Genomic DNA, 72,089 nt, shown 5'->3' with positions numbered 1-72,089 from the left:
GAAACTATTTCATGCAGTGAGTGATTAAGGTCTGGAATGCACTGCCTGAGAACGTGGTGGAGGAAGGTTCAATTGAAGCATTCAAAAGGGAATTGGACCGTTATATGTAAAGGAAGAATGTGCAGGGTTATGGGGAGAAGGCAGGGGAATGGAACTGAGGGAATTGCTCTTTCAGAAAGCCGGTGGCGCGAACATGATGGGCCGAATGGCCTCCTTCTGCACTGTAACGATTCTGTGATTCTGTCATTCTGAGAGAGTTACAGGGCTGGAGGAGGTTACAGAGGTAGGAAGGGGTGAGGTCAATAGAGGAATGCGAACATATGGTTGAGAATTTTAAAATGGAGGCATTCGGGGACCAGCAAAGTAGATCTGTAACACAACTTCAAACTAAACTGCAGTATGTGGACAGGGGATTATAAAGTAGCAAAGGTCAAATTGAGGATTTGCATCATGAACTGCTTGATACAAAGTGTGAGCACCACATGGAGAGTAATTTTTGGAGTACGCATGTGCGATGGGAACATTTCCTGCCTGCACTGTGCAGCGGAATATCATGGGTACACTTTCAGCAGGTGAGATTCTCCACAGTCAGACGATGAATGCCATGGAGTTAAATTCCAGGTAGGAAGGATCAGAATCATTTAAGAAACAAAATGCAATGTTGTTCTTTCTGGATGGATGACCTAAGATGGGTCAGATAGCTTTCATCATGTGTATCCTCATCGTGATCTTGTGAACAACTGCTTTCCATTATGGCCATGTCCTTCATGCTACTTTATGTCCAGGTCCCCTAAGATCTTGAGTCATAAAGTGTATCAACATGTCACTAACAGAGTGAAAGTGGATTGGGGGCTGTAAGGATCGTGTTTATTTTTGCCTTTAAGTGCAAAGGAGAATTGTGATCAAATATGAGTTATCTAATGGTGCGTTTAACCTTCAGCTTGGAGTTTGACAGTGTGCCAATATTCTGTTTGCCCATTTGCAGTGTTGGGTAACAAGTAAATTTGCTGTGTGTTGTGTACCATGCAAGAAAAATAAATCACCTTGTTACTGTTCAGGCTTCTTAAGTTCAGTTTCCCTTAAGTGGTCATACCAGATTAGTAAATGGACCCTTACAGTTCAGGGGCATATGTCTTAAACTATGTAGGCCACGGGTAATTATTTCACTGTTTTGTAGTGATATCACTCACTGCAATTCAAGTAGCATTCTTTTTATTCCTTCTGCCTATTGCAAGGTGGAAAAGCACCCTACGTGAGACCAAATTCATGCAGGCTAAGATCACTAATGGAATTTATTTAGAATTAAATGCTTACAAAAGTAAGGAAATGAGACAAATAATACAGCATAATAAATAGAGTCATACAGTCATAATGGCACATCGAATCTATGCCAGCTCTCTGCAGAGCAATCCAATCTGTCCCATTCCTGGGCTCCATCCTATTAGCCCTGTAAGTTTATATCCCTCAAGTGCCCATCCAATTTCCTTTGGAAATCATTCACTGTCTCCGCTGCCACCAGCCTCATAGGTAGCGAGTTCCAGGTCATTGCCACGCTGCGGAAAAAAGTTCTTCCTCGCATCTCCCCACCACCCCCCGATCACAAAACAATCTACAAAGTGTCCACATGATATTAATTTATGCTTTTCAAGCTTCAGAATAGAACTAGCGCGCTTTGGTCAGACATCTTTTTAAATTTAAACTGGACAGCAGAAGCCCAACTTTCCGAGTGTGCTTCACTGGTTACACAACCCCTTTGCTCTGTTAGAAATGTCTTAGGAACAAAGAAGTATGACTGATCTGTACCTCAATTCTATTTACTTGCCTTAGTTCCATATGCCTTGATATCCTTACCTAATAAAAACCTATCGATCTCAGCCTTGAAAGTTCCAATTGTCATAGCATCCAGAAACTTTTGGGGAGAGAGTTTGAGATTTCTTTGACAATCTTGGAAGAATTAACCTGAGCATATATTAACCACTCTCGCTGGGGTGCCTCCCGACCAAACCTCGGTGTGCGCAGAAATTCCTATTGACTCCTGTGGTATCCACCTGTAAGGGAATAAGAGATATGTTTAGTAAACATGCTTAACACAGTCATCAATATGCCCATTATTTTTACTCGGCACATTTACCATCTGTGTGAAACCAACACACCTGTACTATACAAAGGCATATTACAAACCCCAAACCAGTGGAATGCTCTGATCATCCACTGGTTACATCTTTGTCACTCGTGAAATTACTGGCATCACCAAGACAAATAGAATGCACAGGCAAGGTATCAGTTTGCAGTCAACAGTGTGTGTGTGCCATAGCCGCCCACCACGTTGTTGTCAGAGGCACAAAGTTACAGGAAACCCTTATTTGAGATGGTGCAGAGCACGTGGAGCAACTTCTAGCTGGTGAGGTTGACCCATCCGCACAAAATGAGCACACAAAGGCTGGGAAATCAAGCAAGGATTCTTTTTGCCAGATGTCCATTACGTGTGATTGCATCTGCATCCAGTTACATAGAATGATATAGAATTTCTCAAAGAGTAACAGGCCATTCACCCAACAGGTCTGTGCTGGTGCTTATGCTTCATACGAGCCTCCTCCCACCCTTCTTCATCGGAGCCTATCAGCATATTCTTCCATTCCTTTCTCCCTCATGTACTTATCTAGCTTCCCTTTAAGTGTATCTGTGCTATTCACCTCAACCACTCCTTGTGGTCGCAAGTTCCACATTCTAACCACCCTCTGATTTTCTCCTGAGTTCCTTATTGGATTTATTAGTGACCATCTTATATTTATGGCCCCCAGTTTTAGATTCCTCAACATTTGCTCCAGTTGGAAGGATTGGTTTTGGAAGAAGGCCTTTCAAGATGTGAAAGAAGGAATACTTATAGGTATAAGGTGCTGGCACCAAGATATGTTCATGCATTGTGGCATACATGATAATTAATCTAGGGTAGTGTAAGGGAGAGGGCGCACTCTGTGCCATGCACAATTTGTACACCTTATTCATATAAGTTCAGGCTGGGTTGTTCTACCTCGGATGACCTGGTGAGGTCCAGAAACTTTGTCCTCAGTTGATGCCAGCTCCTGAGTATGGCAGTCTACATTCACAGGGATATATTAACGAAGGTAAAATCTTACCAACATGTCTTGCATGGACTGACCTCCAAGGCTAAGTTCTGGTAAGTGCTCCTGTAATGCTAAGCTCTGCAACAGAAGTGCTAAATTGTAACAGTTATCTCAACCGTATCCATCAATTGTAAACATGTATTTGCTGAAAAATCTCCTGCTCTTTCTAAGCAAGGCAGAAAGAATTTATATAGCACCGTTTGCAACCTCAGATCAATCCAAAACACCGTAAATCTAATGAAGTACTTTTGAAGTGTGATCACAGTTGTAATGTAAGAAACACAGCAGACAATTTGCACACAGCAAGCTCCCAAAAGCAACAATGTGATAACGACCAGATACTTTGTGTTTTTAATGATGTGATTGAGGGATATTGGTCAGGCCACAGGGGAGACCTCTCCTGTTCTTCTTTGAAGATGCCATGGGATCTTGAACATCCACTTGAGAGGGCAGGTGGGGCCTTGGTTAAACATCTCATTCAAAAGGTGTGACCTCCGACAGTGCAGCATTCCCCCCATACTGCACTGCTGTGTCAATCTAGATTACGTTCTCAAGTCTCTGGAGTGGGACTTAAACCCACAATCATCTGAGAGTGTTACCCACTGAGCCATGGATCACAGGTATTAGCATTAATTTCTTCAGGACAGCACCTCCTTTTCCTGTGACCTCTACCCCTCAGAGAGAGAACAGCTGTCGTGTTTTGGGAACACCATCACAGTAAGCTCCCCTCCAAGTTATACACCACTCTGATTTGTACATTTATCATTGTTCCTTCATCGTCATTGAGCCAGTATCCTGGAATTCCCTACCTAGCACCATCACAACAAAGACTACAGTGGCTCAAGGTGAAAGCGTAGCACCACTGTCTCAGGGCAACTAAAGATGGACAATAAGCACTAGGCCTTGCTAGCATTGCCTACATCCCAAGAACAAATAAAAAAATATTTACCCTCTGTCTTTAGTGTCTTAATGTCCACTTGGTTCAGTTAGGAGCACTTCCATGTCTGAGGTAGATTGTGAGTTCAATCCCCACTGCAGGACTTGAATACATAATCTAAGCTGAGGGAGCGATACATTGTTGAAGATACTGTCACTAGGATAAGATGTTAAACTAAGGCCTTGCATCCTTGTTCTGATCGATGTAAAAGATCCCGTAGCAACACTTGCTGTAGAGCAGGAAAGTGTCCTGACTAATGCTACGAGCTCACAGGACAACAGTCTTGCCTGTACTGTGTCTTTATTGAACTGCCCTGTGATGGCTGCCTGCAGTGAGTGCCTCATGGTAAAGGTACATTAGTACGCGATTGCATTTCTATCCCAAACAACTAATATCCTCTGCCTAGCAACACCATCCAAAAAACAGAGTAAACCTGTCATTCATTTATTCATTTGATGTTTGTGGGACCTTGCTATGCACAAGTTGTCTCTACAATTGCTGACATGACAACAGTGACTGCAGAAGTAATTCATCAGTCATAACCTCTGGGATGTAACATGTTACGAACAAGGTTTTTCTCCTTTATTGACCTGCTATGAGTAGGTGCATCACTTTGAGAGGAGTACAAGAATAAGGAAGTCTTGCTGCAACTGTACAAGGTTTTGGTGAGACCATACCTGGAGTGCTGTGTGCAGTTTTGGTCTCCATCTGTAAGGAAAGAGATACTTGCATTGGAGGCAGTACAGTAAAGGTTCACTAGATTAGTTCCAGGGATGAGAGGTTTATCCTATGATGAGAGACCGTGTAAATGGGACCTATACTCGCTGGAGTTTAGAAGAATGAGAGGCGATCACATTGAAACAAGCAAGATTCTGAAGGGGTTTGACAGGGTAGAAACTGTAAGGTTGTTTCCCCTGGCTAGGGAATCTAGAACAGGGGTACACAGTGTCAGGATAAGAGGGCTGAGACGGGAATAAATTTCTTCACTCAGAGAGTTGTGAATCTTTGGAATTCTCTACCCCAGAGGGTTGTGGATGTTCCATTGATGAGCATATTTAAGGCTGAGATAGACAGATTTCTGGTCTCTCAGGGAATCAGGGGATATGAGGTGCAGGCAGGCTAGTGGAGTTGAGTCAGAAGATCAGCCATGATCGTATTGAATGGCAGAGCAGGCTCAAGGGGCCGAGTGGTCCTCTCCTGCTCCTATTTCTTATGTGCTTATGAGACTGCGCATCAATTTCAGTCCTGCTTAATGATCAGTGACAAAGAGAAAATCACAATTAACTATTATCATTGATTCATTTCTGTTGAAATGTTTGGATTTTTTGATGGTGTCTCCTCACAATATTTGACCCTCTTGCTTTTTCATTGCTCGGATATATGCTGAGCGACCAGCACATGTCAATGTCACTCTTGGCTAGTTACCAAGAAATATGAGTGCGTGGCTCAATGAAGATATCCCATTGGATACCTCATTGCATTGCTTCCTTCCTTACCCCAGCCGCCCCACTCAACCTCCTCCACTTCCCAATTGCAAGGTGCCTGGATCTTGCCCAGAGCAGTGCACTAGGGATTGGAAATCTAGCAAATATTATATATCCAGGGACTGTATGGCACAACAATCCCTTCTGTTCTCTTCTGGAAAGCCAGTTAGTGAAGGATCATACTGGAGTCAATCTTTACTCAGTTTTATATTTATTTAAAATGTGAAGCATTACAAGCGCACCTTCCTCTTAGGCAGTCCCTCGGGACCAAGGATAACTTGCTTCCACTCTGGTTCAGTGAGTTCTAACCTGGCTATCGAATCCGATGCGCGAACCGTAGACTCTACCACATGTGGGGTAGGTGGCGTTCGATAGGCAACTATCGAAATCTCACAAGGTGCTCGGTACCTTCTCAAACGCACCTTCTCCACTTTGAGAGGTCGAGTGACAGGGACTACCATGAGTCGGTGGGTGTGTTGGATTTCTTTGGGGATGCTTTGAGAACGTCCCTAAAGCGTTTTCCTTATAGTCTTCGGAGTCTTTTGCCACAGTGAAGCTCAGACTAGGGCAGTTGCTTCGGGAGCCTGGAGTCAGGCATGCGAGTAATGTGTCCATACAGTGTAGTTGGTTTTGGATGATTAGCACCTCGATGCTGGGAATGTTGGCTTGGGAAAGGATAGTGACATTAGACCACCTATCCTGTCAACGAATGTGAAGAATTTTGCAGAGACAGCATTGGTGTACCTCCTAACTCAACCACACCACAGTTTCCCTAAGTGTCTCTTTATATGTGCTCAAGTGAAGTCCCAATTAGTGCCCTTCACTTGCATATAATTAAACAAAATTGATATACAATTAACACCTTCCAAGCTTTAATGATACCTATGTATTTTTCACTGTAGGTTTATTTTAGTAAAAAATGTACACAGTGTATTGACACATTTTCTTTCATCTCGGAGATCTGTATTTCAATGCAACCCAGATTGATTCCTTTTCCTCTCTCAACTTTAAGGAAAGATAAACAAATTATGACAGGAAGGGTCAGTGAGAACAAGTATAAGAGTAAATCAGCAGATAAGGCAAGCAGATAAGACTAATAAAAGGACAAAGCAGATGGGCAGAGGTAGCCTAGATGAGAAGTTCATAGAATGTTTTCAGGATAATTTCTGAGAACAGCACATCTGGAGCCAACCAGAGAGCAGGCTATACTAGACCTGGTATTGTGCAATGAGATAGGATTAATATATGGCCAAATAGTGACGGCACCCCTAGGCAACAGCGATCATAATATGATTGATTTTGCATTTAGTTTGAGGGACAGAAGGTCTAAGACTAGTAATTTTAAACTTAAATAAGGGCAATTATAGGGCATGAAAACAGAGCTAGCTAAAGTGAACTGGCAAATTAGGTTAAGGCATAGGTCAATAGAGAGGCAGTGGCAAACATTTAAGGGGATATTTCAGAATACATAGAATAGATACATTCCAACGAGAAAGAAATATTCCAAGGGGAGTACCCACCATCCATGGTTAACTGAAAAAGTTAAAGATAGTATCAAACCTAAAGAAAATACATATAATTGTGCAAAGATAGGTGGAAGAAAATTGGACAGAATATAAAGAACAGCAAAGACTGACTAAAAAATTAATCTTCTTTGGCCTCATTGTCTCGAGAGACAATGGGTAAGTGCCTAGAGGTGGTCAGTGGTTTGTGAAGAAGCGCCTGGAGTGGGCTACAAAGGCCAATTTTAGAGTGACAGACTCTTCCACAGGAGCTGCAGATAAAATTGGTTGTCGGGGCTGTTACACAGTTGACTCTCTCCTTGTGCTTCTTTCTTTTTTCCTGCCAACTGCTAAGTGTCTTCGACTCGCCACACTTTAGCCCCGCCTTTTTGGCTGCCCGCCAGCTCTGACGATCACTGCCAACTGACTCCCACGACTTGTGAGCAATGTCACAGGACTTCATGTCGCATTTGCAGACGTCTTTAAAGCTGAGACATGGACGGCCGGTGGGTTTGATACCGGTGACGAGCTCGCCGTACAATGTATCCTTGGGGATCCTGCCATCTTCCATGCGGCTCACATGGCCAAGCCATCTCAAGCGCCGCTGGCTCAGTAGGGTGTGTATGCTGGGGATGTTGACCACCTCGAGGACTTCTGCGTTGGAGATACGGTCCTGCCACCTGATGCCAAGGATTCTCCGGAGGCAGCGAAGATGGAATGAATTGAGACGTCGCTCTTGGCTGACATATGTTGTCCAGGCCTCGCTGCCGTAGAGCAAGGTACTGAGGACACAGGCTCGAAACACTCGGACTTTTGTGTTCCATGTCAGTGCGTCATTTTCCCACACTCTCTTGGCCAGCCTGGACATAGCAGTGGAAGCCTTTCCCATGCGCTTGTTGATTTCTGTATCGAGAGACAGGTTGCTAGTGATAGTTGAGCCCAGGTAGGTGAACTCTTGAACCACTTCCAGAGCGTGGTCACCAATATTGATGGATGGAGCATTTCTGACGTCCTGTCCCATGATGTTCATTTTCTTGAGGCTGATGGTTAGGCCAAATTTGTTGCAGGCAGCCGCAATCCCATCGATGAGACTCTGCAGACACTGTTCTGTATGGGATGTTAATGCAGCATCGTCAGCAAAGAGGAGTTCCTTGATGAGGACTTTCCGTACTTTGGTCTTTGCTCTAAGACAGGCAAGGTTGAACAACCTGCCATCTGATCTTGTGTGGAGGAAAATTCCTTCTTCTGAAGACTTGAACGCATGTGGAAGCAGCAGGGAGAAGAAAATCCCAAACAGTGTGGGTGCGAGAACACAGCCCTGCTTCACACCACTCAGGATAGGAAAGGGGTCTGATGAGGTGCCGCTGAATTGTGCCTTTCATATTGTCATGGAATGAGGTGATGATACTTAGTAGCTTTGGTGGACATCCGATCTTTTCTAGTAGTCTGAAGAGACCACATCTGCTGACGAGGTCAAAGGCTTTGGTGAGATCTATGAAAGCAACGTAGAGGGGCATCTGTTGTTCGCAGCATTTCTCCTGTAGCTGGCGAAGGGAGAACAGCATGTCAATGATGGATCTCTCTGCTCGAAAGCCGCACCGTGCCTCAGGGTAGACATGCTGAGCCAACTTACAGAGTCTGTTTGAAACGACTCGAGCGAAGACTTTCCCCACTATGCCGAGCACGGAGATTCCATGGTAGTTGTTGCAGTCACTGCAGTCACCCTTGTTCTTATAGAGGGTGATGATACTGGCATCGCGCATGTCCTGTGGTAACTGTTCCTCATCCCAGCACAGGCAAAGCAGTTCATGGAGTGCTGAGAGTATAGCAGGCTTGGCACTCTTGATTATTTCAGGGATAATGTCATCCTTTCCAGGGACTTTTCCACTGACTAGAGAATCAATGGCATCACTGAGTTCCGATTTTGTTGGCTGTACATCCAGCTCATCATGACTGGCAGAGACTGGGCTGCACCCAGCGGTCCATTTACTTGTGTTGGTCAGTGATGGTGTCCCCTGATTTAGACTTGAGGGGGGCGATCTTCTTGATGGTTGGCCCAAAAGCTCTCTTAATGCCATCATACATTCCTCTGATGTTTCCGGTGTCGGAGGCCAGCTGAATATGACTGCATAGGTGTTGCCAGTAGTCATTTGCACAGCGCCTGGCTGTTCTTTGTGCAGCGCTTCTGGCTATTTTAAGTTATACGGATGTTAGCTCGCTGGGGGCTTTCTTGTATTTCAACAGTTCAATGCGCTTAGCGGCTATGACAGGTTCCAGCTCTTCAAAGTGAGATTGAAACCAGTCTGCATTCTGCTTCTCACGTTTGCCAAAGGTGGTCATTGCTGAGTCATGGGTGGCGCCTCTGATGTGGGCCCACTTCGTCTCTGCATCCCCTGCAGGAGTGTTATGAAGGGCATTTTCAAGTGAATTTAGAAACTTATGAAACAGCTGTGGATAAGAAATTCTGTTAGTGTTGATACGCGGGCAGCCCTTCTGCTTGGAGTGATGTAGCTTCTTTGGTTTGAGTCTAACTTTGCTGCACACCAGGGAGTGGTCGGTGTCGCAGTCCGCACTGTGGAAGCTGCATGTGATTTGGACACTGTTTAAGGAGGCTCGCCTTGTGACAATGAGGTCCAGCTGGTGCCAACGACGTGATCTTGGGTGTCTCCATGAAACCTGGTGACAGGGTTTAGTATGAAAGAACGAGTTGGTGATGCAGAGGTTATGATAGGTACACAACTCCAGCAGTCTTTGTCCATTCTCATTTATCCTTCCAATGCCATAGCGCCCAAGGCAGGAGGGCCATGAGTTATGGTCGGCCCCAACCCGGCGTTAAAGTCCCCCAGCAGGAACAAGTGTTTAGTATTAGGAATGCTACTAATGATATTATGGAGTTCCTCATAGAACTGGTCTTTAGCTTCAGGTGGGGAGCAGAGTGTTGGAGCATAGATGCTGAGTAGGTGTACTGGACCAGAGGCGGTGAGCAGTCGGATAGACAGTATGTGTTCCGAGCCATTTGAAGGTGGCTCTATCATGCTGAGCAAAGAGTTTCTGATGGCGAAGCCCACTCCATGCTGTCTTGATTCTTCTGGATCCCTACCCTGCCAGTAGAAGGTGCAGTCTTGCACTCTTAGAGATCCGCTCACAGGGAGGCGTGTCTCCTGAAGTGCTGCAATGTCTGCATTGAGTCTACTGAGCTTGTTGTTCATGATGGCGGTCTTCCGAGAGTCGTTGATTTGTGTAAGGCCTTCCGACAGGCCAGGACACATAGTTCTGATGTTCCAGCTTGCAAAACGAAGGGTTGGTACCTTCTTTCCTTTTTTTGTCATGCTGTTTGGTGCGGTGTTACAGTCCACTTGTCAGGGAGTGACCCTGAGCTCCAAGCACCCATTGAAGCAGGTTAATTAAAAAATTAATAAGGAGGAAAAAGTAGGGTACGAGAGAAAGCTTGCTACAAATATAAAAACAGATAGTAAGAGTTTCTATAGATATTTTAAAAAAGAAGAGTTAACAAAGTGAGTGTTAGTCCTATAGAAAATGAGTGTGAGGAATTAATAATGGAAAATAAGGAGATGGCAGATGAATTGAACAGATATTTTTCACCGGTCTTCACTTTAGAGGATACAAGTAACATCCCAGATACAGCTGTAAATCAGGAAATGGAAGGGAGGGAGGAACTAAAGAAAATTACAATCACCAGGGAAGTGGTACTGAAGAAATTGTTGGAGCTGCGGGCTGACAAGTCCCCGGGTCCTGATGGACTTCATCCTAGGGCGTTAAAAGAAGTGGCTAATGAGATAGTTGATGCGTTAAATTTTCCAAAATTCCCTCGATTCGGGGAAAGTTCCAAAAGATTGGAAAATAGCGAATGTAACTCCTTTATTCAAAAAGGGAGGGAGACAGAAAGCAGGAAACCACAGGACAGTTAGCTTAACATCTGTCTCAGGGGAAATGTTAGAAGCTGTTATTAAAGACGTTATAGCAGGGCACTTAAAAAAATTCAAAGTAGTCAGGCAGACTCAACATGGTTTTATGAAAGGGAAATCATGTTTAACCATTTTATTGGAATTCTTTGAAGAAGTGACATGTGCTGTGGATAAAGGGGAACTGGTACTATACTTAGATTTCCAGTAGACATTTGATAAGGTGCCACATCAAAGGTTATTGCGTAAAATAAAAGCTCATGGTGTAGATTTTGGCATGGATAGAAGATTGGTTAGCTAACAGGAAACAGAGAATAGGCATAAATGGGTCATTTTCTGGTTGGCAAGATGTAATGAGTGCTGTGCCACAGGGATCTGTGCTGGGGCCTCAATTTTTTACAATTTATATAAATGATTTGGATGATGGGACCGAAGGTATGGTTGCTAAATTTGCTGCTGGTACAAAGTTAGGTAGGAAAGTAAGTTATGAAAAGGACATAAGGAGGCTATAAAGGGATATAGACAGGTTAAGTGAGTGGGCAAAGATCTAGCAAATGGAGTATAATATGGGAAAATGTGAAATTGTCCATTTTGGCATGAAGAATAAAAAAGCATATTATCTAAATGCTGAGATTTTGCAGAGCTCTGAGATGCAGAGGGATCTGGGTGTCCTAGTGCATGAATCGCAAAAGATTACTATGCAGGTACAGCATGTAATTAGGAAAGCTAATAGAATGTTATTGTTTATTGCGAGGGGAATTGAATACAAAGGTAGGGAGGCTATGCTTCAGTTATACAGGACATTAGTGAGACCACATCTGGAGTACTGTCTACACTATTGGTTTCCTTATTTAAGGAAGGATGTAAATGCATTGGATGCAACTCAGAAAAGGTTTAGATTTAGAGATACAGCACTGAAACAGGCCCTTCAGCCCACCGAGTCTATGCCGACCATTAACCACCCATTTATACTAATCCTACACTAATCCCATATTCCTACCATATCCTCACCTGTCCCTATCTTCCCCTACCACCTACCAATGCTAGTGACAATTTATAATGGGCAATTCACCTATCAACCTGCAAGTCTTTTGGCATGTGGGAGGAAACCAGAGCACCCGGAGGAAACCCACACAGACACAGGGAGAACTTGCAAACTCCACACAGGCAGTACCCAGAATTGAACCCGGGTCCCTGGAGCTGTGAGGCTGCGGTGCTAACCACTGCGCCACTGTGCCGCCTACTGGACTAATAACTGGAATAGGTGGGTTGGCTGATTAGGAAAGGTAGGACAGGACAGGCTATGCTTGTATCTGCCGGAGTTTAGAAAAGTAAGAAGTGACTTGATTGATACATATAAGATCCTGAGTGGTCATGACAGGGTGGATGTGGAAAGGATGTTTCCTCTTGTGGGAGAATCTAGAACTAGGGGTCACTGTTTAAAAATAAGAGGTCGCCCATTTAAGACAGAGATGAGGAGAATTTTTTTCTCTCAGAGGGTCGTGAGTCTTTGGAATTCTCTTCCTCAAAAGGCAGTGGAAGCAGAGTCTTTGAATACTTTTAATGCAGAGGTAGATAGATTCATGATAAGCGACTGGGTGAACGCTTATCAGGTGGTAAGCGGAATGTGGAGTTGATCAGCCATTATCTTACTGAATGGCGGAGCAGGCTTGAGGGGCCGAATGGCCTACTCCTGCTCCTTGTTCGTATGAATGTATTTGGAAAAAACACATTCCACCATCTAACGGGTTTCTGCACAAGGTAGCCACAATTCAATACTAAGCAGCAAACAGCCAGTGTATTTCCTGGCACTGAGCACCTGAATCAGTGCCTGTTCTTCAGAGTTTGCATCTCTTTCCAAAAGAAAGTAAATGAACCACAGGCCCACATTTTTAGATGTATCGCTGATACATAACCCAGTGCTGCAGCAAGACAATGCTCTCCATGGATTGTTCCCAACAGGTTTCAGTTGGCCCAGTTCTTCAGCTACATTAGAAGCAGAGCCTTGTGTCTCACCATTCACTTGCACATTTATTCTTGAGTGGTTTCTACAAGTAGAGCAAATTCGCAAGGAAATGTTGCACTGTAGGGTAAACAGGACCCATCAAATCACCTCTGGATTGCTGTAGATTCACCTTGGTTTGCATTCTATAGCGCCTCTCATGATGTCAGCATATCCCAAAGTGCTTTACAGCCAATTAAATATATTTGAAGTGTCGTCACTGTTGTAATGTCGGAAACACAGCAGCCAATTTGCACACAGCAAGCTCCCAAGAACAGCAATGTGCTAATGAACAGAAAATCTGTTTTTAGGTGCTTGTTGAAAGATCAATTATTAGCCAGGATCGCTCCCAGGCTCTTCCCTGAAATAGTGCCATGGGATCATTTACCTGAGAATGCAGATGGGGCCTCAGTTTAACATCTCATCCAAAAGAAGCGACACCTCTGACATGCAGCACTACCTCAGTACTGCACTGCAAGTGTCAGTCTGAATTGTGAGCTCAAGCTGCTGGAATGGGACTTGAACCCATGATCTGCGGACTCAGAGGCGAGACCGCTACCCACGATTTAAATGTATGCGAGTCTGACTAATAAGCAGCAACTCCCAGCGTTTCTCCCATGCCTGGGAATTTTCTGTGAGCACTAACACAGAGCAATTGGATCCTAGTTAGTATTCACTGGCTGGAGAGAAGAGAGACAAACAAACTAACAACTTCCTGCTTGAAGGTTGCGCAGCCGGTGTCACTAATTGCTGCTTTCCCATAACAGCGCCTGTCTTCCAAGCCAAAACAAATGCTACAGTGTGTTCGTCCAGATATTCAGACAAAGCAAGGCCAAGCTGGGATGTTGGCCCCACTTCAGGCCTGATGAAAGACACCTGTGATCGAGGTCCACAGCAATTCAGTATTTCAGCAAGAAGCCCAATGGTGAGCAGCCTTTGAGGGCAATGCATCCTGGGAAATCACAGACTGCACAGTCCATTCAAAATTCAAGCCCAAAACTTTAACATGTCTTTTCAATTTACAGGTCGACCTGCTGTTCTCTTGCAACATTTTTTCTCGAGAGCAGGAATGAAACCTATAGTATAGCACCATCATTGTCAAAGAGTTTCAAAACAACATTTCCAACACCAACAGAGATTAGTTTCACCAAAGATGCAAAAGAACATATTTGGAAATGATTCCTCTCTGTTTAAGGCCGAAACCTATGATTCCTTTGCATATTAACTGCTGTGTCCTTGATTCAATATACTTTGACGTAGAGAAGTTCAGAAGCACTGAGCAGTCATCCCTCGACTGTGTATGACCTGTGTTCCTTAACCGAATGTTCAAGGTCACTGAGATCATGCAGGGACAATTTCAGATAAGAAAAATCCACACAACACATTGGGAAGCAAAAATGCATTGTTGGTACCTTCAAAGAAAGAACGCGTTGCAGATAAGTTGTGCCTTAGCATGTCACTCAGAAAGATCCCAAAGCATCTCATATACAATGAATTACTTTGGAGTATACTTATGGAGGTAAACATGGCAGCCATTCAACACACAGTGAAATGTCACTTATATCAATCAGATACTATTACTTTCCTTAGACCCCTCAAACTCCCTCTTCGCCTTTAAGACGCTCTGTGAAATCCAACCTTTTAGCTAGGCTTTTGTTCATCCCTCCTAATATATCCTGCTTTGGCTTGGCATCTATTTTTGCTTGAGTACATCTCTGTGAAGTACCATGGGACATTTTTCCGCCATAAATGCGTGAAATCAATCTAATTTTTTTGTTCTCTGGCAACGTTTTTGCGGTGCTGTTCAAAGGAACCATTTTGGTGAACACACTGAGAGAACTTCTTGCTACTCCTCCATGGGATCTTTCATGTCCAACTGAACAGGGTGCTTTTACATTTCATCCAAAGGATGGCACCTCTGACAGTGCGGCACTCCCTCAGTGCTGCACCGGAACATCCTGGATCAAATACTGAACCCACAATTTTCTGACTCAGGAACAAGAGCAGTACCAACTGACCCAGACTGACACAATTTAGGATTTAGAATATCTGTCGGTCAGTGCTCACTCAGCAGCCTAATTGCGTGAGCACCTGAATCATAACAATCAGGAAGGCTTCAGGATTCCAACTCCAGTATACGCCAAGTCAGCTGATGGTACCCTAGTTGGCAGCGGGGATGCTATCATCGCTGGACCAAAACCATATGGAGCAATGGATCATGAAGCTTGGTATCAGCCCAGCCTGTTTCTTGTTTCTTGCTCTCAAGTTGGTGTCACTTTGCGTGAATTACAAAACTCCACTGACCCTGGAAATCGATACAACCAATACAAGCAGATGAGCACCAAAGGATAATTGGTTAGCATTCCGCCAACTACCATTTGAACACAGACACTAACCCATTCATTTAAAAACACTGGACAGAGGGATCTCAAATGAAAGTTTTAAATGTCAAATAAAATCGTCAACAGTCATCCCTAGACTTTTGTCTCAAAATGAGTCACTGATAATATAATAGAGTATAAGGAAGAGCTCCTTATTATAGTAACTGTCCCATGTAAGAATATTGTTGTAATGTTACATTGCCTTTTAAAGGCAAAACATCTTGAATAGCAATTATGGTTGAACTACATGAAGCAAAATTGTTTTCTAAGTATTGCTGAAAAAAATACATGCTGTCGAAGCTTTTTGCTTTGCACTCATCAGGACATACCCAAGAATGCCAAATTTCAAAGGGAGCAACAATTTATACTGCATGAGAAAAGGCTGCTGAAATTGGCAAATCGACTCTGATTGGTTGAGGCGTTGCCATGGAGAAAGCACCAGGGAACCCCACACTTTTATTTAATTCAAAAAAGACGCAATGCCTGGACATGTTCCTTTTGCCTGAAGAGGACAGGTCCCTGCGCATGAATATATGTAGCTTCTAGCAAGCATAAGTCAGCCACATTGCGAGCCCAACTGATAATCTTGACTTGGTTGTTAGTATATTTCTTAGCACACTCGGGATTGTTCAGTAAGTGCTGTCCAATTGCAGAATCACATCTAGCATTAGATATTGTGTTCTGAGTTTTGTGAGTACGGACTGGCTGAATATGGCCAGGACTCTGCCTAATGCAAACAGCCGAAGGGACGTGCTGTTCGATACAATCCGCCAGCCATTGCGACATACGGCCTATGTACCTGGCACCACACTGGCATTGGAACTCATCTACCAATTTACTCATTTGTGTGGTAAGTAGAACATCTTTTTGGCTTGACGACAGCATCCTGTTAGTGGAAAATACCACTTGTGTTTCTACTGCATAGTCGCAGTGTGAAACGGCTAGCTTCACCTGTTGCTCAAATTTTTGGGATACCTTCCAGGATAATTTGAGGTAGACTGGGCACTTTTCACATCTGAAAGTGTCAACTTTAGGCCCATTCATGAGTATGCGCGATACACAACAAGCAATGATCTGATCGGGGTAGACAATATCCCACAGGATAGCTTTGATTCGCCCTAGTTCAGTGTCAAGCTTGCACTGTGAGAAAATGATTTGAGCCCTATTTACAAGATTGCCGATAACGCCACTTCTATAGTGCGTGGAACTGTAGGAATCCCAACAAGTATATTGACCAGTAAAGGTAGGCTTGCGGTAGACAGTAGTAGAGAACCCATTAACAGATTTCCCAAGTAGCACATCGAGGAAAGAGAGCTCCTTAGGCTGCTCCATTTCAAAGGTGAATTTGAGCTCGGCATGGAGCCTATTAAAGTGTAGATTCAAATATAGCAAATGTATCATTTACATATTGGAAATATGCAAGGGGTAGGGGGTTAGTGGTCATTCCATAGAAAACACATTTCTGGTGGAAACCGATGAAAATGTTAGCGAGAGTTGGCCAGAGGGGATCCCATGGCAACATCACCTATTTGGGCATACATGGGGTCATTAAAGCTGAACTCAACTGCACAAGTTGCTAAGTTCATATATTCAACGTATAGCGATTCAGAAAATGGTAGCATGTCTAGATTGCCATTATATAGAGACGTGATGCAAATGTCTATGGCTTCCATGAGCAGCACGTTGGTATTTATACGCAGAGACCTGTCCTCAGGAGGCAAAAATAACATGTCCAGGCATTGTGCCTTTGTTGAATTAATCAGAAGCGTGGGAGATAATGTTACCTGGTGCATTCTCCAAGGCAACGCCTCAAACAATCAACCAATCAGCACCATTTTCTGATTGTTGCTCTCTTCAAAATTTGGCATTCTTGCGTCTGTCCTGATGAGTGCAAGATGAAAAGTTTTGATAGCGTGTCTCTTTTTGAGTAATACTCATGTTCTGTAGACCAAGCAACTATCAAAATTGTTTTGACCTGCCTACTGGTAGATCTAATCTTCTGATCACAATGACTGTCCGGGACAAATGGTTGGAAAGAGCAAAGAAAGGAAGCAAAGGTTACTGAGCAGACAATGGAATCAGATATTGATCAGGATATTCATCAGGTGGAGGTGGATGTTCAGCAGTCTGATTGATGACCATAAAACACCCAATATAGTTAAACTCAAAAAGAACTAGGCATTGAAAGCTTGATTTTAAAATGGTATAAAAACATTAAAAAACCTTCACCTTGTGGGAACTTCAGCTACCTTCAGGGCGAGGCATTGTGAATGACTTTGGATAGCCATTTCTCACAATTCCAAGCAAATTCTTTGCATGTGAGTTTCTAGATGTAGCAATAAGATGTAGTCTTAAGATGAATGTTTTCAAACAATAATAAATGAAGTTAAATGTAAGACATATTACTGTCTCTAGCTTTTCAAATGTTATTAACAGGATATGTAATTATCCCAACACTCTAGATTTTCACAACCTCATCAGAAGGTGGCGATCCTCACTTCTTTGATCTTGTGGTACTTGTACTGAAGCTAGGAGCTGAATTTTTTCTTCATTCTTGGGACATGGACAATGCTAGCTGGGCTGCATTTCATGCCCATCCCTAGTTGTTCTGTGAAGGTGGTGGTGAGCCTTCTTATTGAACTACTGCAGTCTTTTTGGTGATGTTGCTTCCACAATAGTTAGGAAGGGAATTCCAGGATCTTGACTGAATAGTGATATACATCCAAGTCAGGGTAGTGCATGACTTGGATGGAAACCTGCAGGTGATGATATTGCATCAGTCTTTCTTGGGAGTATAGCTTGCTGGAATAGGTGGTGCTGTTATAGTAAGCTCGGTGAGTTGGGTGCAGTGTATCCTGTAGACAAAATGATGGTGGTGGGGAGGATGGATATTGAGTTCAGTGGTAGGGGCACTGATCAAATGGGTTGCCTTGTCCTTGTTGTTGAGCTTCTGCAGTGTTGTTGTGACTGTACCCATCCAGGATTTTGGAGATGGTGACAATGCATTGAGGGATCAGGCACTAAGCAACTCATCACAAAGTGCCCAGCCTCTGCTCTGCTCTTGTAACCAACCTGTAGACATTGGGGATTTAGTGATGGTGCCATTGAAGGACAGGGAGAGATAGCTGGGTCTTGTCCTGCTGGAGAGGGTAACTGCTTGCCACAAGTGTTATCTGATACCTGTCAGCCAAAGCCTGAAATGAAAACAGAAGATGCTGGAAATACTCAGCAGGCCTGGCAGCATTTGTGGAGAGAGAAACAGAGTTAATGTTTCAGGTCGATGACCAAAGCTTGAATGTCCTCCAGATTCTGCTGTAGGTTTGCATCACTTATCTTATTATTGAAGGAGTTGAGAGTGGAGTCGAACATTGCAGAATTATCAGCAAACCAACCCACTCTCGACCTTAGGCTGCAGCAGGTGAGGAGATGTAGAATTGGAACATCTGCAGTACAGGCTGGGGAGCTGAGCGATGCAAAACTTCAGCTCTCTGCTCTTTATCCTTCAGCCATCCCTCTATTTATGTTACCTTTAATATCATGGGCCTTAATCTTTACAACTAGCCTCCCACGTGACACTTTATCCATTGCATTCCCTTTGGCTTCACCCGCAGTAATTTCCTAAATGACTTTGATTCCCTTTGTAAAGCCTTCAGAAACTCATATTGATTGTCCTTGATCTGCCCATATAATCTAAATGGTCACCAGTCGTCTCTTATTGTGATCTCTAGTAGTTTATCTAATGATACTGGAGGTGTAACTAGTCTATAATTATCCAATTTACTCCTTTCCTCCTTTTTGGGCACATGTCCCAGTCTCTAGGAGTATTGTTCTGGCCAATTGACACATCATTAACCTTTAATTCTGATTGAGTAATCACTTACGTTTTTGTTAATTTTATACCTGTGTAGACTCTAGTTCACTTTCATCGTCCAGCTTTAAGTAAACCTCGACATGTCAATTCTATGTCGCATTTTAAAAGCTGGAAATGTCCCTGCTCTCAGTCTTCTTTCCTTGTATTTAAAGTTCAGCTTGTGAGTTTCTCTTGTTAACATAAGCTTTGAGGGGATAGAAATTCATCTTGGCCTGTCACGTAAATCGGGCGATAGCAAATAGTAACTTATGGAAAGGAAATTGGACAGAGAGTAAAATGGGCTATCAATTCACTACCACCCATTCGGCATAACTGTTCAAGATATATTTATACCCCTGAAGTCTGGAATCGTCCTTGTCACTTGCCTCTGAACCTTCTCCAATACAAATGTGTTCCCACCAAAGATCGGTGTTGTAGTATAAGGATGTAAAGTGTTAATACTGAAGACAGTGAGAGACCCCTCCCACTGTATGAGCAATGATGTAACAGTCACATGAGATAGGCTTGAGAAGAAGAAAGTATAGCAGCACAAAGGATGCTAGCTGATGTGGCTTGTGGAGAGTGTATATAGGAACTGTAAATAATAGAGTTGCTAGTCAACCTTTACTGGAGTCTAAGACTTTCTCTAGAACACCCTACAACGCTACGAACACAAATCAACACTGTAACACGTGTAAGGCTGGAGGACATATTTTGGTTTATATTTTCAAACATCCAGTCCATGATTAGACCTTCATTGAGGAATAGTCAATAGTCATCCCCAAGCACATTTGCTTTACCATGCAGGTGACAAACACAAAGAAATCTGGTAATTTATGAGCTGGCATCAGAAAATAACTATGAAAGATGCTAAATTGTTGTAAAAACTCAGCTGGTCCTTCAAGGAAGGGAATCTGCCCTATGCCCCCCAACCGAGTCTGACCTACATGTGACTTCAAATCGACACTATGGGGAAAATTTTATGCTGATGCCCGTGGCAACTTTGGAGACAGGGAGAGCATATAAATCAGCTGGGATGGTGGTGGGGCACAGGGGGTCCTTCCCGCCTCTACCCCAATTAAGTCCAGGGTAAGAAGACCTGTGAATCACCGTCCCAACCCACTGTCAATTGAGGCCCTTAAATGGGCATTTAATGCCCAGTTAAGGGCCTCATCCTGCCTCCACTGGTATTAGGCCCAGCAGTGGGCAGGCCTGTCACCACTCAGGGACCACACCAAGCAATCCCAAGCTGGTTCTAGGCTGGAGGGGGGATGTGTCCCTCATTAGAAGGCACAGTGCCTGATTGAAGGACCCAGCATCGGGAGGTTTGGGGGTCCCGTTGAAAGCCAACCCCTGCCCTTGCTGCTGATCCCCCTACACACCCTCCCCCATGACTCCCACCCCGTGAAACCCCTCCTGCCCTGACTTACCTGCGATCTGAGTCCAGTACTGGCGGCAGCCACCGCCTCCATGGTGGCGCTGTTAAGTTAAAGAGATGCCGTCCTCTGATTGGCTGACAGCTCTCAGAAGTCGGGACTTCCATCGCTGGGGTCCTTGATCCTGTGGAAGGCCCACCGCTGTCTACTTATGTGCCTAATTGGCACTTGATTTGACGGGCCTTCTCCAGAGGAGTGACGCGGGATTCTCGCCAGCGCTTTTGCCGGTGGTCCAGACCCCCATTGCCGGATAAAATCCCAGCCTATGCTTCAACTCTTAATTCCAACATGACAACTAGAGATGCACAATAAATGCAGCCTTGACTGGATTGCTCACATCCCAAGAGTAAATATATATAAAACTAAAACGCTTTACGAATGTGTATGTATGTTGTAGATTCCGGAGCCTAAATAACCATCTGCAGTCGATGTTTAGTTTAGAGATACAGCACTGAAACAGGCCCTTCGGCCCACCGAGTCTGTGCCAACCCGGAGGAAACCCATGTAGACACAGGGAGAACTTGCAAACTCTGCACAGGCAGTACCCAGAACAGAACCCGGGTCGCTGCAGCTGTGAGGCTGCGGTGCTAACCACTGCGCCACTGTGTCACTTATTCAAGTGACTAACGGAAATGAAAGGCAGGATAAAATCCAAGTGGTCCATCCAGCCTGAACCACACACATGGCGGCTGAAGCATCATGACCAGACATTTCCTACCCTGTCAGTTCACCGCCCCCAACTGCACCCCTACCACCCTTCACAACACCCACCCCCAGCTATGCAATCTCCTGGGCAGGCCGAACATCAAAGCAAAAACACCAGAGCAAAACACAGGGCCAATGAGGGAAAAAAATGTTTTGAAAAATTACTCCCTGACCCCTCTGGCAATCAAAACCACATCACACGGAACAGAAACAGGCCATTTGGCATCCTCTCAACCCTTTTCATCTAACCCTATCAGCATACCCATCTATTAATTTCTCATGTGTTTATCTAACTTCCCCTTAAATGTATCTATGTTATTGACCTCAACTACTCCACTTGTTATCGGGTTCCACATTCTAACCACCCTCGGAGTAAAGATATTGCTTCTGAATTTCCCTACTGGATTTATTAGTGACCATCTTATGACATCTAGTTCTGATGAAAGTTCACGGACCCGAAACGTTAACTCTGCTTCTCTCTCCACAGATGCTGCCAGACCTGTTGAGCATTTCCAGCACTTTTTGTTTTTATTTATGACATCTAGTTTTGGACTCCCCACAAGAAGAAATCTTTTTCACTATGTCTACCTCATCAAACCCTTCCATAATCGTAACAACCTCTATTAGGTCACCCCTCAGCCTTCTCTTTTCCGAGAAAAGAGCCCCAGCCTTTCAGCCTTTCCTGTTAAGCATACCCTTTCAGTTCTGGGATCACTTTGGTGAACATTTTTTGCACCTTCCCCTGCATCTCTTGTCCTTTTTATAACATGAAGACCAGAACTGTGTACAGTACTCCAAATATGGTCTAACCGAGGTTCTATACAAATTTAATAAATCTTCTCTGCTTTTCAATTTTATCCCTCTAGAAATTAACCTCAGTCCTTGGTTTGCTCTTTTTATTAACCTGCATTGTTACTTTTTGTGATTTGCGAATCCGTATCTCCAGGTTCCTCTGTTCCTCGACCCTATTTAGACTTTTATTATCCAAGCAGTATGTGACGTCCTTATTCTTCCTATCAAAATGCACCACCTCACACTTACCGAGGTTGGCATTCATTCGCCATTTACATGCCCACTCTGCAACTTTATTAATACCTTCCTGTATTTTGTTGCATTCTTCCTCTGTATTAACTGCACCCTCCTAATTTGGTGTTGTCTGCAAATTTTGAAGTTGTATTTCTGATTCCCAAATCATTGATGTAAAATTTGAGTAGCAGTGATCGCAACATCAGTCCCTGTGGAATGTCTTTTGCCTGTCTGAGGAGCTACCCTAGATCCTACTCTCTCTTTTATGTTTTGTCGCCAGCTGCTGTCCATTCTGCTACTTGTCCACTGACTCCACATGCTCTGACCTCAATCATGAGTCTACAATGAAGTACCTTATTGAAGACCTTTCAAAAATCCAAATATATTACATCTACTACATTACCCACTTTCTGATACTTCTTCAAAGAATTCAATAAGGTTGGTGAAGCATCATTTTAGAATCCATGTTGACTACTATATATAATACTGTGTCGACTATCTCTTCTCGATATGTTCTTAATACGCTCAGATGCAATGTACCTGAACCAGGAGCTTTATCCTCTCTATGTTTGATTAGTTTGTCAATTATTACCCCCATTTCTACATTAATTGTCGATGTATTTTTTGATATTGCTTCTAATGAATTGTCTACCTTGTTAGTCTTCTTGCTAAATAATGAGGCAAAGCAGCTATGCAAAATTTCTGCCATTTCGTTGCCATTACCTGTGAGTTGAGCTTGTGCATCCCTTAATGACCCTCACCCTACCCTGGTTTTGCTTTTGATATTTGTGTGTCTGTTGAATACTTAATTATTTCTTTGTATATTCCTTGATAGGTAGCAGGACAAGTGAATAAGGTGGTTAAGAAGGCATATGGAATCCTTTCCTTAATTTGCCGAGGTATAGAATATAAGAGCAGGGAGGTTATGCTGGAACTGTATAACTCATTGGTTAGGCCACAACTTGAGTACTGTGTGCAGTTCTGGTCACCTCATTACAGAAAGGATGTAATTGCACTAGAGAGGGTACAGAGGAGACTTACGAGGATGTTGCCAGGACTGGAAAAATGCAGATATGAGGAAAGATTGGATAGGCTGGGGTTGTTCTCCTTGGAACAGAGAAGGCTGAAGGGAGATCTAATTGAAATGTACAAAATTTTGAGGGGCCTAGATAGAGTGGAGGTGAAGGGTCTATTCACCTTAGCAGAGAAGTCAGTGACAAGGGGGCATAGATTTAAAGTGATTGGTAGAAGGAAGAGACGGGAGATGAGGAAATGTTTTATCACCCAGAGGCTGGTGATGGTCTGGAACTCACTGCCTGAAAGGATAGTTGAGGCAGAGACCCTCAACTCGTTCAAAAGATGGATATGCACCTCAAGTGCCGTAATCTGCAGGGCTACGGACCAAATGCTGGAAGGTGGGATTAGAATAGGTGGATCGTTTTTTGGCCGGCACAGACACAATGGACCAAGTGGCCTCATTCTGTGACGTAAACTTTCTATGATTCTATGATAATTTAATATTGTCGTTCCTCTTGGCTTTCCTAATAATTTTGTTAACTTCTTTCCTAACCTCTTTGTATTTCTTTTTGTCATCCTGTCCTGTATTGATTATGTACCTCATGTATACCTTTCTCCTTAGTTCCAATTTACCCTGTATTTCTTCAATCATCTGTGGTATTTTATTATTGGCTAGTTTGAACATGGACCAAGTGTTAACTGTAAAACCACTTACCTTCAACATGATGGATTCTCTGCCTCAGTCATGAACCGGTCCAACTCCCTCTTACCTCGGCAGTGAATGGTGCCAGGTATTTGAAGGGGAGGGGAGGGGAGGGAAAGCTGTGCTCTAGCCCAATGCTGTTCAGTAGGAATAACCGGATAGCAATCAGGAATGAGAAACCTCTATAGACTCTGGACCTATTCTAATGCCTCTACTGTGGCCAGAGCTGAATTCAGTTACTCAGCACTGACCTGGAGTTGAGCTCAGGTCTACCTGCTTTGTACAGCTCAGTAGCACACTGAGCACAGTGTTGTCTGAGTATTTTAACTCACTCACAAGTGCAGAACATAAAAGGTTTTAGTGCTCAGAAACTCGTGGATTCATTCAACTTCAATTGAAACACTGAAAGATGTTTAAAGGGGCAGGGAGCAGGGACAGGGGTGAGTACAGGGAGCAGGGACAGGGGAGAGGATAGGGAGCAGGGACAGGGAGCAGGGATAGGGGTGAGCACAGGGAGCAGGGACAGGGAGCAGGAACAGGGGTGAGTACAGGGAGCAGCGACAGGGGTGAGGATAGGGAGCAGGGAGAGGGGAGTGAACAGGGAGCAGGGACAGGGGTGAGTACAGGGAGCAGGGACAGGGGTGAAGACAAGGAGCAGGGACAGGGGTGAAGACAGGGAGCAAGGACATGGGTGAAGACAGGGAGCAGGGACAGGGGAGAGGACAAGGAGCAGGGACAGGGGAGAGGACAGGGAGCAGGGATAGGGGAGTGAACAGGGAGCAGGGACAGGGGAGAGGACAGGGAGCAGGGACAGGGGTGAAGACAGGGAGCAGGGATAGGGGAGTGAACAGGGAGCAGGGACAGGGGTGAGGACAGGGAGCAGGGACAGGGGTGAAGACAGGGTGCAGGGACAGGGGTGAGGACAAGGAGCAGGGACAGGGAGCAGGGACAGGGGTGAGGACAAGGAGCAGGGACAAGGAGCAGGGATAGGGGTGATGACAAGGAGCAGGGACAGGGAGCAGGGATAGAGGTGAGGACAAGGAGCAGGGACAGGGAGCAGGGACAGGGGTGAGGGCAAGGAGCAAGCACATGGATGAGGACAAGGAGCAGGGACAGGGGTGAGGACAGGGAGCAAGGACAGGGGTGAGGACAGGGAGCAGGGACAGGGAACAGGGACAGGGGTGAGGACAGGAAGCAGGGACAGGGAACAGGGACAGGGGTGAGGACAAGGAGCAGGGACAGGGACCAGGGATAGGGGTGAGGACAAGGAGCAGGGACAGGGAGCAGGGGCAGGGAGCAAGGATAGGGGTGAGGACAAGGAGCAGGGACAGGGAGCAGGGACAGGGTGAGGACAAGGAGCAAGGAAAAGGAGCAGGGACAGGGATGAGGACAAGGAGCAGGGACAGGGAGCAGGGACAGGGGTGAGGACAAGGAGCAGGGACAGGGGTGAGGACAAGGTGCAGGGACAGGGACCAGGGATAGGGGTGAGGACAAGGAGCAGGGACAGGGAGCAGGGGCAGGGAGCAGGGATAGGGGTGAGGACAAGGAGCAGGGACAGGGAGCAGGGACAGGGATGAGGACAAGGAGCAGGGACAAGGAGCAGGGACAGGGGTGAGGACAAGGAGCAGGGACAGGGGTGAGGACAAGGAGCAGGGACAGGGAGCAGGGACAGGGGTGAGGACAAGGAGCAAGGACAGGGATGAGGACAAGGAGCAAGGACAGGGAACAGGGACAGGGGTGAGGACAGGGAGCAGGGACAGGGACAGGGGTGAGGACAAGGAGCAGGGACAGGGAGCAGGGACAGGGTTGAAAGGTGAGAGGACAGGCTGTGGAGCAGGGGTGATAGGATAGAGAACAAGGTCAGGGGTGATAGGTGAGGGGACAAACTGTGGATAGGGTTAAAAGATGAGTGAACGGGCTTCAGGGTCAGGGGTGATAGGGGAGAGGGCAGGCTTCAGGGGCAGAATTGATAGGTGAACGGACAGAATGTGGAGCAGGGCTGAAAGGTGAAAGGGCAGTGCCCCAGGACAGGGTAATAGGGGAAAGGACAGTGTGTGGAGCACAGTAATAGGGAAGCAAAACAATGCTCAGGGGCAAGGGGTGAGAGATGAGAGGGCAACGTTTAGTGACATGGGTGATAGGGAAGAGGGCAAGTTTCAGGGTTCATTTTACTTTTTGCCCCATTCTTTCTATTTTTTGCCCCATTCACCCTTTATTTGGCCCTGCTCACTGTTTACGCTTCCTTTTCGAAGTCATTGAGCTGACAGCCCTGCTCCTGATCAACTGTGTGATTTTTAGTTTAATTTTCCTGTACCTTTTGTCTTTAATTTTTGTCGCAGCTCAAAACAAAAAACAGATTTTACTATTTTTTCACAGAACTAACCTGGGCTTTTTGGGTTACAAATTTTCTCCTTTGATTTTCTCATGATTTTAGATGCTAAAAGCCAGAATACGCCCAAAATATTCATGGTTCTTTCATTGAACTGAACAAAATTACTGGTCCATTTCTTAGTGCTGAAATCCCTAAACTTAGCTGAATAACAGAAATGACAAAAACAATCTAGAGGGGCGTGGTAGAAAAACTGAAGATCCTTTCATCAAATAAACAAGTGTATGTTCTGGAAGATTACTGTTGTAACTGGGTGTGACAGACGTACAGTTCTGGGTACTGTTGAAGGGAATTTACACCCCAAAGTTTGGAGGTGATTGTGACGCGTGAGATTATGTCATTAACCTCAAAGTTTCTAAAAAGAACTGAAAAAACTTTCTCTGACATTCTTCTTCGTTTGTGATTATAGTTCGCAAAGCCTCTAAAGAGCCACCGCGTGGAAAGCAGTCGTGCAGTCCAAACACATTTTACACAATCACTATTTGCCTATTGCATCATCTTGCCAAGTCTGCTTCCAAAAAAAAAAATCCCTCTGGCTGGACTGTCGCCTTGGTCCCTCCCTCTGTGTCCATCAATCAGATCCAGCTCTCAGACAGGACGTTCCAAAGCAAAATAGTGAGGGGGGAGCTCCAGCCTGAAATATCAGAAACAATTAGCACTAATTAAGAAACATATGCAGCCAATTAAGTAGAGTTGGATTGGGCATAATCAGATAGATACTGATGGCTGTGAACTGCTTCTGTTGGCTGCAGTAGTTGATTGTCCTGGTGCGTAACTGATCTATACTCTGCCCCCCGGGACAGTACCTCCCTGTTCACTTTGAAACTCACATGATGTTAGTAGCATTCTCTTGGCCTTATATAGGAGCAACAGGAGTCTGTCCAGCTATATTTCTGGATTCAGGAGATCAGGGATTGTCTTCTCCCCACCTCCTGTCTGAAGGAAACAGAAAGAGGGAATCCCGTTGCAATTGGAGCACATACTACACTGTCTAACCCTAAATATGAGTCGTCCGGTGAATGGTATCCATAGCAACATCATGCACGATGAAGGGACCTTCATGTTCACTTCAGAATCTGTGGGAGAGGGACATCCTGGTAAGTAAAAAGAAAAGAAAGACTTTCATTTATATAGCGTCATTCACGACCTCAGGATGTCCCAAAGTGCTTTGCAGCCAATTCAGGTACTTTTGAAGTGTAGTCACTGTTGTAACGTGGTGGCCAATTTGCGCACAGCAAGCTCCCACAAACAGCAATGTGATAAGGCGTAAATAATCTGTTTTTCATGATCTTGGTTGAGGGTTAAATATTGGCCAGGACGCTGAAGAAAACTTCCCCCGCTGTTCCTCCCAGTACACGCACCTGAGCGGGCAGACGGGGCCTCGGTTTAACGTCTCATCTGAAAGACAGCACATCTGCCAGTGCAGCACTCCCTCAGTACTACACTTGAGGGTCAGCCTCAATTTTTGTGCTCAAGTCCTGAAGTGAGATTTGAATGCACAACTTTCTGGTAAGGGTCACAATGCATTTAGCAGACAGCTGTTAACATAGGCAATGATATCTGTGCTCCAAATATTGGATGGGTGGTGGGGGGAGAGGGGGCAAGTACCTTATAAACCATGATTGAATGGGCGTTGGTTGGTGATGGGGAATATGGAATATGGGAATGTGGCAGTCCAAATGCCTCTTGGTGGGGAATGGGTGTATACTAGCAGTAGTTATCAGTCTGATGCACAGCACATGGATGGTACATTCCAGTGATTGCAAAGTATCTCGATGGAGGAGTATCTGACATTGATGTGTGAACATGGGGGTTAAATGACAGTGTCTATAGCGGGGAGATTAAAAAAAGGAGGAATTTACATTTATATAGTGCCTTTTACACCATCAGCTCTTCCTCACAAAGTACTGCGCTTCTGCATCCACCTGAACAAAAGACAGCAATTCCAACCACACAGCACTCCTTCAGTACTGCACTAGGGTTGCCAATTCTGACTGGAAGCATTCCTGGAGGTTTGATCATGTGACATTCCAGGCATGTTGACATCTGATCACATGTCAGATCTGACTATCTGACAACCGAGCTAGCAGCTGTTGTGCAAAAAGTTCCAAGATTCAGAAGACCTCCGGTGAGCAGGTGAAGAGGGGAAACTGAGGACCCCCTGATTGCTGAGTGCCCCAATTGCCAAGATGGTCTCAAACTTTTGAGGACGTAACTAGTCGGGTAGATGAATGGGAAGCAGTAGTTTCATATACTTGGATTTCCAAGGCATTTGATAAGGTGCTACACAAAGGCTAGCACACAAAATATGGGCAAATGGAGTTGGGGGTAATATATTACCATGGATGGAGCATTGGTTCAGGGACAGGAAGCAGAGAGTAGGGATAAATGGGGCATTTTCAAGTTGGCAGGCTGTAACTAGTGGAGTGCTGCAAGAATCAGTGCTGGGGCCTCAGCTGTTTACTATCTATTTTAATGATTTAGACACAGAGACCGAGAGTAATATATCTAAGTTTGCTGACGATGGGAATCTAGGTGGGAATGCAAGTTGTGAGGACACAAAGAAGCTGCAAAGAGATATAGACACATTAAGCAAATGGTCAACAAGATAGCAGATGGAGTATAATGTGGGCAAATGTGAGGTTATTCACTTTGTTAGTAAGAACAGAAAAGTAGAATATTCTTAAAAGACGTGAAACTTCAAATGTTGATGTTCAGAGAGACTTGCAAGCAACACAAAAAGTTAGCAGGCAGATACAGCAAGCAATTAGGAAGGCAAGTTTCATGTTGACCTTTATTGCAAGGGGATTGGAGTACAGGAATAAAGAAGTCTTGCGACAATTGTGCAGGGTTTTGGTGAGACCACGCCTGGAATACTGTGTGTAGTTTTGGTCTCTGCAACAAAGATATACTTGCATTGGAGGCTGTACAGCAAAGGTTCACCAAATTAGTTCCTGGAATGACAGGGTTGTCCTATGATGAGAGGCTGGGTAAATTGGACCTGTATTCTCTGGAGTTTAGAAGAATGAGAGGTGATCGCATTGAAACATGCAAGAAGGGGCTTGACAGGGTAGAAGTGGAGATGTTGTTTCCCCTGGCTGCGGAATCTAGAACACAGGGACACAGTCTCGGGATAAGGGGTCAATCATTCAGGACTGAGATGAGGAGAAATTACTTCACTGGAAGGGTTGTGAATCTTTGGAATTCTCTACCCAGAGGGTTGTGGATGCTCCATCATTGAATCATTTAAGGCTGGGATAGACAGATTTCTGGTCTCAGGGAATCAAGGGATGTGGCAAGTGGGTAGGAAAGTGGAGTTGACGACTATTCCTGGGTTCAGAGCTTTGAACTGATGGGGTTGTGCCCTGCCATTGGGGAGACAGTGCAGATGCAGGCTTTAAAGATAATCTCAAGAAATTTCCTCAGTGTTTTTCTCCCCTGGCTGCCATAACTTCAGCAAAAGATTATCAGAAACCTTTGATGGACTGTGTAAACAAGGAAATTTCCAGTGGTGGTTGTTGTCTAACAAACCCCCAGCCTGAGCGATTTGGTGTTTCATAGTTGACTATTTTAGGGGGTTCTTCTGCTCAGTGGTCCTCTTCCAATCTCTCTTTGGTGGGAGTGGGTTAGGGGAAGGCTTTCTGCATTTGTCATGGCATGAATGTTTCTGGGCAATATCTGTCAGCACTGGGCGACACCCTTTAGGATCCAGCTGCAGGATCTGGAGTGGAGGAGGAACTACATTCATCCTCTGAAATAGCTGCACGGTGAACTAAACCGAAGAGCTTGGCAGGCGATGGTCACGATGTACAATACCAGGAGCGGCATGCAGCGAACATTGACATAGTGTCAACAGCAATTCAACAACCTCAACAGGTGGTACACAGTAGGGGTTTGGCACATCACCTCTCGGCTGTACCATGGACCTAATATGACCATCGTGATCTTTGGCCTCTTGACCATGCATTCTTTCATGTTCGATCTGTTTTCACTCGGTTGCCTACTTTGCATTTGGCACCACCTCCTTCTACTAACCCATTCCCAGAAGTATCGTAGTGTATTGATTGTGTTACTAAACTAGTGATCCAGAGGCCTGGACTATCCCAGCAAACATGAGTTCCAATCTCACCATGGCAGTTTGAGAATTGACAAGCTGATATCATTAAAAGTGACCATGAAGCTGTTTGGTCTTCATAGAATCCTAACCCGTTCACTAATATCTTCCATGGAAGGAAAACTGATGCCCTTACCTTGTCTGGCCTATATGTGACTCCAGTTGACTCTTAACTGCCCTCAGTCACTCAGTTCTATCAAACATGCATGCATCCAAGAGGAGGGTCTGCCACCAGCCACTCAGGAGATGGGCAATAAGTTTGGGCTCTGCCAGCAACACCCACATCCAAGAATGAATTTTAAACAAAGAACCAGCTGACAAGCCCTTCCATTTGCATGATGCATCTTTGCCTTGACATACCCTATGGAAGTGCACCTTCACACAAAGTGATTGCATGGTCTCTACCCACCCGCATCACCCTAACTTGCTCTTTTGCAGTAGGCAGCTTCCAACAGAAAGGGTTGACTGCGACTGGAGGGACTTAGATGCACAACCTTTTGAAGTTTTTAACATATATATCAGGTTGTGAGCTCGCTGGCAAGTTTGGCATTTATTGCCCATCCCTAGCTGCTCAAGTAGCGGCTTCATATAATCATCCAATCATACAAGGAGGCCATTCAAGCCATCGAGTCTGTGCCAGCTCTTTTGTAGAGAAATCCAGTTAGTCCCACTCCCCCACTCTTTCCTCATATCCCTGCAACTTTTTCTCCTTCAAGTATTTATCCAATTCCCTTTTGAATTATCTGTTAAGAGAAGGTTTCTTGCACCTGAACGATGTCGTGAATGGTGCTCCACAGGGATTCATGATTAATTCTTATTTCCAAAATACGTAAATGCTGTCAACTTAGAAATGTGAAAACAATGCCAAAATTTGTTGAGGACACCAAATGGGAGGGGTTATCGTGACAAGGATTGTGAATACTGCAGATTATAGGTAAACTAGGAGGATGGGCAAATAGAGGGCAAATGCAGTCGAACAGAGAAACATATGAAGCCGTATATTTTGGAAGGAAGAATAGAGAAAAGAAAAACACCTTAAATTAATGATCAATTAAGTAGAGGCGTAAAAGGACCTTGATGTGCAGATACCCTGGTCATTAAAGGTAGCAATGTAAAGAAAAAAGTCTTGCTATTTTTATAGTGCCTTTCATGGCTTTACAATCAATCAAGTACTTTTGAACTGTTGTCACTGTTATAATGCATGAAATGCAGCAGCCAGGTTGCACACTGCAAGGCCCCACAAACCCCAACCAAATGCCCTGGCCCATTGACGCGGAAAATGCTTCCACAAAGGAGAACAATGCTATGTGTGCTGACCCCATACTGGACTGTCCCAATTATACCCGAGCTTTCACCGTCCATGCCCTGGCAGTGCTGAGCCAGATCTTAGGCAGGAAGGCTGAGTCCTTTACCCGAGTGGCAAGTTGCTGCCATGACAGGTGGCCTATCGTGTAACAGAGAGAGGATGTGGGCACTGAAGAAGCTGCCACCGTACGTAACTGGACTACACTCACTTTATACACTGCACCTTCTCATCCTTGTTTTCTAATCCCGCCGTGGCCTCACCCCTTCCTATCTCTGTAACTTCCTCCAGCCCTACAACCCGCTAAGATCTCTGCATTCCTCCAATTCTGGCCTCTTGAGCATTCCCAATTTTAATAAAGCTGCCTAGGCTATAAGCTCTGAAATTCCCTTCCTAAAACTCTCCACCTCTCTATCACTCATTCCTCCTTTAAGATGCATCCTTAAAACTTAGCTCTTCAACTAAGCTTTTCGCCATCTGTCCTAATAGCTCCTTATGTGGCTTGGTGTCATATTCTGTGTTATAACACTCCTGTGAAGCACCTTGGGATGTTTTACTACATTAAAGGTGCTATATAAATGCAAGTTATTGCTGTTATTGTGATTACAGGCAACTTGTGACACAAATACATGTCTTTTCTAATGGAGGTTCACCCTTATGAGGCTATAATATGGCCATTCAACGTTGCCATGGCTCCCAAAGTGGAAATGCCAGTGTATGACCATGACAAGAATGGCCACTGGGAGCAGTGTGCTGGCAGCACTGACAGTGGACAATGATAAAAGAAAGGTTTAGCTTTGTTTGAGTGCTTTTAATCCATTCACACTGCAGGAGGGATTAGAAAAGCAGCTTTACTCGCAGCAGAATGTGTCAGCTCATTTTTGGAACATTTCATTGCAACAGTCAGTTTATCTTCAAGTCGATATTGGGCGTTCTGCCCAATTCCATGGGTTTCCCGCCCAGTGAGGTTAAAATTACCCCCACTATTTTTTTTCTGGATGAGTGGCAAATTGCACTTTGGGCGCTGAAACACGATAACCACAAGTGCCGCACATCCTGTCATTTCTCCGTGCATCTTTGTAACTCATGGAAACCAAAAACTGAGGGTTCAGTTCCCGTGAGCCTGACGAGATTCCAGCAGCAGCCATTACACTCTCAGGTTTAACGTGAATATGCCACAAGATTGGGATTTGTAGTGTAGCAGGTTCCTGATTGAAGGGGGAGAGCAGAGCTGTGTCCCAGTTCACTGTGAGGGCTGGGCTATGTTCCAACCTTGTAAAAACCTTGGGCTGAGGGGAAAAGGGCTGATGTGGAAATGGGTTGAGGGTCAACGTCTGGGGTCGGGGAAGGAGAGGTTTTGAGCTGGGTGTTTGCTTGTAGAGCTGCAGTTAAAACACTCACTGATTACCATTATATATAGTACATCTGTGGCTCAGTGCGAGCTCTCTCAGTCTGGGGACGGGGGATTGTGGGTTTAAGTCCCACTCCAGAAACTGACACTCCAGTGCAGTACTGAGGGAGTGCTGCACTGTTGGAAGTGCCATCTTTCAGATCAGACATTAAATCAAGGTTCTGCCCGCTCTCTCAGGTCGACTTAAACGATCCGATGGCATTGTTTCAGGAAGGGAAGTATCCTGGCCAATGTTTATCCCCCAACCTACAGCAAAAAAACTGTTTGTGGGATATTTCTGTGTGCCAATCGGCTGTTGCATTTTTCACAAGCCACCGCACTTCAAAAGTACTTCATTGGTTGTAAAACGCTTTGGGACACCCTGAGGTTGTGAAAGGTGCTATATAAATGAAAGTATTTCTTTCTTTCAGCGATGCAGGCAAATGGAAAGTCGCTCCGCAAGAACTTGATCTAAGTCGTGGGAGTGGCTTATCCCTGGAAGTGGGAGGGAAAATCGGAGATGGGGGTGGTGTGTGTGGAAACATTCCTAAACAGGCTGTCCCGCCACATGGCATCGCTGACAGAGATCATTGGTGTTGGCCTGCAAGAAAGGCACAGACCCCGATCTCGGCTGCAATTCAGTAAAGCGATTAGGAACAGAAGGAGGTCATTCAGAGCCTCAAAGCTGCTCCTCCATTCAATCAGATCATAATTAATCTGTACCTCAGCTCCATTTACCCTCCTTGATTCCATATCTCTGAATATCCTTTACTGAACAAACATCTATCAATCGCAGTTTTGGAGTTTTCCATTGGCCCCCAGATTCAATGGCATTTTGGGGGAGAGATTTTGATGATTTCCACTACCCTCTGTGTGAAGAAGTGTTTCCTGGCATCGCCTCTCAACAGGCTAGCTCTAATTTTAAGTTTATGTCCCTTTGTTCTGGACTCCCCCACCAGAAGAAACCGTTTCTCTCTGTCTACTCTATCAAATCATTTAAATCACCTTAAACGCCTCAATTAGATCACCCCTTAATCTTCTAGACTGAAGGGAACACAAGTTCAGTCGATGCAACCTGTCCTTATAATTTAACCCTTTTAGCCTCAGTACCATCCTGCTGAATCTCTGCTGCACTCCCTCCAAGGCTTCCTGAGGTGCAGTGCCTAGAACTGAGTGCAGTGTTCCAGAACTGAGTGCAGTGTTCCAGAACTGAGTGCAGTGTTCCAGAAAGGAGGAACTTGCTGAATAGCCCCTGTAGAAAACAGAGTGAGGAAGAAGGTGCTCTTGGGGCAAATGAGGGGGCGGATCCACTCCAGCGAAAGGACGCTTGCAGGCCCACACACCCTCCGATCCTGGTCTATGCAGCCAACTCCCGTTCCTTGGATTGGGAACGTGGTCTCCAGTGAGGATGTCGCAAGGAACAGCAATGCAACGGGAATCCAGGAATGTCTGCCTTCCACTCCCAATCTTGATACAGCAGGGGGAGGGGTGGGGAGGAGAGGGCGGGGGGGGGGGGTCTCACCAGTGTTCATCCAACTGTACTCCAACAAGTGTCAGAAGAAAATGAGGCACAGATTTGTTGGGGACAGGGCGAAGAATCCATAATTGGCCAAATTTTCTAGAGCCGAAATGGGAGCGATTTTGAAAGGCCCTCTCCTGTTAACTGGTTCAGCTGCCAGGCATTTAGACTGCCGAGAGGGAGTTCTGTGTCAGTGAGGACTCTGCGTCCAACTTGGAGTGAAATCTCAGTCGCTCCTTCCTCAACTTGGGCTGTTGATTTTTTTGGTTGCTGCAACTTTGTTTTAAAAGTGTCTCGCTTTCTGTCATATGGAATTCTGAAACAAGATCTGTTAGTGTTCTGGGAATGCCGCCCTCTATTAATAGGGGTGCTCTGCTGTTCTAAGAATTCCCTGACAAGATTCAGCAACTTTTGTTGCAGTTTCTAAAAGTCTGGCGACTCTGTGTGCGTCCGTTTGACAACTGAAAGCTGCCACACAGTGATACCTGGCACTGGATCATGGGGCACAGCCTGTGTTTGAAGCATGTGCAGGGACTTACACTGGGGGAAGAGCTGTGCCCTGTACCAACTACAGAACCCAGTGTGATCTGCAATCCTAAGTTCCTTATCCCCCACCAGGACACTGACTTTAACCTAGGATACAGTCCCATGCACGCCAGTTGTCCTTCAGTAGTGTGACCGGACCCCAAACAGTGACTGTCCACCCACTATTCACCCAGTATAACCAAACCCACTCCTGCCAATATCCACACACAGATGGTTAGCAATTAGGAGCTTGAGTTCTGGCTGATATTCTCCAGGGGCACAACGGTGCAGAGGAAATTGTATTTATATAGCACCTTTCACGACCACAGGACATCCCAAAGCACGTCACAACCAATCAAATAGATTTTGAAGTGATGTAAGAAAATACAGTGACCAATTTGTGCATGGCAAGATCCCACAAATAGCAATGTGATAATTGTGAGATAGCCTGCTTTTCAGTGATGTTGGGTGAGGGATAAACATCGGGCAGGACACAGGGGAGAATGCCCCTACTCCTCTTCAAATGATGCTGTGGGAATTTTTGCGTCAATGTGAGAGAGCAGATGGGGCTTCAATTTAATATCTCATCCTAGAGACAGCACCTCGTGACAGTGCAGCACCCCCTCGGTACTGCACTGGAGCATCAGCCTAAATTTTTTGCTTGAGTTTCTGGAGTGGGGCATGAACCCAGAATCTTTTGACTTTGACGCAAAAACATTACCCACTGAGCCATGGAAACCTGGCTGTAGCTGGGCTTCTAATTTCACCTCTCAGCCCTGCAGGTGCAGTCTGGGCAAAGGTGCAAGTCAGGGAGGACTGATGCCAGTCCTGATGTGTGATTTGGCTACTGCCACAGGTAATTAAAGACACTCTGAACTGTAGGATTGCCCAAGTGCCTCTCCCATGGCAGCTTGGTGGCTGCTCAGTGACTGTTTCTCTGCGGTAGTTCCGATCCCAAGTATGGATCAGTTTCCCCGGCAGTGAACACTGGTCTGTCTCCACAGGAGGGCGATGGTAAGTACTTGTTTCTATCTCAGCAATGGCACCACACATAGAAGCTTGCAGATGGACATGTATCTGTGCTTGGAGTGTCAGCAACTGGCACAGGGTTGTGTGAAGGGATGTAATGTAACGGGATGTACCTACAGTGTGCTGCTCACACCATCTGCTGTTGTGCATCATACACTTCACGTGCAACATCTCAGCCCTACTGAATCAGCCTGTTGTAACTCAGACACTTAAACATCCACCATCAGTGTTACCATGTGTAATATCCACAAGATGCTCACTCATGCTTCCTCAATAGCACCTCCAGTACATTAAAAGACAGGAGCAGCAGACACATGGGAACACCGCCACCTCCAAGTTCCTCTCTTAAGTCACACACCATCCTGACTTGGAACTACATCTCCATTCCTTCACTGTCACTGGGTCAAAATTTTGGCACTCCTCCCTAACAGCACTGTGGGTATACCTTCACCAGGTGGACTGCAGCGGATCAAGAATGCAGCTCACCTTCTCAAGGACAATAGACAATAAATGCCAGCCTTGCCAATAATGCCCACATCCTGAGAATGAATTTTTTTTTTAAATCTCAAAACGACAGTATCATTAATGAGCTAGTATTAACCCTTTGACGACTGAGTGACCTTGTGCATTTTCAGTGTGAAAATGGATGTTCAGAATATGAAAAAAAAATGATTTGCTGTAAATGATGTGAATTATTAACTGGAACCTGGGAAGTTATTCCATAGCAACAGCACTTCCTTTGTGGGAGTGCCATTAAAACCAACTGTGCAGATGATGACTGAGCAATAGGAGTGGAGTTAAACATTCCCTGCCTGTGCTGCATTAGCTGGCCTCCTCCAGGCATCAGTTATGGCTCTAAGATCATTTGCAAACGCCGACCTGGGGCAAGGAGGGGGAAAGAAATCGGCCACTGCTGCTCCCTCCTGCTTACTGCCCACTGAGCCAAGCTACAGAGCACACTAGGGTGGAAATTGGAAGGGAGCAGGAACACCTCCGGTGCGCCTTATGGCCGAATAGCTCACTGACGCTCACTGCCTTGATCCGACACGTGAAGGGTGGCCTTTTAGGGACGCACTTGAGAAGTTGTGAAACAGCTCTGAGTGTAAGCCGGTATCTGCAGCTAGGAAGGGGAGAAATCTGAGAACAGTGTATCAATCAATTCCAGGCTGGCAGCGTGAAGAGACAAATCCGTTTTGGCCTTTTGGTGTTTCCATGTCTTAAATTAGCAGTACAACATGCTCATTTATTCTGTGGTTTACTTAGTAGTTGGCAGGAAAAAAGACAGAGGCGCAAGGGGAGAGCCAACTGTGCAACAGCCCCAACAAACAAATTTCTCTGCAGCACCTGTGGAAGAGCCTGTCACTCCAGAATTGGCCTTTATAGCCACTCCAGGCGCTGCTTCACAAACCACTGACCACCTCCAGGCGCGTATCCATTGTCTCTCGAGATAAGGAGGCCCAAAAAGAAGAACTCCAATTGCTTTTTCCAAAGGCTGTATCCACCCTGCTCTGCTTGGATTTATAAAGTGGGTATTTCTGCTGGCGAGGCAATTCAAGGGTCTGATCATACAGTGAATAAGGAGCCCAGCAGCGAATGTGTGGCATCTATCATGGGCAACTCACCTGCAATCCCCCTTCTGTCAGATTAGGATATTCCTCCCTCCCTCCCGGAAAAGTATATCAATGTGACCCGCCTTGAAAGGGATGACAAAATCGCAGATCCAGAAAAGGCCGTTGAGTCAACTAATGCTGCTGCGATCAGTCTGTGGGCTAAGTGACCCCTTTAATCTGCCAAGAGTAAGTTCTGTATAAATACCCTCGATTCATTTGGGACTTCATAATATTAAACACGGCATTTCCAGCAAACTCCCCCCTCCAGCCCACAATCCCTTCATAGCTACATGGGGACCTCAGACACCTGAATGTTGTGGTATTGCTTTAAATGTTAAAGTGTTGCTTTAAGGGGCATACAGGACTGAGGCATGCAGGTCTAATGTCCCCCAAACCCCTCACAGTCTTCCTCTTTCAATATTATTCCCAAATCCGTCACTATCTGTTGGCTCTCCTAATCTCCCTCTTCCTGGCTCAGTATCCAATTCCATGTCCCGTACCTTAGCACTTTCCATTGTTAAAGCCACTTCTACAGATTCAGGCTGTCGCTGCTGTTAATGCCATCTTCTCTTTTTCAGATAAAATCTGTGATCAGATCAGTGATGCCGTGTTGGATGCCCATCTAAAGCAGGATCCCAATGCCAAGGTTGCATGTGGTGAGTGAGTTGCATCATCCCCAGTCTAGAACAATGTGGTGTTGTCAGACGTTTGACATTTTGACCCAAGAAGAATTTTGGATAAATTCCATATTAGAGCAATGGTATTAAATTAGATTCAGCACAACAGAGGTTAAATATTCTATTCTGTAGTGGAAAGAAGGCTGAGAGTTCACCTAATGTAGGTTTTTCAAATCATGAAGGGGTTTAATAGAGTAGACATAGGAAAGGCAGACTCCCCCGCCAAGTGGGAACAAAACTAAGGGTCATAAATATGAGACAGTCACTAAGAAAACCAATAGGGAATTCAGGAGAAACTTCTTTACCCAGACAGTGGTGAGAATGTGGAACTCACTACCACAGGGAGTGGTTGAGGCAAGTAGCTAAGATGCATTTAAGGAGAAGCTAGACAGGCTCATGGGTGAGAAAGCAATAGAAGGATGTGTAATCGGGTGGGATGAAGTATTGCAGGAGGAGGCTGATGTGGAGCATAAACACTGGCATAGACCTATTGGGCCGAATGGCCTGATGTGCTGTAAATTCCATGTAAATTCACGACACATAGCTTTTAGGAATGCAGATTCGAATTCGGCACGCAAGGACATAGTCCCAGATAAAGAAACTTTCTGCGCACCATGTCAGCTTGAGACTTTGGACGCTCATTAAAGTTATTCTCGCATACATTGACACATTATATGTGAGAATGGTTATGTTGTCAATCAGTAGGGGCTTGGTTGATCGCCCGTGTGGATGGGATAAATTTCTAATCACAGCTGATTTGATTGGCAGTTTGACTGGCCAGTCCCTGGACATATAAAGGGGGGGGAGGGTCAGAGGTCAAGTCTTTGATTGTCAGTCTAGCTAAGAACATGGTTTAAATACCCTATATGACTTAATTTATGGACTAAATAGAGAGGATACATCAGTAATTTCAATTACATTATCCTCACAATTGATTATTGTAACCAGAAATCTTACTCAGGAAGGTTTGAGCTAGTTTGTACCCCTCTTCAAACAGAATGCAGCAGCGTTACCCCAGATGGGGGGCTAGGATGTTGAGACTGAGACTTCATCTGGTCAGGAGATCATTGCAAGATGCAAGGCTTGAGGCTGGGCCGCAACATACCATGACAGAGGCCTTGAGTTGATGAGAGGGCAGTCATCCATCTGACCTCTCCAAAAGCACAAAACATTCCGAGGCAGCCTGTTTCACACATTCTTGTCTGAAACTGTATAGCTTCCCTCGTCTAAACTTGAGTCAGTTCCTTTGATCATTAGAGTTTATCTGTACCCCTCAGGATCTTGTCAACCTTGATAAAGTCATCACTGAGCCTGTCCTGGATCTGAGAGTATGGCAGAGGGAGGGTCCGTGATTGATCAATGGAACGGCTCATTTTTTACAGTATGTGGGTTATTATGGGATGCAACTGATTACCATTTGTGCAATGTGATTGGTGATATCACTAAAGCAGAGAATAACTAATCGTAGCTAAACAAAGACTTTACAGAATTTAACCAATTGGAAGGACTAGCACAATAGATAGTGGTAACAAGCAATAAATAATTATCGGCCAAAGCTGAGGTACAGACCAACTTTGCTTGAGGGCAACAATTCCAAGCAGTGACCTGCTCAAGGATGTCTGGATGTCACCAGGTGGGGACTTTCTGATGTTGGAAAAGAAGCAATGCTATGGAGGTAGACTTACCCAGATGCCATTGCTCTAGTGAAAGCCCCCTATTTGATCTATAGGTCTTTGGATTTAATGGATGTTTTTTGTTGGCACAATGAATGCTGGAAATCCCAACCCAATGGCATCCCTTTCTTTTCCCCATTCCTCCTTTACCGTGTACAGATTTAGTTGCCTTGGAGGGGGTGAAACAAAGGTTCACTAGATTGATTCCTAGGATGAGAGGGCTATCCCATAAGGAGAGATTGAGTAAAATGGACCTATAATCGCTAGAGTTTAGAAGAATGAGAGGTTCTTTCTTTCTTCTCTTTCTTTTGGGCCTCCTTATCTCGAGAGACAATGGATACGCGCCTGGAGGTGGTCAGTGGAGTGACCTCTCCATGGCGCATGCCTGGGCAAATTTATGGAGGTCCAGGATAGATTCTTGATAAGCAAGAGGGTGGAAGGTTATCAGGGGCATGTGGAAATGTGGAGTAATCAGTTCAGCCATGAACTTATTGAATGGCAAAGCAGGCTCGAGGGGTCGAGTGGTCCACTTCTGCTGCTAATTCGGATGTTCGTATAAGGGAGTGACCATTTAGGACTGAGTTGAGGAGACATTTCTTCATTCAGAGAGTTGTGAATCTTTGGACTTCTCTACATGGGAGAGCTGTAGATGCTCAGTCATTGAGTATATTCAAGACTGAGATCCATTAGATTTTAGAATACTAAGGGAATCAAGGGATATGCAGATCGGGCAGGAAATTGGAGTTGAGGTGGAAGATCAGCCATGATCTTACTGAATGTCAGAGCAAGGGACCATATGACTTACTCTTAAGTTGTTATGGAATAGGCCAAGTGGCACTCTGAGCAGTTTTAAACTTTAAAAACTGAGCTTATTCATTTATTTTTGATAAATCACTCTACTGTACAATGGAATATGGATGTTCAAATAGGAAAGAACTCCCTCTTTTTAAACGTTGTGCCATTCTGTATCCAACCAAGATTCAGTGGGTGCTGGGCACCGCACCAGGGTGGCACATTGTCCTTTCTGTTGTGACTTAAGTTTGAACCCAACCCGCAAAGACAGGGGAAAAAAACCTGCATTTATGTGACACCTTTTCACAACTTCAGGATGTCCCAAAGTGCTTTAGAGCCAATGAAATACTTTTGAAGTGTAGGATGCAGATACCCTCCCTCTGCCAACTCGGAGGTTTCTACAATAACTGCCTGTGTGGAGTTTGCAAGTTCTCCCTGTGTCTGTGTGGGTTTCCTCTGGGTGCTCCGGTTTCCTCCCACATGCCAAAGACTTGCAGGTTGATAGGTAAATTGGCCATTATAAATTGCCCCTAGTGTAGGTAGGTGGTAGGGAAATATATAGGGACAGGTGGGGATGTGGTAGGAATATGGAATTAGTGTAGGATTAGTATAAATGGGTGTTTGATGGTCGGCACAGACTCGGTGGGCCGAAGGGCCTGTTTCAGTGCTGTATCACTAAACTAAACTAAACTCAGCCCATTCCTTGAGAACCGAGTGCAAAACAACACGTGATCCAACATAAACCTGGTCATCTCTCTCCGACAGGCCAGAGTAAAGAGTGTTCTCTGATGCTGGCGGGATGGGTCAACTAGCAAGAGGCTTTGAAGCATATTGTCGGCCTGTAGGAATTTCACTCTGTATCTAACCATGCTGTACCTGACCTGGCTGTACCAGGTGCTCGAGATAGAAATTGCTTCACCCCCCCCCAATGCTGACACTTCTCCTCGTGATAATCAACAAAGCAAAATGTCTCCTAATCTAAGAGATCGGCCTCTGAGCTCATTGCCATTTCCCTCCTGTTTCCCGCAGAGACTGTCTGCAAGACCGGGATGGTACTGTTATGTGGGGAGATCACTTCTTGTGGAGTTGTTGATTACCAAAAGGTGGTGAGGGACACGATACAGTACATCGGATATGATGATTCTGCTAAAGGTCAGTGAAAGTTCACTCAGCGCCAACTTTATTTCAATTAAGAGACCGATACCTTGTATAGCACAGGGAATGAACCATTGTTAAAAGTCTCTCTGTTTCAATTCTCATGACTCAATGTGAGGTATTTCTTAAAATAATTCTACACTATATCTATTCAATGATTAAACACAATGAAAGCTATCTCAATGTATCTTCAGTTTGCTGGGCTCCTCTCCTGTCGATACAGACTCGAGCTGGGGGTAGTTCCCTGGGCAGCAGGAACCCAACCCTTCAGTATCTCATCCAAGGCATCATTCTTCACATGCGAGTCTAGACCGTGATATTCAACCTTGCCAAGTATCACAGCCAACCCCAGTCCTGAGCTGGTGCCGATTCTATACAGGTACACTTCCAGCGAGGGTATTGATGGTGCTCAGGGGGTATTAACCTCTGCCAGTGCTGCTGTGACCAAATGTAACATTTCAGTTGAGATGTAGTAAGTCAGCACAAAGCTCCTAGTCAGTGTTGCTCAGTGACATGATCCCAGTACAAATCAAGGGGTAGTTCAGTTTCCATTCACCCAAGATCTGCAACTGTTAAACTCACCCACCAACACCAGCAGAACACCAACTACTCCCAGCACGGCCCTCGTTCACTGATACCAGCAGAAATTCTCACCCCAATCGCATCACTGCCCTCACTAACCTATACTAGTACCAGCCTGCTCACTCCCCACATGATAGCACTTCCTTCACTCATTGATACAGGGGTACATATGGTATGTGACTCCAAATATCTCCCTGGATTAACTATCAATGCTATATAACCCGAGAAATTGAGCTATGTCACGCGAATATACAAATGTGTTTGTTATTCTGTCTGCTTGTGAGGGAGGTGTGAGCTTACTCCCTTTCAACAGGTTAACATCTTGGAATTTCTCAAGAACTTGTTAAAGTCTTATTCACTCGTTTCCATTTCCAGTTGATAAACGTTCTAAAGATTTGTGTAGATAAAATAATTTTCAACGAGACATTAGCAATTTAATCATCGGTGAGGTTTCCATTGCTGTAGTGTGCTGGAAGACTGGTCACCAGGCACAGTTCTAGTTGCTGGACCGGTGAGTGGGAAAGCAAAGAGAAGAGGAAAGACCCTGTTTTAATTTTCAAAATTCTGTGCTGTCTGTAGTCTCCTCTTGTGTTGATGATGTATGTTGATATGTTGATAGAGCTGGGCTCTGACCGTGCTTTGCCATGTATAGGCTTTGACTACAAGACCTGCAACGTACTGGTTGCTTTGGAGCAACAGTCGCCAGACATCGCACAGGGGGTTCATCTAGACAGAGACGAAGAAGATGTTGGCGCTGGAGACCAGGTGTGCTAATGGCCTTTGCCACTCAGTGGCCACTACATTACTGAGACCACTGACCATCACAATCCAGTGGGCATTCTGAGGCACCCAGCACAGAGTATGGTGTTGCTGGCCTTTACAAAATACTGGCCGTCATGAAGAATCAATGACTGTGGGAACATAGTGTTGCTCATTATTGGAACACAATGTACCAGTACACTATCCATCTCAATTCCTTGTCTTCAAAGCACAGAGCTTGTGACATGATCAAGTACTGATCAGAATTAACAAATCCCTGGAAGGTCCATTGTTTAGAGATCAAAGTACAAAGCTCCCCCTCTCTCACCACCTTTCATCCCAAGCAAAATCAAGTTCCGTTTTTTTTTAGCCTTGTATCCCCGCTGTTGTAGTGACAAAGCACTGGGATCCAAATCCAAGTGTGTGTCCCTGCCTTACCTTGGCTACCCAGTTTCATGGTCATCGTTGGGTGAGTTTGTCAGCTCCAGAGTAAAATCAAGGTAGCATTGGGAGGGCGGAAATTCATGGGGTTGAAGAAAAGCTGGTCGAGCCAGTCTTGTTGATCCTGCTATAGGCTAGCATTAACTGGCTCAGGTTGGGGACAGTGGGTACTTTGGGAGTGGCTCAGACTGGCCTTTGGAGAAGTACTGAGGGAATGCTGCATTGTAGGAGATGCCTTCTTTCTGATATCACTACAAATCGAGACCCTGTCCGCCCTCCAGGTGGATGTAAAAAAAAATCCCATGATCGCATTCGAAGATAAGCAGGGGTGTTTTCCCCAGTATCCTGGCCAATATGTATCCCTCAAGCAACATTACCAGAAACAAATGATCTGATCGTTATCACATTGCTGTTTGTGGGATCTTGCTGTGTGAAAATTGGCTTGCGTTTTTCCAACATTACAACAGTGACTACACATATGATTATAAATACATGCTTTTCTTTCTAATTCCAGAGTTTGTGCACAGTTTTCAAAATAGTGGACAAAAACAAAGTACTGCAGATGCTGGAAATCTGAAACAAAAACAGAAAGTGCTGGAAATACTCAGCAGGTCTGGCAGCATCTGTGGAGACAGAAGCAGAGTTAATGTTTCAGGTCATGACCTTTCACGATGAAAAGTCATCGAGCTGGAACGTTAACTCTGTTTTTCTCTCCATCGATGCTCCCAGACCTGCTGTGTTTCCAGCACTTTCTGTTTTTGTTTCCAAGTTGAGCTTTTGTCATCTGTTTGCACATTAATAGTGACAGTGCCATTCACACCTGTCTCTCCATGTTCTATTGTACAACGTAATGTAAAGCAGCCCAAAGAATATCTGGGGCACACAATCTGAGCCCACGTTAGCCCCCAGTTCAATAAGCTACAAAGAGGCCCATTGCTATCAGTCAGTCTGAAGATATTGGACGGCTTCTAAATAGTTTGGACGCTGACCCGAGTCCTTTCATGGATTGTATGTGGAGCTATGTCCAAGGCCCTGCATTTCAGTAGAAACAGGACCCTGAGTGTTGATAACATGTTATGTTCTGAGCAGTTCTGTGCTCTGTGAACTTGGCTGTCTCAGTGCTGTCTCCCGGGTTATTAGCAGCCATGGGGCAGGATTAACTATTGCATCTGTCAAGGGTGTGATTCCAAGAAATAATGTGCAGCTCCAGTGTCAGATCTCATGCTACAACGGTGGGCTGAGGAGGCCTCGTGAAGGGAATATTTTTAATAGTGGCTCAGGATTACTTTGTTGCATTTTCTTTCTGCCAGGAAGGAAATTTGGGCTAATCAGATTAAAAATCCAAAAACAAAGTATGAAAACAAGTTGCAAAGTCACAGCTCCATGAGAGACCTCGGACACAGCTCCGGACCCAATCCATGAGAGACCTCGGACACAATTCCAGACCCAATCCATGAGATCTCGGACACAGCTCCGGACCCAATCCATGAGAGACCTCGGACACAGCTCCAGACCCAATCCATGAGAGACCTCGGACACAGCTCCGGACCCAATCCATGAGAGACCTCGGACACAGCTCCGGACCCAATCCATGAGAGACCTCGGACACAGCTCCGGACCCAATCCATGAGAGACCTCGGACACAGCTCCGGACCCAATCCATGAGAGACCTCGGACACAGCTCCGGACCCAATCCATGAGAGACCTCGGACACAGTTCCGGACCCAATCCATGAGAGACCTCGGACACAGTTCCGGACCCAATCCATGAGAGACCTCGGACACAGCTCCGGACCCAATCCATGAGAGACCTCGGACACAGCTCCAGACCCAATCTATGAGAAACCTCGGACACAGTTCCAGACCCAATCCATGAGAAACCTCGGACACAGTTCCAGACCCAATCCATGAGAGACCTCGGACACAGCTCCGGACCCAATCCATGAGAAACCTCGGACACAGCTCCAGACCCAATCCATGAGAGACCTCGGACACAGCTCCGGACCCAATCCATGAGAGACCTCGGACACAGCTCCGGACCCAATCCACGGAAGACCTCGGACACAGCTCCAGACCCAATCCATGAGATCTCGGACACAGCTCCGGACCCAATCCATGAGAAACCTCGGACACAGTTCCAGACCCAATCCATGAGAGACCTCGGACACAGCTCCGGACCCAATCCACGGAAGACCTTGGACACAGTTCCAGACCCAATCCATGAGAGACCTCGGACACAGCTCCGGACCCAATCCATAAGAGACCTCGGACACAGTTCCAGACCCAATCCTTGAGAGACCTCGGACACAGTTCCGGACCCAATCCATGAGAGACCTCGGACACAGTTCCGGACCCAATCCATGAGAGACCTCGGACACAGCTCCGGACCCAATCCATGAGATCTCGGACACAGCTCCGGACCCAATCCATGAGAGATCTCGGACACAGTTCCAGACCCAATCCATGAGAGATCTCGGACACAGTTCCGGACCCAATCCATGAGAGACCTCGGCCACAGTTCCGGACCCAATCCATGAGACACCTCGGACATGGCTCCAGACCATCTAGCAGTTGTCCCTGGAGCTCAGACACCGATTGATCCAATATTCTGAAAGGAACCTAGACATGACCATAATCCCCTCCCCCAGTGTCCATCAGTGAGGTTGGACAAACCCACTTTCCACTTTGCACCCCCCCCCCACCCCATTGTCTGCCAATGACCTAAGACAGTGATCACCCATTCACAGCCCACCACATAGGCCACTGTTAGCCTGGCTCCTTGGCCAGGTTCAATCCATCCAGTTGAATGACAAAGGGGTGAATTTTATGCTCTCCCCCATGGTGGGTTTGGAGGCAGGAAGAGCATAAAATCGAGTGGGATGGTGGCGGGGATGGGGGTGGATGGGGGGTTGCTGCTGCTGCTGCCACCATCCCAGTTCTGCCAAAATTTAGTCCGGGACAGGAAGACCTGTGAATGGCCTACATGTCCCGTGGGCAATTGAGGCCCTTAACTGGGTAATTAACCCCGTTAAGGGCCTCTTCCCACCGCAGCCACAATTATCCGTGCAGCAGGCGGTTCTGTCGCTGCACAGGAAGCACGACATGGAAAACTGTATGGACTGCTTCCCAGCTCCGAGGGTTGGTGGTGGGGTCCCTCCTTCAAAGGCACGTAGTGCCTGAACAAGGGACCAGGCATCGAGAAACAGCTCCACAGCACCTCCCCACCCCATCCCACCCTTGTTTCCAATGCCCTGCCCTACCTGAGGCCTAGCTCCAACAATGCTCCTCGACAGCACAGTGGCGCAGTGGAGGATTAGTATAAATGGGTGGTTGATGGTCGGCACAGACTCGGTGGGCCGAAGGGCCTGTTTCAGTGCTGTATCTCTAAACTAAACTAAGACCTCTGGTAGGCGCAGTTCCAGCAGCAGCCACCGCCTCCGCTAAAAGAGGCGATGCAGGGATCTCGATGTCAGTTTCCCCCAACGTCAAGATCCCCGCTGCCAACATAAAATTCCCCCAAAGTGTGGCAGGGACTGGTAAAGACCTTTGCGTGTCATTGACTGAGGGAACAGAGCAGGAACACAACTGGAGAATGTTCCAATGTTGAAGGAGAACAGATGGCAATCACTGCATTGGACAGTGCCAGATCTCTGCAGGACAGGGGCTCTGACACTCAGTGCACACACTGTCCCTGTAACCCAAGGAAACACTCAGACGCTCAGGCAGCATCTGTGGAGTGAGAAACAGAGTTAACGTTTTAGGTCGATGACCTCACCTGCTGAGCATTGCCAGCACTTTCTGTTTTTATTTCAGCTGTCCAGCGCCTGCAGTATTTTACTTTTATAAAACCTGTATTGAACCTTGGTTAGTGCACACCTGGAATTCTGTGAACCTTTCTGATCTCCATATTATAAAAAGGAAATAGAGGAATTGGAGACCGTGCAAAAAAATATTCGCTAGAATGATACGTAAAATGAGAGGTGACACTTATTAGGAAGGATGGAATTGGGGCTGGGGGCTCTTTACCTGGAAAAGAAAAGGCTGAAGGGTGACCTGATTGAGGTCTTTAAAATCATAAGGCAGATGTACTGAAAATAATTCCACTTGTGGGGGAGGCCAGAACTAGGGACGATAAATATAAGACATTGGCAAATTAATCCAATAGATAATACAGGAGAAACATCTTTGCCCAGCAAGTGGTGAGACTTTGGAACTCGTAACCACACGGAGTAGCTGAGGTAAATAACGTAGATATATTTAAGGGCAAGCTAAACAAACACACGAGGGAGAAAGAAGTAGAAGTATACGTTGACAGGATGAAATGAAGTAGACAGGGATGAGGCTTGTGTGAAGCATGAACACTGGCATAGGGCTGATGGGATGAATGTAAATTCTATGTAATAGCTAGTGACCTCTGAACCAGCAAACTGGGCTGGGGTCGTCCAAACGTAGGAACAGGAGGAGGCAATTGAACTCTTCATGTTGTGTTTTCTACTTTACACAAACAGACCAACCACACGAAGATGTTTGGGAACTCAATGAAGTGGGTTCTTTTATTTGAAGAAATGAAACTATATACAACATCTGGAAGGCTATTTAACACATCTGGTCTCTAGGACTACTTCTATCTTCTGCCTGATGATCACACGAGTATATACATTACATCCTGGCTGGTGATGGAGAACAGTTTTAGATAGGCCCTTATACCACAACACCTCAAGCCTATGTCACCATTCAATGATATGATGCTGATCCGGGATCTGAACTCCATTTACCGACTAGGCATTGTATCACAGCATCATGATACACCACAGAAGGAGGCCATTCAGCCCATCATATCTGTGCCTCGATATCCCATGATGCCCTTACCCAAAGATCTATTGAACTCAATTTTGAAAGTCAGGGTGGGGGTCAGAGTGATGGAGGGAAGCTCTGCCCGAACCCAGTCTGGATGGGAAAAGGAAAATCAACCCCTTCATTTTCTAAACCCGTTTGTGTCCCTTTTTCAGGGCCTGATGTTCGGCTACGCTACAGATGAGACGGAGGAATGCATGCCACTGACAATAATCCTCGCGCACCGACTCAACGCCAAGATGGCTGAGCTCCGGCGCAACCAGACACTCCCCTGGGTCAGACCTGACTCTAAGACCCAGGTGCGTGACATTTTAAGCGGTCTATGCGCAATCCCTCAACGCTGATATCTAACAGGCTACAGAGAGGCTTGGCAGTGTTTCAGGTGGGACGCTGGTGGAGTTTTGTGAGCGAAGGTGTCCCTGGCCTCTGTCACTGTGATGGGCACAGATCTGACCCAGTTGGTGTGCTCTCTCTGCAGGTGACGGTACAGTACAGCCAGGAGAACGGGGTGGTGGTCCCTACTCGTGTACACACCATCGTCATCTCTGTGCAGCACGACGAAGATATATCACTGGACGAAATGCGCACTGCCCTAAAGGAGAAGGTTATCAATGCTGTGGTGCCCAGCAAGTACTTGGACGACCAAACTGTGTATCACCTCCAGCCCAGTGGACGATTCGTGATTGGAGGACCTCAGGTTAGTCGAAAGAACATAGCTTGGGGCCATTTAATAAAGGTGTTCACGATCATCAAGGGTTTTGACAGAGTAGATGGGGATAAACTTTCTACTGGAAGTAAGGTCGGTAACCAGACACAGATTTAAGATCATTGGCAAAGAACCAAGGGGGAGATAAAAGGAATTTTTTTAATGCAGTGAGTTGTTATGATCTGGAATGCGGTGCCTGAAAGGATGGTGGAAGCAGGTTTATACGAACATATGAATTGGGAGTCAAAGTAGGCCATTTGGCCCCTCGAGCCTGCTCTGCCATTCAAATAGATCATGGCTGATCTGTTTGTGTTTCGAATTCCACACTCCCATCTACCCCCGATAACCTTTGATTCCCTTGCCTAACAAGAATCTATCTACCTCCGCCTTAAAAATATTCAATGTTCCTGCCTCGACCATCATCTGAGGCAGAGAGTTCCAAAGTCGCACAACCCTCTAAGAGAAAACATTTCTCCTCATCTCTGTCCTAAAAGGGCGACCCCTAATTTTAAAACAGTGCCCCTTAGTTCTGGACTCCCCCACAAGAGGAAACATCCTTTCCACATCCACCTTGTCAAGCCCGTTCAGGATCTTATCAACTTCAATCAAGTCTTCACTTACTCTTCAAAACTCCAGTGAAAACTAGCCCAGTCTGTCCAACCTTTCGTCATAAGACAACCTGCTCATTCCAGGTATCAATCTATTAAACCGCCTCCAACGCAATTACAATTGTAATTGTAATGTTTTAAAGGAAATTGGAAATATACTTGAAAGGGAAATATTTGCCGGGCAATGGGAAAGAGTAGGGGTGTGGGACTAATTGGAAAAGTCTTCCAAAGACATGATGGGCCGAATGGCCTCCTTCGGTGCTGCATGATTATATGGGTAGAGTCCAACTCGTTACAACTGTAGACCTTTCCAATAAGCTTCATGTGCAGCTGCGATAATACCATTATTGTAACCACCACAAGGGCTATGTGAGGAATAGGGCATGTGCTGCCAACAGCAAGTCATGTTGACAGGACATGTGAGTTGGAGAGTCGGAACTGAGGTGTTGCAGCTCTATTCCCAACCAGCGAGCAGTTCATTCGAGCGCGCCTTCTCACCGGGAGCCACAGACTCAACCCTAAAATGGACCTCAATCTCATCAAAACTCAGTGAAAATCTAAGTATTACACAGAACCAGACCATTTGGACCAACCGGTCTATGCTGGTTTTTATGCTCCACACAATCTCCTCCCACCCTATTTCATCTGACTCTGTCAGCATATCCTTAAATTCTTTTCTCCCCTCATGTGTTGCCTAGCTTCTCGCTTAAATGCATCTATACTAGTCACATCAACATTCTCTGGGTAAAGAAGTTTCTCCTAAATTTTCTATTGGATTTATTAGCAACTATCTTATATTTAGGACCCCTAGTTTTGGTCACCTTGACAAGTGGAAACACCTTTTGTATGTTTATCAAACCCTTTCATAATCTTAAAGGCCTGTCTCAGGTTGCCCCTCAGTTACCTACGTAGCCTCTCCTTGTGATGTTGGAGGAATCATCGTGTGTCTTGTGTTTGGATTGTTTAGGGTGATGCGGGAGTCACTGGGCGGAAGATCATTGTGGACACGTATGGGGGATGGGGAGCTCATGGTGGCGGCGCCTTTTCAGGCAAGGACTACACAAAGGTTGATCGATCGGCAGCATATGCAGCTCGCTGGGTGGCCAAGTCCCTGGTGAAGGCTGGTCTGTGCAAACGAGTCTTGGTGCAGGTGAGGATTCAGCGGCTTGGAGACTACAGTCCAGAAATGACTATGTCTGACTTTGAGATGCTTCCTGGATCTGTAAGACATTACTCTGAACGGATTAAAGCTTCCACTAAGCTAACATAGTAATTCAGCACAATCAACGCATTAATATCGAGGACAGTCATTTCAAGACTTTGGTTTTCAGCTGATGAAAGGAATTCAGTGCACAAATTGGACCTATTGAGCATGAAGGGTAAACAAAGCTGCTACTCATAATAACTCCCCGTTCAAAATGTCTGTTAAGTCAGAGCAGCGATAATATATGAAGTGTATAGGGTCTTTGTGTCAGAAAGTGCCCTTTGAGAGCCTATGGGCAGGCTATGAGAAGGCAGTGGTGAGCCTTCTCCTTGAGTTGTTGATGTCCTTGTGCTGCTCGTGCCCCCATGATGGTGTTAGGTAGGAAATTCCAGGATTCTTGCCCCAGTGACGATAAAGGAATGACAATACACATGTTATCCATCGGCGATGGGGTGTGACTTGGCAGGAGAACTTTATGTTGTCCCCAACATGGTTGGGTGTGTTCATGTAGAGTGGGTATATTTCTGTATGTATAATTGTCCGTGATTGTGTGAATCTGTGTGTGGTTGCGGGGGGGGAGGAGGGGGCAGTGTCTTTGTGTATATGTGGTTGGGAGTAAATGTGTTCTTGTGTTTGTGGTTTTCAGTGAGTGTCAGTATGGTTGGTTGTGAGTGTTTTTGTGCTTTTCAGTGATTGCGAAAGCCTGTGCTTGTGACCGTCACATTATTCTCCTGTTTCAACAAGATGATTTTAAGCCAAGTTATATAACAGCTTTATTCAGTGAAGCCACTTTTTGTGCAAACACCTATTGCTGTAAATTTACAGGTTGCGTATGCCATTGGTGTTGCTGAGCCACTCTCCATCTCCATTTTCTCATATGGAACCGCACAAATGGGCGACAGGGCATTGATGGAAATTGTGAGAAAGAACTTTGACCTTCGACCCGGCATGATCGTCAGGTAAAATTAAAGTTGTCGCGTTTGGTTCTGGGAGCAAAATGTGAGGACTGATGAACATTCACTTGAGCCGTGCACACAGTGTTTTGGGTGGCGGATCACTGTTGTGAGGCAGCGCAGATATAATTGCACAGTAAAGCCTGAGCATTCCCTGCCACTCCCTGTGCATGAGATCCCTTCAGCAGCCTGTACTTGTAAAATTGGCCCTCTAGTTCAGAAAGGAATTCACCCAGAGAAATGGTTACAGTTTAAGGTTGGGTTTAAGGTTAGATGGCAGAACTACCATCATGCTAGCTGGCAAACCAGTGTCATCAACTCTACTTGGACATATTCCTGGAGATTTCATCACATGATTCTCCTCCTCCAACCGCCCTACCCGGTCCAGCAGCATTCCCCCATCTCCAATATTTTCCTCATTAAGAAGCGGAATTGTTTGAAGAAAAAGACAAAAGCATACAATTCTTCTACTGCCTCAATGATTTTCCCCCAGGTTTCTTGGTGCACAGTGCTGGCAATTAATCTTTAATTCCTGGAGGGTTGTCAGCCCTATGGCAAACATAAATTGATGCAATCGGACACACCCTCCATCATCTTACCCTGGCCGCAGCCCATCCCTCAGTCAGACGCCCAGCAACTAGAAATATAAGTTCAATTTTTTTTCAAATAGCTGTTCCTGTACAAATTCTCGGTTGTTTCTCTGTTGCCTCCTGCCATGTGGAAGTCGGCCTGCCGTATGAATGGGCCATCCATGCCCCACAGTGCTGTCTCTCCCAGATGCTGTCTAATTTCTTTTACATGAATCAGTTCTATAGTACAGTTTAATCCCATCAGAGCAGGGGTCAGTAACTAATGCAGATTTGAAAAAAAAAATCGATAGATGTGCAACTTCATACACCAGAAAGGAATGGCCCTCATTCCATTCCAGTTAACAATAATCCCATTGGGCGGGTGTCTTCTGGTACTCTGGATTGTACGTTCCCTTAGTTCTTTTCAAATGGGGCTCCCTATACCAAGCAGCTATGCTCTGCAGTTTTGTTAGGTTGTATATGAGCTACATTCCGTCCAGTGGTCAGTGTTGGGACTGCTGCCCTTCTCAATATATGGAAATGATCAGGACTCGGGTGTGTGGGGGGGTGCAAGATGGAAATTTGCAGGCTGCACATAAATTGGGGCACAGTTAACCATGAAAGTGGACTTGCGGACATTTACAGGTTCGCAGATTGCACAGGTAGATCTCAGATCAAAGACATGTGAGGCAATAACATTTTGGGAGGGGGAATAAGAGGAGAGCATAGATGTTAAATGCCAAAACTCTAAAAGAGGGATGCTTGAGTGTTCAAAACTATAAATGTGGAAGGAAAGGTGGATAAAGCTATTTTTAAAACAAAGCATATCGGGTCCTGACTTTATGAACACTGAGACTGAATGCTAAACAAATACAAATTATTAGTTAGGCTGTTGTTAGAATAATGTGGCTCGTTTCAGTTGCTTTACCTCAGGAAGATGTCAATGTCATGGAGGGAATTCTCTTGGATGATACTTGGTGGGAGAGACTAGTGGAAATGTGTTTCTTTTTCCCCGTTAAAACAAAACAGGGTAGAATCTGGTTGTGAGAGATTTTGATAAAGTAAATCAGGAAAAAATATTTCCACTGATTGGTGAATGAGTCAACAATCGATTCTATGGCTGAGAAATTGCTTGGAGCTGCTCCCCGTCCACCAGTGTTCCTTTACTCAAAGTGCAGCGCATACTCCATTTTCATGTCTACACGTCCTACTCCTGTGCAGATCAATAGACATGCTGAGCCAGTGCCCGACAGCAGGCTCTGGTCAGGAGTAGGCATGGATGAGGTAATAGTCTCACAGTACAACCACATTTGGCCAATCCACTCTCCCCATGCAAATGGGAAGCAGGCAGGGCAAGCAGATGTGGCAGAAATACTTCTAGTGCCGCTTCACAGCCCTGAATAAGAATGCACAAGATTAATTAATGAGTTTACTCAAACATGTGAGAGCAATGAACGCCAGCAGGCATCAGGTCCACCATTTCCAATTCGAACAGATACCCAGTGGCATCATTACCACACAAAGTTCCGGATTTTGCTCATACCCACCAAAATCCAACATAGCAAATAGAACGATGAGCACAAGTCAGAAGAAGTCGGGCTCAAACAATATGATACTTTGGTCAAGCTATGCCTTGTGTCATTTTCTAGTTAACAGGATACAAGGCAGTCATTCAAGTCTTGGATAGGGTTCTGTGAAAAAGAATCTTGAGGCTGAATCCAAAGGTTAGAGGATTGAAATGTAAGGAGAGACTGGACCTTTCAACCTTTCAAAGTAGATAATGAGAAGTAACATTATAGAGCAAGCTCATGAGAAATCATCTTTTAAGGCAACCTTGGTGCCACATTTCACCCGACATGAGCTTCCAACCTCATATTCGCCCCATCTCTTTGGCCGCCTATTTCCACCTCCATAACATCGCCCGACTTCACCCCGTATCAGCTCATCTGCTGCTGAAACCATTACTCATGCTTTTGCTACCTCTGGACTTGACTATTCTGATGCATTCCTGGCTGGTCTCCCACATTTGACCCTCTGTAACTTCAGGTCATCCAAAACTCTACTGCCCATGTCTTAACTTGTAACAAGTCACGCAGTGGTTAGCACCGCAGCCTCATAGCTCCAGCGACCCGGGTTCGTTTCTGGGTACTGCCTGTGCGGAGTTTGCAAGTTCTCCCTGTGACCGCGTGGGTTTCCGCCGGGTGCTCCGGTTTCTTCCCACAGCCAAAGACTTGCAGGTTGATAGGTAAATTGGCCATTGTAAATTGCCCCTAGTGTAGGTCGGTGGTAGGGGAATTGAAGGGATGTGGTAGGAATATGGGATTAATGTAGGATTAGTATAAATGGGTGGTTGATGGTCGGCACAGACTCAGTGGAGTGAAGGGCCTGTTTCAGTGCTGTATCTCTAAATAAATAATGTCCCGTTCCTCTATCACTCCTGTGCTCGCTGATCTAAATTGGCTCCTGGTCAAGCAATGTCTTGATTTTAAAATTCTCATCCTTGCTTTCAAATCCCTCCATGGCCTCGCTCTTCCCTATCTCTGTAATCTCCTCCAGACCCACAACTCTCCAAGATATCTGCACTCCTCAAATTCTGGCCTCTTGTGAATTCCTGATTGGTGGCTGCACCTTCAGTTGCCTAGGCCCCTAGCCCTGGAATATCCTCTCTACACCGCTCAGCCTCTCCACCATGCTTTCCTCCTTTAAGACGCTCCTTAAAACCTACCTCTTTGACCAAGCTTTTATCATTTGACCTAATATCTCCTTACATGGCTCAGTGCCATATTGTTTTTTATAATGCTCCTGTGAAGCATGCCTTGGGACGCTTTATTACATTAAAGGCACTATATAATAAATTGTTGTTGTAACATACAGTATGGAACAGGTAAATTTGGCACACTGCTTTAAAACCACACCACGACAGTGGAGAAAGAAGACACAGGGTCAAACAAGCTAAAGACAAATAGCACTGATCTCAGGAAATTCTTCTGCACACAAGTAATTAACTCTCAGAATGGGTTTCCAAAAAGAGTATTGGAGAATAAAAGCCTGGAATCTTTAAGCAATAGTTGAATGCCTTGGTTGGGAGAGTTTTAATATCGGAATGCGTGGCTGAATCAAGATGACCACCCTCATCTCTCTGCATGTTATGTGTTGTCCTTTGTGATTTTGTGATTTTGTATCAGACAAAATATGTTTCCTTTTCTAGGGACCTAAACTTGAAGAAAGCAATCTACCAAAAAACAGCTTGCTACGGCCATTTTGGCAGGAGTGAATTCCCTTGGGAAGTGGTGAAGAAACTCAGCTACTAATATATCTCGACTTGGTCCCAAACCTGCTGCTGTTTACATCAGTGAACTAGGGAGGGGCATCTTGTCCAGAAATTTCACAACAAATTGTCTGCTGCCAGTTAGATTCAGATTCTTATCTACAGGAGGGACCAAAACACTGAAAACAAATCACAATAAGTAGGAAGCTTTAACTGGCCTTAACAATGGGGAAGGGTTGCTTTTGGTTTCCTGGGAGTTTCATCCAGAGTCCAGCACTTGATTTATTCTTAGCTGTGGAACTGCAATCCTTTCGCTTAAGGAAATGTAAAAGTTCAATTTTTCATAGCGAAAGACACCAGAAAAATTCTGCAGTCTGTGTGGCAGCTTCACCTCACAACCTTCAAGCTTGGTAACATAGGACAAAGACCATCTTGAGCCAGAAATGAGCCCAATGTCAGATGCTTGTATTCTGCTATGCGTTACCTTGCCTGAAGTGTTGATGTGGAAAGGTACATTGGACAGTCTTTACCATTTCAATTCTGTCCTCCTTCGCCCCACCCACCAATCCCTCATAACAAGGAGTATCTCCTGTGTTACATACAAAGTCGAAACAGTGCACATTGGAATTTGTAATTTAAGTTTGCAGGATACCTGAGTTTGCCCGCTTGAGTTAGTGCTGAAGACGCCTGGCAAACAAATGCCCCATAATTGGCAAAAAAAAATTTTAAAAACCTAACCTAAAACAGTGCCTTAAAATTCCTGTTTCTCTATACGGATTCTGACAACATTCCTCACTTCACTACTTAAACAGTGACATGACATATTTAAAATGAACTCCTCGGTGCCTCCATCAAAACACTACACAGAGGCAAAGTTGTATGAACATATGCGTTTCCTAATATCTTCATGAGATGTTCTAGCCTGTACAGTTTTGCATTTCTTTTTCTTCTTACGTTTAACCTCTAACCTATTATGAAGCCCGAGAAAACTGCCTGTTTCACGGGCTGGCCAGTTTTGAGAATTTTCAGCTCATGGACTGTGATGCAAAAATAGCATGGACCCATTCCAGTGTTAGGGCTCGTTTCTTTACCATACCAGCCTTGGATCAGCAGGAATTCTCTTGTCTCTGAGTCAGGAGGTTGCAGGTTTAAACGTCACTCCTAAGACTTGAGCGTATAATCCACTCTGATACTTTGTTGTGGTATTGAGGGAGGTGTCATGCTTTGACCTTTCAGCCGAGGTGCTGTCCGTTCCCTCAGGTGTGTAAAAGATCCCATGGCAGAATTCAAAGAAGGGGCAGAATGTTCTTCAGTGTTCCAGCCCACATTCATCCTTCGCGTAACATTGTTATGTCTCATTATTTCATTGTCGTTTTTTGGGAGCTTGCTGTGAACAAATTGGCTTCTGCATTTCTTACATTACAACAGTGATAACACCTACAAAATTGGCTGTGAAACATTTTGGGACATCCTGACGATATGAGGTGCTACACAAATGCAAGGTCTTTCTTTCTTATCATCCTAATCGACAAAAAAAGACCCAAAATTAAGTGTTGTAATTCTGCTCTTGCTATTGCTTTTAATATCTCTCTCCCATCCATCTTATTTTGTTCTTTATTTAATGTTAATTTATATTCTGGCCAAATCTAAACAATCTTCGAGTGCCTCAAATCTCTTTTGACTTTTCTTCTTTCTTCAATTTCCATTTTGGCAGAGTTGCTTTTTTTTTTAAGAAAAAAAGCGGGTTTTTAATTTCACCCTAAAGTGATATTTCCAGTTAAAAGGAGGGAAAATTTCCCCGATTATATTGCAGGGGCACCCAGGTCAATCCCTGACTTTATTCAGACATCAAATAGGCCCAAGGTTGAACGAAGGATTAAAACAAGATTAGAAAATTGGATGTGATGGATCTGTGCGTCTGGCATATAGTTCTGTGGTGATGCGACATGTATTGGGGATTCAACTGTGGAAAGCCACATATCCTGTAGAATTTTCCAAAATGAATGGATGGGAAATTAAGCTGGGCACACTGATCTCCAGGCTTCCATTCCCGATGTGCCTTCACATCACACAAAGATCTGTGCCAGGAACCTCTTTTACAGCAATCTGTATCTTGTTAAGACCTCAATTATTAAACCAGAACAGCATTTAAATTATATTTCCTATTGCAATCAGAGATCCCATCTACACCTCCAGGTGATGCCATGTTCAATGTTTCTCTTTTGCCACTAAGCTATAGGAGTAAAGATGAGGAAGCAATCCCAGGAAACCACACTTATCTCCATCTCCCCTGTGTGCTAAAGTTGCCTGCTCTTACCCCAGGGAATAGGCCTGTCTCACAATGCAGGGGAACCTCAGAATCCTGATGCTCACCTCTCCTGCTGGAAGAAACATCTCCAACTGCGGCAGCACAACTTTGGACAAAGAGCTAACAGCAGCTCCGGACAGAATATGGGCTTAAAATTACCCGTTAAAGGCTTCCAGGAATCAAACTAACTTTAGAATTGTCTCTTTGAAACTTCAACCATTTTCCAGATGTGATAGCATGATAGAGGGGAAATCATCGAACCTCAGTCTCCTAGCAGGAAATCATGCCGGCTGAGAGAATGTAATCGAAAATTCCGCAGTGTGTGGCAGTCGCTGGAATTTCCAATACGCTCTCCCCGTAGCAAGGCTTCCTTAAGGAAGTCCGAAAATTGCCCCTGCTGTCTCCATACAACAGCTCCAAAGAGATACCAGCATTTATCCAAAATTCCTCTCGCCACCCTTTTAGCCTGTTTAAAGTAAACGGGTTGTAGCTTCCACTAAAATAGCCAGCAGAGGAATTTTGGGCAAACCCATTAAGCATGCCAATGGTTTAATGAACCCATGTTGCTGCACCTTTCAACAATCAAGTTTTATGTTGCTCCCAATATAGGAAAAGCTCGTTATTTTGTCAGTCATTAAGTAAAATGAATTCTGGTGGACATGAAGTTAGGTACAATGCACAAAACTGCCTTCAAATTGGGATCTAATTTGCACTAATCTGACAATTTAGCTCAAAGATCACAGGTGAAGAAAGCAAGGACAACAGATCTCACTTTCATGCTAGAAAGGATGGTGAGTTACAATATCAGGGTAAATTGTAGGAAGCTCTACACGTGGAAAACAAATCTTCCAATCTCCATCCTAACTTGCCTGGCTAGTGGATATACAATTAAAATTTTGCATTCTCTTCTTGAACCTAGTGGCCAAGAGGGCTTGCCAAGCGTCTGATCAATACATGACATACTTTAGCCTTGAAAATCAGCTGGCAGCACCAAGATGTCACAATTGGGCATCTGACTATGGGAAAGGTGAAAATCAACAGGCCATTGTCATGCTTCTCCTGGCAGTTGTCCAAGACTGGCATTGGTACAGACTAGGAGTAGGCAGCCTCATGCCATCCTGTCTGAGGTGGAAGCATGTGGCCCAAGAGCACCATTATGAAGGGGAGATGGTGGGGCAATAAAGGGTGCCTCACAAGAATGTTATGCCCCCTTTAAAAAAAAAAATCACTGATGCTCTTAAAGAATATATTTATCATTCAAAAAGTCTTAATCTAATACTGGTAATTGGCACCTGTCTCCAGAATGATTCATTGCTGATTGAACTGTAAGGGTTAAAGTTTCCACCTCTACTTCCGAGCCTCCTCCAGCATTATACCATTAGACAGGTGCTAGATGAAATATGAGCATTCAATTAATTCAAGAAAAGACAGTTCATTGGGACAGGAAAAAGGACACTTTGAGCAATTTCATTAGTATGAGGGATGGGTGACAAATAGGTGCTAAGTCTTCTGGGATAATATCATTACCATGCCTCATGCCAGCACTTAAATTCCACCATCAGCCTCCAGTGTCATGAGGTAATTATCTTTGTTTAATTCTCTTTATCTCCCCTTTTACTATCTCTATTTCTCCCTCTTGTTTTACTATTTCTCCGTCTTCCCTCTCTCATCACCACCTGATTACTACTTTCTGATTTACCTTGTCTTCACTTTTGCTGTTTTCAAACTCTTCCCCTTTGTTTCTCAGTTTAAAACATACACGCTGTCCTCATCCCTTTACCAGTTCCTGGTCAAAAACTTGACAAAATATTGGAGGAGGGTTTGTCTTGGTGCTTTTTTTTTCGTTTCTTCATGGTGCAGTCACATACACACTCATTAGTTTAATTGTCACTCTCTCCAACCCACTCCCTCGTCTCTTTCTCGGGTTGAACTGCAAAGTCCTCAACCTCGATGTCCATTTTGACCATAAGATGAACTTCTGACCCCTATCAACCCCCATGACAATGACCTGTACTTTCAGCTCCTTGACAATGTTGCCTCTTTCCCTGTGTCTGCCCGCCTGCTGCTGAAATCCTTATTCATATCTTTTATCTTTTCCACACTTGATTACTCCAATAATCCCCGGCCAGTCTCCCACACTCCATCTTCCATAATTTTCAGCTGATCCAAATCTCAGTTATCCATATTATATCCTACACTAAGTCCCACTTGCCCATTACTCCTGGCCTCACTGTCTTACGCCAGCTCTCAATACTCCGATGCGGCAAGTGAAAAATGTTCCTTCTTGGGTTTTGTTTCTTTTCATCCCTTGTGTTTAAATCCCACCAGCCTTGCCTCTCCCTAACTCTGTAACCTCCTGAAAGGCCTACAATTCCCTCTTCCCCCAAGCTCTCTCATGCTGGCACCCCACCATCGACAGCAATGCCTTCAGCCATCTATGTCCCACTCTCAGGAATTCCTTTCCTAAACTGCTCTGCCTCTTTTCCTTTAAGACTGTCCTTAAAATCTACCTCCTTAGCCAACTTTTGGTCACCACTGCTAATCTCTTCTTACTTGGGCTCAACTTCCTTTTTTTTTTCATCATGCTGCTCTGAAGCATTTTCTAGATTAAAGACTCTATATTGATCACAAGTCAGTTGTTCTGATTGGAGGTTGACCCTCAGGATTGCCTGGCCCAGAGACATTTTAGCACGGGTGGTTCTGATAGGCTCTTCTGTTCTACTAAAACTAGAGCATAGAGCAACGAGAAACGTTCAGGACACGTGGGATTGCAGTATCTAGGCAAAGGGCAGGAATTAAATCGTCCCCTTGATGTGAGGGATTATTCCAATCTGCCCCTCAGACACTAGTAACAATATAACTATTTGCACCAGGTTAGATAAACCATCCTATAAATAAACACCAAAGAGAAGCTGGCAGTGGCAGGTGGAAATTATAACTTATTGCTCTGTGGGTAACGAACCCTATCTGCAAGATTCTTTTAGGGACTAGTTGTGTCCTTCCTCTCAGTTTAATTCATGGAGGAGGGTTGGTTAATGGTTGAATATCATAGGCATGTTAATCAGGTTAACAATAGAGGGAGCTTTCTCTCTCTGTTTTTAGAAAGGTGTGCTGTTATTATAGATGTCATAGTATGATTTAAGTTTGACCGTGTGGCAATTGTTTTACAAAAATAAAACATGAGATACAGGATTAATAATTGCAATTTGCAGAGTGTGAGGTGTTCTCAGAACTGGAGCTTTTACATGTATATTGAAAGATCTCTCATGGTCTTAACCCAACCCTTTGCTCGGTCCCTGTTTCCAGCGTAAGTGCAGAAGTCCTTTGCCTCCTGATAAGACCACTAGTTTAAGTTGCAGTCTGCTTGTCAGGTGAACTTATTTGTCCAGTGGTTTGATATTTTGTTGAACCCATTGCCAGTCAGGCACCTGGCGGAAATGTTTATCTCTTCTCTCCTTTGAATGGCACCTTCCATCAAGCGCCCTGCGAGCAGGTTCTCTGTAAAAAGTCCTGCAGCCCAGGTCATCTTGTGCTTGCATTTAGAAATGTCGTCTTCCTCGAGTGGAGAAAAATTTGTGCAGTAACTTAAAAAAAACATCAAATCATTATGATAGCCTCAGGGATCGACAAGCCAATCTGTATGAAATAACATGTCGCAACACGTCACAATGTAGCACGGCGATTGCGGATAATGGACCAAGTGAACATCCTTCCGAACTTGAATAATGAAAGCGAAAGGAACTCGTTGCTTCCCTCCAGAGACCTTGGTCGTCACACTAACCATCTGTCATTTAACCCTATCAGATGTTATCTCTCCCTTCAATGAAAAATGCTAGTCCAATTTGGGCAGTGTTACGCCATCTTTTTTTTTCATTCATGGGATGTGAGTGTCACTGACAAGGTCAGCACTTATTTGCCCATCTCTAATTGCCGTTGAGAAGGTGCTGGTGATCCGCCTGCAGTCCTGGCAGTGTCAGTACACCCACAGTGCTGTTAGGGAGGGAGGTCCAGGATTTTGACCCAGTGACAGTGAAGGAATGGCGATATAGTTCCAAGTCAGGATGGTGTGTGGCTTGGAGAGGAACTTGCAGATGGTGGTGTTCCCATGCACCTGTATGGCATCAACAAGGCTCCAAAGCCAAAACAGTGCCATTCTGCTGTTAATGAAGCTTTCAGAGGTTGGGAATGTTACATTTCGATCCCCCGCGCACCACCCTCCACCAACCCCCCACCACCAGCCATTGAAGCAGCAATATGATTAGTTATATCAAGCTACTTGTGGAGGTAATGAGCATTGTATATGTGCCCTCTGTCAGATGGTTACAGCTAGGCATTGGTAGAAACATGGCAGCAGGTTGCCTTCCTGCCCAGTCAGTCATGCAATGGTCTGGGGAGCAGATTCCTTTTGTAACCCCCTTTATCTGAAACAATCGCACACTCCTAGCACAAAGCATTGCCTCCCAGAGGTGTATCGTGGAAAATGGTGCATGTCCTGCACATCAATGAATCTCAATGCCAGTTCCCAGTCCATGCTCCTGGGTCAAAGCTCTGTGCCAGCAATGCCACTCACATAGGATGCCTGGCATGGGGAGTGTATTAACTAACGAGATTACATATGTATGTACAAATTGGAAAAGATCAGCTGATCCATCAGGCTGCCCCACTCCATGATAGCTGGAGCATTATGACTAAACACTTGTTCCCTTCTCTCTGCCTCATCCCCATCCAAATGCACCCCCTCCCCCCACCCGACCCCTACACATCCCAATCTCATAGCCCTGTAATATCCTGGGAAAGGCAAAGAAAATCAGAGAAAAGAAAACAGGGTCAAGAAGCAGAAAAATACTCTGGAATATTTCTTTACGACACCCTCAGTCCAGGGGAGAACATGGACGGTGTGTTATCTATATAGACAATTGCCTTCTATATAATGCAATATCTGCCCCGGTCAAGAACTCCCTGTTGAAGGCATCTCACATCATCTCACACTAATGATGTCAACAATGGAGACAGACCCAGCAGCACTCAAGCAGTTTGTTCAACAGCGAACGGCTCCTCCCTACTAGAGCTGGGTCTATGATGTAGGGTGCACAGGGCATCTGCCTACCTCCTTAGCTGGGTAAATAGTGTGTGTGGCTTTGGCGCAACTCGCTAGCCCACCATCGCGCCCAAGAATGGAACAAAGCATGGAGAGATCGAAATCAGAGAAGAAGTGGAATTAGAAATTAACTTCTGTTTATTAAAATAACATTTCAACCATTTGCAAATACAACATCGATGATCCTCTCTTCTTCTGCTTGGATATTGCTGGGGTCCATTAGCAATCATTGCTGCTGATCCTGTTAGTGGTTCAAAGCCAGCCTACTGTTTCTGGTCGGTATTCCACCAATTGAGCAAACCTATCATGGGTTTGGTTTCAATTAACTAATCCCCCTAGCATATCACATGGCTGTACCTTACAGTATGTAGCAAACTGTTTATAACTTCTCGAGTTTTCTAATTCTCATTTTATATTAGCAGTTATGTCAAAGGAACTGTTTTTCCAACAATTAGCTCTAAGTTAGATTCTGTGATGTATTTTTTTTTAACAATCCTATTGGGCTCGATTTTCCTGCATTCAGCTCCCGACTTGGAGTTTTTCCACTGGGAGTTCCGTGGATGGACTATATGGCAGTGCTTTGCCCCTCTATCCTGGTGTTCCAGATAAAGTCTAGCCTGTTAACTTCACTTTGACAGGACAAATCAGACATGAGGCGTGTTTTCTGGTGGTCTAAAGTGATGCATAGGATGAATTCAGTGTTTCAAGCACTGAGATTACTTTCTTCATCATTGTGGCTGTTTATACCATGGCTAGAATTTAATGATGAGGTGGTGACCCCGCCCACTGGCTGGAAACCCCAGGGCAAGCCCACCTCCGCTGCTATTTTGCGTGGCTCAGGCAATTAATTGCCTGCAGTCATGGCTTCCATTCCTCTGAGGCAGGATGTCCCACCTCCAAGAGCTGCCGGCCAATCAGAGGGCCAGCAGCTCTTCAGGCCCACTAGCGCCACTGGGACCAGTGGCCACTGCTGGGACTACACCCAGCGAAAGGAGCCACGATGGACGCCAGCCTCAGGGCAGGTTAAGTGAGGTCGGGGCTCGCTGGGGCCAATTGGCCATGTCCAGCAAGGGGGTGAAGGGGAGTCTATGGAGAGGGAAGGGCTTCCAGTGAGGCCAGCCCGTGCTGCTGACCCAATTAGGAGGGCACCCCCCCCAGCCCACAAGTAAGCAGTCAGGTGTTACTAGGTGGCCTCCTCGTATAGCAAAGGGAGGGAGGTGAGCAAGGGGCTTCTGCTCCTGAAGGTTATCCAGTGATCCCTGCTGCAGAATGCATGTGTGTGGACAAAGGGATGGGCTCTGTTATGACAACCTATGTGGTCGACACTAGGGTGAAGTACCAGAGAACAGCGGATGCCTGTGGAAAGAAACCTCCTGCTTTGGCCCAGGAGGGGAGAAAGTTTCGGGACAGGGTATTTAAGATAAAAAATCACCGGCTGAGCATTCAATTCTTCATTTCCAATCCTGCAATCAAACATTGATTGTAAACGTAATATTGTAATTTTGTAATATTGTCTAGCAGGGAACTCGATTCCTTGTGTTCAGATGGGGTTGCACATTAGTGTTGTGTTGAGGGCATCGTACCCTTTTTTGATGATTTCAGATAAAGTATGAATTTGAAGGGAGGTCCAAGAATTTATATTTGTGTTGAAGGTGTGCAGTCCCTGGCAATTCATGGTGTTGAATCCCTGCTTATCCAAAACAGAGAGAGCTTCATGCATGAACCTCAAATATTTGGAATTTCTTTAGAATTTTCCATTTTGGAATGTTCAGGAGAGAAACCATGTCAGTGCTGACCTCAAACAGGACAATGTGACCACCAATTGAAGCCAACTCCTCAAAGAACCCAGTTTAAGATGGGAGTTCCGTAGTTTCTTACCATCCCACGATATACACCCTCCCTGCTACATCGCTGCTTAATTGGAATAGGGTTGCGAAATGCAACCATACTCACTTGTATTTGTAATGCATGTGACGTGGACCTCAAGTAGCCACACCAGTATAAACCAGCAAATTCTGACGTGCATCCCATTGTCCCGTTGTAGTGTTTTGAAATTGCAATTGCATTGTTCAGTGTGTACTCCAGAAGCTGCTGTAGAACACACATACTCACAAAGCTAAAGTGAAAGTAAAACAGAATAAAGAAGAAGCCTTTATGTTCAACAGCTTGCTGCTGCTGTCTCAATCTCTGTCTCGCATACCTTCTACTAAATTCGGCTAAACTTCACTTATGTCCCGAGAGATATCACACCCATTAACATGTTTATGGATTATTGCTCTGTGCTGCTATCAGAAATTCTATCCTGTATAATTAAAGTAATGCTCAGTGATTATCTGCTACAGTGTCTGGAGGTGGCAGGTGGTACTCAATGAAAAAAATGAGAGGATTTCAGTTGATAAGGTGATATGGTCACTGACTTAACCAAATGTGTAATGAGTTGTTTGATGTTGTCTGATGCAACATAAATGAGATGCATGGAGTTCAGTTTGTTGAAGATCTCAAACAGGTTTAATACAGCTAAACTCTTATATACAGTACAGAGTAAACTATTTACAGAAACTTACTCTGGGTGTTACAGTTGCAGAGTGACTCTGGCTCTGAGTCGCATGATGGTACGTCATCCTGGTATGTGGCTCATTAGCATACTAAGATCTTAAAGGGGCATCACACTTAAAGGCGATGATACCACGAAATGTAGTTTGATGGCGGTCCTTTTATTTTCAAATAAACTCAGTCAACATCCGAGAGTTTGCATTCTGCCAAAAATAAGCAGCTTCTGGACATCAAACTGTGCAAACGGAAGGACCCGACTGAGGTTGGACTCCAATGAGGCTTCACACCTTTTTCAAATCGTTTCAACCTCAGTGACGGAGAAAATGTTTCCAGAATCCAGTTGAGGTCTTGGTTGAGGCAGCAGTGGCAGGGCGAGGTATGGTGTGGCTTGTTGTTTTAGCGCACAGTGGTGTAATCGAAGGTGGTCCCAGGGAGACTCTTCGGCTGGTGTTGCATACAGAAAAACAAACCGGTTTACAAGCTCCTCGGGACCACTTGAGAAATTATCTGCAATCTGGGATCTTTAGGCTTCGTTAGAAACTGTCTATTTTTATTTGGTAAATTGAAGTTTTGCTGTGAATGCTGTCCATTAAAATTTAATTGTCTTGTGTTTTGAATGAATTCCTTCTTTAATTCTCTCTCTTTTATTGGGACGTTGTTGAGATCTCCTTTACTGGATCACAGAACCTGAACAAAGGCAACTATAAATGTTTCAGGGTAGTCGAATTTTAAGTGATTAGGGAAACTGGAGGCTCACTTTCTTTGGAAAAGGAGACAGTACGAGGTGATCCAGGCAAATTGATGATTGTAGAGAGGGTTGATATCCTACAGTCCACATTAGCAACGAAATGGAAAGAAAGCAGTGAGGCACAGATATTTTCACCCAAAGGTTAACAATTTTTGAATATGTTAGCAAGACACATAGAAATTTCTAGAGGAGAAAAGACCAAGGTCTAGTTCACCTTCTTCCACCCTGTAGTCCCCTGATACAAGGATCATGAAGATTATTATATGGGAAGCATTATAGCAGACATGTTCATGAAATCATACAGCACAGGAGGTCATATCATGCCTGTGCCAGCCCTTTGAAAGAGCTAACCAATTCATCCCACTCCTTTGCTCTTTCCCAATAGCCCTGCAATGTTTTCCCCCTTAAAGTATTTATCTAATTCCCTTTTGAAAGTTACTATTAAACCTGCCTCCGTCGCCCATTCAGGCAGTGCATTCCAGATCACAACAACTCAGGGCGGCACAGTGGTGCAGTGGTTAGCACTGCAGCCTCACAGCTCCAGTGACCTGGGTTCAATTCTGGGTACTGCCTGTGCGGAGTTTGCAAGCTCTCCCTGTGATTGTGTGGATTTCCACCGGGTGCTCTGGTTTCCTCTCACAACCAAAGGCTTGCAGGTTGATAGGTAAATTGGCTATTGTAAATTGCCCCTAGTGGTGGTAGGAGACTGGTGGGGCTGTGGTAGGGAATATGGGATTAATGTAGGATTAGTATAAATGGGTGGTTGTTTGTCAGCATAGACTCATTGGGCCAAAGGGCCTGTTTCAGTGCTGTATCTCTCTATAGCTCACTGGGTAAAAAAAAGTGGGGCTCCTTGCCTGCCCTCTGGCATTTTGCCACTTACCTTAAACCTTTGTCTTCTGGTTACTGACCCTCCTGCCAGCGGAAACAGTTTCTCTCTTTTTACTCCATCACAGTCCTTCATGGTTTTGAACAAAACTATTCTGCTTACAGGATAGAAAGTGGCCATTCGGCCCATTGTGAGGATGCATTTTTTATTATGATTAGGTGTTCTATCTATCCCTCCAAATCAATAAAGTTCCTCAAATGTTGAGGTCAAGATTCATAAATTTATTAGGCAGTGTATGCAGTAGTGGTTAGGTACACACTCAAAAAATAGTATTTACAAAGAACAAAGAACAAGAACAAAGAACAGTACAGTGCAGGAACAGGCCATTCAGCCCTCCAAGCCTGCGCCGATCTTGATGCCTGTCTAAACTAACACCTTCTGCACTTCCGGGGTCCGTATCCCTCTATTCCCATCCTATTCATGTATTTGTCAAGATGTCTCTTAAACGTCTCTATGGTACCTGCTTCCACCACCTCCCCCGGCAACAAGTTCCAGGCACTCACCACCCTCTGTGTAAAGAACTTGCCTCGCACATCCCCTCTAAACTTTGCCCCTCTCACCTTAAACCTATGTCCCCTAGTAACTGACTCTTCCACCCTGGGAAAAAGCTTCTGACTATCCACTCTGTCCATGCCGCTTATAACTTTGTATCATGTCTATCATGTCACCCCTCCACCTCCGTCATTCCAGTAAAAACAATCCGAGTTTATCCAACCTCTCCTCATAGCTAATGCCCTCCAGACCAGGCAACATCCTGGTAAACCTCTTCTGTATCCTCTCCAAAGCCTCCACGTCCTTCTGGTAGTGTGGCAACCAGAATTGCACGCAATATTCTAAGTGTGGCCTAACTAAAGTTCTGTACAGCTGCAGCATGACTTGCCTATTTTTGTACTCTATGCCCCGACCGATGAAGGCAAGCATGCCGTATGCCTTCTTGACTACCTTATCCACCTGCGTTGCCACTTTCAGTGACCTGTGGACCTGTACGCCCATATCTCTCTGCCTGTCAATACTCCTAAGGGTTCTTACAATCACACCTGATGGTTGGGGACTCAGTGCTGAACTTAGTATTCAGTCAGATCTATATAGATTTCTGAATTAAAGATTCCTTATCAAAATGTCTATCTCTGGTAAGTTACCCAGACCTGATTATGTTTTAGACAAGTGTATAGTTTTACATCTGCAGGGTAGTGACTAATAGAAAAAAGAAAGACTTGCATTTATATAGCACCTGTCACGTCCTCAGGACATCCCAAAGCACTTCACAGCCAATGAAGTACTTTTGAAGTATAGACACTGTTGTGGGAAATTTTACAACACGTCTCTGTTGATTGACATGGGTGAAGATGTAAACTACTTGTTTTCCAACTTCTCAGGAATATGACCCAGTATCTAATTGGATCCATGCCTTATCAATAACTTTAGTTATTAAGCTGATTTCCTTATTAACGAGCCTTTTTCCAGTCAAGCTAACATGATGACTTTAACTCAATGATTCTGTCACCTTGCACAGTTCTCTCTGGTTACATAGAATTGTCCCGCCAAATGAAATTAATAATTATAAATCTGCCTTTGATTCTGTACCAATTAGTGCTCACAACTTTTCCATTAAAAAGATAATATTTATCTACATGGTTTTCTTGATCAGGGGTGTTATCCTTTCCCCCATTTGTCATTGATTGCACCTACCTGAGACTCAGGAACCAATATGTCGTTATCTATAACTTGTCTTATTGAGCAAGTGATTACGTGATACTAAAACATGTGGAATCATAAGGGTCAGTCTCATTTCAAATGTTCTGCGGTCATTGCTTCAGAGTGGAACATAGTCCTGGCTAAACAAACTGATGGTAGAAACTAACATTACCACATGATAAGGATGAATGAATAGGAACTCGAGTCAGTCTAATTAACCTTTTCCTTACAGTGTTTGTGCTGTCTCTTTACTGAAGCAATCCAGAACTAATTCCAGTGCCCCACTCTCCCCGTAGTCCTGTGTTAAATTAAAAGATGCGATGGTCTCTGCCTCACCACCCTTTGTTGAAGAACATTCAAAGGTCCAACAACCCTCTGTGTAAAGACATTTCTCCTAATCTCTCCCTTGTTCTCCTAGTGACAATTTAAAATTGATGACCTCCTCATTAATTCCCAAACAGGGGAAATAATCTTTCTCCAATCACGCCAACAAAGCACTTCATAATCTTATAAACCTCTGTTAAATCTCGTCAACCTTCCCTGCTCCAGTGGAAACTGTCCCAAAATCTCAAGCCTCTCCTCATAACTTTAGTTCCCCATGTCTGGCATCAACTTGGAGTTGGGGTACTGATCTGCCCTGACTTAACAGAAAGCTCCATACAGCACCTTCCTTGACCTCAAGATGTCCCAAAGCACTTTACAGCCAATGAAGTGCATTTGAAGTGTAACAAAATGCACACAGCAAGATCCTACAAACAGCAATGAAATAATGACCAGAAAATCTGAGTTTTTGACGTTGATTGAGGCCCGGGCATCAGGTGGAACTCCCCTGCTCTTCTTCGAAATCATACTTTGGGATCTTTTATGTCCACCTGCGAGGATGGACAGGGCCTCGGTTACCGTCTCATCCGAAAGACGGCACCTCTGATAGTGCAGCACAACCTTATTACTGCAACAGAGCATCAGCCTGGATAATACACTCAAGCCTGGAGTGAGATTCAAAGCTATGACCTTCTGGCTCGTAGGCGAGTCACAGTGGAGTAGGCCCGAAGCCTGAAGGGTCTTCTCCTCTTCCTATATTTCGATGATCCCAGTGGTTCCTATGCTGTACGCTCTTTATCGCTTTAATACCCTTTCCACAACAAAATGCTGGAATTGAACACTTTTCAGCTTATCTCTGTTAAGCTCAACCTATCCCGAGTTTTGCATTTACACGAGATTTCTGAGGGAGATGGAAGCAGAGGCAGTCAGGAATTACATGTGGGGGAAGAGATTGCTAAATGTTAAGCAAATAAATTAGCTACCAGAATAATATGCACGGAGAAACTGATTTGTAAACTCCAGGTTTGGGAGCCGAATGAGTCAGAAATAAAGTAGAAATAGGCCCAGGGAAATACAATGAGGGACCTCATCCCATCTATTTACCAGCAAGATGCCTGGGAACCCAAAACCTAACTCTGTAACATTTTATGGATTCTTCTCAATCGATAAAATATTTTGCATTTTACTTTTCATGTCCTCAGGACCTCCATACATGTTTCACAGCCAATGAAGTACTTTTGAAGTGTAGTCACTGTTGGTATGTAGGCAAATACAGCAGCCCATTTACAGACAGCAAGATCCTCATAGGATTAAGATAAATGACCAGTTAAGCTGATTGTAATTGGTAAGGAGAACTCCGGATCTTCTTCAAATCATGCCGTGGGATCTTCTATACTTCTATGAGGACAGACAGGGCCCTGGGTTAACATTTCAATGGAGTAGCAGCTTCTCCGATAGTGCAGTACTCCCTCAGGGCTACACTGAAATGTCTGAAGTGAAGATTAAACACACGGCCTTCTGATTCAGCAGTGAGAGTACTACCACTGAGCCAAGGCTGATCCCTATTTATACACTGTCCTTAGCCTCACATTGCTTTAAAAGACATAGATATTTTAGCAACAGAAATAGGCCCCTAGATCAAATAGCCCCTCTCCCCACTCATTATCAAAATATTATTCGGTCCGACCATTCATATCCATGTCAAGACTTGAGGAGTTCGACGGGCAGCTTCAAAAATGATGTCACATTGAGAAACAATATACAAATGAAAATCAGACTTAAATAAATGCAAAAGACATCCGAAACAAAAGACGTTGGAAAAACCCAGCAGGTCAGGCAGCATCTGCGGAGAGAAAACCACGGCCAATGTTGTGGTGGGGTATGTGTGAATAAAGGCATCTGCCCAATGCCATGGCTTCAAGGTGAGCAAATAAGTTGTTTAATTGGCATTAAAGAGTTTTATTAATGTTTTAAGATCACATTCTGCAATTCAGTTATTGTCCTGTGGAAATCAAAACGCACGTATGAACTCAGTTCTGATGAAAGGTCACAGACCTGAAACGTTAACTCTGCTTCTCTCTCCACAGATGCTGCCAGACCTGCTGAGTATTTCCAGCATTTGTATTTATTATGGTATATACCAGTGTTTATGCTGCACTCGAACCTCCTCCCACCCCTCTTTATCCATTCCTTTCTCCCTCATGTGCTTTTCTAGCTTCCTCTTAAGTGCATCAATGCTGTTCACCTTAACTGCTCTTTGTGGTAGT

At 44.9% G+C, this 72,089-nt stretch overlaps 1 protein-coding gene across 1 annotated transcript; it reads left to right on the top strand.

Moving 5' to 3' along the window:
- Positions 1–27,354: 27,354 nt before the first annotated feature.
- On the top strand, positions 27,355–61,723 carry LOC137355279 (S-adenosylmethionine synthase). The gene is made up of 9 exons (XM_068020220.1): positions 27,355–27,577; positions 38,549–38,626; positions 42,142–42,264; positions 43,502–43,614; positions 49,058–49,201; positions 49,381–49,599; positions 51,184–51,366; positions 52,246–52,379; positions 56,151–61,723. The coding sequence occupies exons 1-9, from the start codon at positions 27,484–27,486 to the stop codon at positions 56,251–56,253; spliced, it is 1,191 nt and encodes a 396-aa protein (XP_067876321.1). The 5' UTR covers positions 27,355–27,483; the 3' UTR covers positions 56,254–61,723.
- Positions 61,724–72,089: the final 10,366 nt, after the last annotated feature.

The sequence above is a fragment of the Heterodontus francisci genome, chromosome 42 (assembly GCF_036365525.1).
Source record: "Heterodontus francisci isolate sHetFra1 chromosome 42, sHetFra1.hap1, whole genome shotgun sequence".
Lineage (NCBI taxonomy): Eukaryota > Metazoa > Chordata > Chondrichthyes > Heterodontiformes > Heterodontidae > Heterodontus > Heterodontus francisci.
Note: the sequence above shows the minus strand (reverse complement) of the source record. Positions and strands in the feature narration are given on the sequence as shown.

What these genes read in the sequence shown, in the direction of transcription:
- LOC137355279 (XM_068020220.1), top strand. Translation starts at nt 27,484, where the DNA reads ATGAGTCGTCCGGTGAATGGTATCCATAGCAACATCATGCACGATGAA. An exon ending in CAATGCCAAGGTTGCATGTG is followed by an intron (nt 38,627 to 42,141) that starts GTGAGTGAGTTG and finishes TGTTTCCCGCAG; the next exon opens with AGACTGTCTGCAAGACCGGG. An exon ending in ATATGATGATTCTGCTAAAG is followed by an intron (nt 42,265 to 43,501) that starts GTCAGTGAAAGT and finishes TGCCATGTATAG; the next exon opens with GCTTTGACTACAAGACCTGC.